This window comes from Physella acuta, unplaced genomic scaffold, assembly GCF_028476545.2.
Source record: "Physella acuta isolate Inbredline_101_S28 unplaced genomic scaffold, ASM2847654v3 ptg000642l, whole genome shotgun sequence".
In the NCBI taxonomy this organism is placed as follows: Eukaryota; Metazoa; Mollusca; class Gastropoda; family Physidae; genus Physella; species Physella acuta.
In genome coordinates this window covers 792,447-864,535 of record NW_026732161.1, presented here as the reverse complement: position 1 = coordinate 864,535, position 72,089 = coordinate 792,447, and the positions used below count along the sequence as shown (strand labels likewise).

General features: G+C 37.0%; 2 protein-coding genes and 1 non-coding gene across 6 annotated transcripts in view; 2 read left to right on the top strand and 1 right to left on the bottom strand.

Annotated features, from left to right (window-relative positions):
* The window catches only part of LOC131948372 (putative G-protein coupled receptor 139), a 159,310-nt gene extending 156,892 nt beyond the window's left edge, over window positions 1-2,418 (top strand). For both annotated transcript variants that reach the window (XM_059309978.1, XM_059309977.1), the window contains exon 4: window positions 920-2,418. In XM_059309978.1, coding sequence (XP_059165961.1) covers window positions 920-1,993 — 1,074 coding nt within the window. In that variant the 3' untranslated portion in view covers window positions 1,994-2,418. The remainder of the gene's footprint in view (window positions 1-919) is intronic.
* Window positions 2,419-11,419: 9,001 nt separating this feature from the next.
* Window positions 11,420-11,534, bottom strand: LOC131948412 (U5 spliceosomal RNA). Its single transcript, XR_009388008.1, has one exon. It is a non-coding gene; the product is annotated as a U5 spliceosomal RNA (small nuclear RNA).
* A 20,661-nt stretch (window positions 11,535-32,195) lies between these two features.
* On the top strand, window positions 32,196-65,747 carry LOC131948378 (trichohyalin). Of its 3 annotated transcripts, XM_059309984.1 has the most exons (20): window positions 34,403-34,507; window positions 39,989-40,064; window positions 43,750-43,947; window positions 50,495-50,597; window positions 51,855-51,936; window positions 52,047-52,109; window positions 55,644-55,839; window positions 56,621-56,694; window positions 56,875-56,920; window positions 57,054-57,082; window positions 57,635-57,749; window positions 59,203-59,369; window positions 60,131-60,191; window positions 60,861-60,922; window positions 61,397-61,510; window positions 61,880-62,008; window positions 63,126-63,251; window positions 63,982-64,056; window positions 64,254-64,406; window positions 65,132-65,747. In XM_059309984.1, the coding sequence occupies exons 1-20, from the start codon at window positions 34,502-34,504 to the stop codon at window positions 65,180-65,182; spliced, it is 1,926 nt and encodes a 641-aa protein (XP_059165967.1). In that variant the 5' UTR covers window positions 34,403-34,501; the 3' UTR covers window positions 65,183-65,747. The 3 variants fall into 3 exon arrangements, with proteins under 3 accessions (XP_059165969.1, XP_059165967.1, XP_059165968.1); XM_059309986.1 differs by lacking the exons at window positions 39,989-40,064; window positions 43,750-43,947 and adding an exon at window positions 32,196-32,449 and having other exon boundaries at window positions 34,329-34,507; XM_059309985.1 differs by lacking the exon at window positions 52,047-52,109.
* The last annotated feature ends 6,342 nt before the right edge of the window (window positions 65,748-72,089 follow it).

The window sequence follows — 72,089 nt, the reverse complement described above, 5'->3', positions numbered from 1 at the left end:
TAACCTATCCCCTCCCTCCCCACATCTCCTTAACCTATCCTTCCATATCTCTCTAACCTATCCTCCCCCCCCCCCCATATCTCTCTAACCTATCCTCCCCCCCCCATATCTCTCTAACCTATCCTCCCCCATATCTCTCTAACCTATCCTCCCCCCCCCCCATATCTCTCTAACCTATCCTCCCCCATGTCTCTCTAACCTATCCATCCCCCCCCATATCTCTCTAACCTATCCTCCTCCATATCTCTCTAACCTATCCTCCCCCCCCATATCTCTCTAACCTATCCTCCCCCATATCTCTCTAACCTATCCTCCCCCCCCATATCTCTCTAACCTATCCTCCTCCATATCTCTCTAACCTATCCCCCCCCATATCTCTCTAACCTATCCCCCCCCCATATCTCTCTAACCTATCCTCCTCCATATCTCTCTAACCTATCCTCCTCCATATCTCTCTAACCTATCCTCCCCCCCCCCCATATCTCTCTAACCTATCCTCCTCCATATCTCTCTAACCTATCCTCCCCCATGTCTCTCTAACCTATCCATCCCCCCCATATCTCTCTAACCTATCCTCCCCCATATCTCTCTAACCTATCCTCCCCCATATCTCTCTAACCTATCCTCCCCCCCATATCTCTCTAACCTATCCTCCCCCCATATCTCTCTAACGTATCACCCTCTCCCTCCCCCCATATCTCTCTAACATATCTTCTCCCCCCTCCTATCTCTCTAACGTATCACCCTCTCCCTCCCCCCATATCTCTCTAACCTATCCTCCTCCCTCCCCACCATATCTCTCTAACATATCTTCTCCCCCTCCTATCTCTCTAACGTATCACCCTCTCCCTCCCCCCATATCTCTCTAACCTATCCTCGCCCCCATATCTTTCTAACGTATCTCCCTCTCCCTCCCCAGGTGGCCGTGAGTGTGACTGCCTGGCTAACCGTCTCTGTGGCCGTAGATCGATACATCTCCGTCTGCTACCCCTCCAGATCGAAGACACTGTGCACGATACCACGGGCCAGGACCGTCGTCACCTCCGTCTTCGTCATCATGACACTACTATCGATACCCTCAGGGTTTCGATACCGCCTTGAGACTTTTAACGATACCGTGAATAATCGTACTTGTATGGAGGTAGTCGTCACAGAATTAGGAAGGAATCAACAATTTATGATTCCTTATACCTGGGTCCAAAACTTCCTACGAGGAATTATCCCAGTTTTTATTCTTATTTTTATTAACGCTAAAATCATCAACGTGCTCAGGAGGGAGAGGGTTAAGGGCAAGAAGCTCAACTCAAGGAACCGTATCACGCTGATGTTGATCGCGATGGTGTTGATATTCATCGTGTGCCTGACGCCGGACACCATCATGTCGACGTTCTTCGGCAAGGGATACGTGGAGGAGGATTACATGGTGAAAGGCATCCGTGAGATCACAGACAGCCTGGTGGCGCTTAACTCCGCCGTCAACTTCATCCTCTACTGCTCGCTCAGCGCCATCTTCAGAAACACCTTCATGCGGGTTTTCTTTGGACGGCATTACGCTAAGATGCGAGGCGGATCTTGTCGAAATATCAGCCGGGATGGTACTTCTATGAGGACGAAAAGTATGCGGAACTCCTACCGCGGTCATAGAAACGGTACTGATAGAAACGGAAGACGGAAGTCGAGTTTGGATGATCTTGATCTTGAAGGGGGATGCACGGATGAGGAGTACTCACCGAAGATCCAGCCGGAGACGAATGGGTATAAAAAAGAGAAGAAGAAATCGAACTCCGGGTTGAAGAGTGAGCAGACGATGGATTTGTTGAAAGAGAAGACGATTTTGGACCTGAGGTTAAACTCGGGAGTTTATATCGGCCCGATGGAGCCGGAAATAGTTTGGCCGAGTAAAAATGCGGAGAAGTGTAGCTCGCTGCCAGGAAGTAACGAAACGAAAGTTTCTTTTTGTAAGATGAATGAGTCGGAGGGGGTGCAGTTGTGAGACTGTTGGTAGGTCCAGGTGTACACGTGTGTGTGGGTAGGTCCAGGTGTACACGTGTGCGTGGGTAGGTCCAGGTGTACACGTGTGTGTGGGGAGGTCCAGGTGTACACGTGTGTGTGGGGAGGTCCAGGTGTACACGTGTGTGTGGGGAGGTCCAGGTGTACACGTGTGCGTGGTGAGATCCAGGTGTACACGTGTGCGTGGGTAGGTCCAGGTGTACACGTGTGTGTGGGGAGGTCCAGGTGTACACGTGTGTGTGGGGAGGTCCAGGTGTACACATGAGTGTTAGTGAGTGGGTACAGGTGTACATGCGTACAGTTGTGTGTGGGTAGGTCAATGTGTATAGGTCAGCTATTTGCGTGTATGTGTGTGTGAGGAGGGTTGGGCTGGTCCATGTGTACACAGGTATGAATGTGTGTGCAGGTCGAGGTGTACAAGTGTGATTACGTGAGTGGGTGTGGGGGGGGGGTTGGTCCAGGTGTACACAAGTGTGAATGTGTGTGCAGGTCGAGGTGTACAAGTGTGGGTGTGGAGATTGGTCAAAGCGTGTACAGATGAATGTACGAGATACAAAAGGTATAATGTACACAATGTCCAGGTATTTATCTGTGTCAATACGAATACAACCATGTACACATTTTGAAAATGCGAGTATGTCTAGATGTACATTTTTAACAATGTGTGTACAGTTGAAAATGTGTGTACCTACAGATAAAAATGTACATGTGTAAACTCGTTAAAGTTTCTTATCGTGTGTTATTCAGGTAATTAAGTGTGTGACTTTCACTTAATTACAGATAAGTGGCCTGAATCAGTGCAACAGTGTTTAGCAGGAAATTGTAACTCTTATGTGCACCACATGTGTATATAAGAAATATAAACATTGTTTGAATTCTGGTGGATGAAATTCGACATTACCATTTTTTTACAATGACTTTTTCAGCATTTTATGTGAGCAATGAAAATGACGTGTAAATATGTTAAAATGGTGTTCGATTTTTTTTCGCGTAAAAGAATAAAATGTGTAGGCTATTTAATAATGCTGCCGACTTAGTCTTATGGTATTTTAAAGATATGAATGCACTAGCTGTTTTGTTGAGATTAAAGGTTAGATTAAGATCTATAGTGGGTTCTAATGATCAAGATAGAAATGGAATCTACAATGTATCATCATTTCCCGTTCTTGCCCAAGGCACATGGGGCAGAGGAAGTAGAGTTCATCTGCTTCAGAGACCTCGGCATATGAAGGGATAGCGTGGTCAGTGCTACGCCCAGCCGTCTGTGTTTCCCTAACGTGAGTTAGGTTCTCATTAGAGCTGGGTGGACTCAGGGTCATTCGAGTGATTAGAACCCGGATTCGAACTCGAGATTCTCCGTTAACAGTCTAGCTCTCTAGCGCTAGGCCACGCCTATAATTCGCGTCACTTATTAAAGTGTCAGTCACACATCAATATAGGCTCTAGGACTTCGCCAACGTATGAAGAAGTCAACCGAACATACTTTACATGAGGACTTTTATAGATGCTAAGAGTAAAGTGCATGATTTTATTATGAAACAGTCATTTCAATTCGGGCTAACTAACAAGTATTGATAAAATACTGTACAACTAAGTCAGCAATGAGAACACAAGTATTAAGATATTTTTTTTTTATTTATTTACTTGTTTTCGTCAGATTTTAAATGTATTATTTTGACGCAATTCTAGTGGAATGTAGAAATGCGAGGCGCCGCTGCTTCTAAAAAAAATATGTCTGTTTAACTATTGAAATAAGGGCAATAACTGTTGATGTTAATGGAGTTACCGTACTTGTGTGTCTAGAAATGTCTCTTGTGATTGCACGATGACTTCCTGTTATAAAATGTCAGTGAGGCTGATAAGAGGAAATTGTTTATCTGCCCGTGTCAGCTTCAGAATTTGAATGATTGATTTTTAATGCAACATACCTTATTGTACTGTATTATTGTGATTGTAAATAAAACAATACATTATTAAATCTGATTTGGCTTCTTAATTTCTAAAACAATGTAGTTGTCTCTATGATTGTTATATAATTATTAAAATCAAATAATGGATTGGTTGTTCCCAATTAGTATATGGGCAGGTGTGGTAGTAGAGTTAATATCTCTCTTTACCTTGGCATATGAAGGGATAGTGTGGTCAGCACTACGCCCAGCCGCCTGTTTCCTTTACGTGAGTTAGGTACCCACCAGAGCTGGGTGGACTCAGGGATGTTCTGCTGACTTGAACCTGGATTCAAATTCGAGACTTACGGATTAGCATTCTAGCGCTCTACCACAAAGCCACGGTTGTCCTACAGTTAGACTGTTTAGTGGTATCGTTTCCTACTTGCATAAACAAACTTGGTATCAATTAAAAAGCACAAATTTAAATCGAATAGCAACAAAAACAATAGCTGACTACAAACGTTTTATACATTTAATATCAAACACAATCTTAGGTCTAAAACTCTTTTTATAAATTGCATATAGTTAACAACTGATTAATTACGATTTCTATGAAAAAAATTAATGAGTTTTTTTTTTTTTGTTTTTTTTAATGTAATACATCATTTGTTTCGACCTTTTAAAAAAATTTAATAATTCAATATATTGCACTGCTTCCCCTAGAAAAGCTCTTTCTTGTTCTCATTGTTGGTTATCCCCCTTTAAGAATAGATTACAAACTTGCGTGCAGGCCAAAAACATGGGGTATCTTCTACAGACTGAGGTTTAGAAGGAGCAGCGGACTCTAAATTAAACTATTGTTCTTATGTAGATTATACTGTTATTGGTCTTTTAACTGGGGCTTTACGTCTATGTCAACGTCAACGAGTAGTGGATTATGTAAATACGGTAGGCGTGGTGAAGCAATAGAGTGGGTAGACTACCCAGTGGCGTAGGCAAGGGGGGGGGGGGGTTTAGGGGGGTCATGGCCCCTCCCCATAGACCCCTCGGTATATATATATATAAAGTATGAGGGGGGGTGCAAATCGAAAGTTTGAGGGGGGGGGTGCGAATCGAAAGTTTGAGAGGGGGGTGCAAATCGAATGTTTGAGGGGCGGGGGGTGCAAATCGAAAGTTTGAGGGGGGTGCAAATCGAAAGTTTGTCCCCGGGTAAAAATTGGACCCCCCCCCCCCCTTGAGACGATCCTGGCTACGCCACTGAGAATACCAACCCAAGCGTCTTACTTTCACGGGATCCATTGTAGAACCAAAACGCCTATATCAAATGTATACAAAATACGCTCATTTCGTTAATTCACGTTAATTAGATAGAGGTTATTATTATTATTAATTTCTTAGAAAAACCTTTACTCTACCTCAAGCCAATTATTACGTTAACCTTAATGCTTTAAACACATGATATTATTTATGGTCGTGATGTTTTGTCATTTCAAGTAAAAAAAAAATTCTATAGCTAGCTACAGTCACAAACCAGATGCTTACGTAAAAGATGTCATACTCTCAACTCAGTCATGTCGATAACTGATTTAGTGTACACAGATGTATGCTGTGTTGAAAACAGTCCAAGGTCATACTCTTCACTCAACCGTGTCGACATATGATTTAGTGTACACAGATGTATGCTGTGCTGAAAACAGTCCAAGGTCATACTCTTCACTCAACCGTGTCGACATATGATTTAGTGTACACAGATGTATGCTGTGCTGAAAACAGTCCAAGGTCATACTCTTCACTCAACCGTGTCGACATATGATTTAGTGTACACAGATGTATGCTGTGCTGAAAACAGTCCAAGGTCATACTCTTCACTCAACCGTGTCGACATATGATTTAGTGTACACAGATGTATGCTGTGCTGAAAACAGTCCAAGGTCATACTCTTCACTCAACCGTGTCGACATATGATTTAGTGTACACAGATGTATGCTGTGCTGAAAACAGTCCAAGGTCATACTCTTCACTCAACCGTGTCGACATATGATTTAGTGTACACAGATGTATGCTGTGCTGAAAACAGTCCAAGGTCATACTCTTCACTCAACCGTGTCGACATATGATTTAGTGTACACAGATGTATGCTGTGCTGAAAACAGTCCAAGGTCATACTCTTCACTCAACCGTGTCGACATATGATTTAGTGTACACAGATGTATGCTGTGCTGAAAACAGTCCAAGGTCATACTCTTCACTCAACCGTGTCGACATATGATTTAGTGTACACAGATGTATGCTGTGTTGAAAACAGTCCAAGGTCATACTCTTCACTCAACCGTGTCGACATCTGATTTAGTGTACACGGATGTATGCTTTGTTGAAAACAGTCCAATTGTAGGTTTTCTTTGTTCTTTACTGTGAGGCAAAAATCAAACTTCTGACTGGTACTAGAACAAATAAAGACTGAATCCTGATTCACCTACTGTCACATAAATCAAATGAATACTGATTCCTGATTCACCTATTGTCTCATAAATCAAATTAAGACAGATTCCTGATTCACCTACTGTAACATAAATCAAATGAATACTGATTCCTGATTCACCTACTGTCATATAAATCAAATTCAGACTGAATCCTGATTCACCTACTGTCTGTCATATAAATCAAATGAAGACTGATTCCTGATTCACCATTGTCACATAAATAAAATGACTGAATCCTGATTCATCTTGATTCATCTACTGATACTGTCTTTAATAAAAATCAAATGAAGACTTTTTCCTGATTCACCAACTGGCTGTCATATAAATCAAATTCAGACTGATTCCTGATTCACCTACTGTAACATAAATCAAATGAAGACTGAAACCTGATTCACCTATTGGCACTGGGCGAGAAAGAGTCGTTTTTAGGTTTACAACAAATTTGATAAAAATGGAGCCATACAGCAACAAATAAGAAACCTAAAAATCTAACTTATTCCCTTCTCTTTAAAAACGAAACAATTTCACTTAAAGAAAATTGGTCGGTTGTTCGCACTCAATGTGACCAGATGGGGCGAATCAGCCCCATTAATTTTGACTTCCTTCCAAGAAAAGTTTGAAGAAATTTTATTTTTATTTGGCAGTGCTGAAAAAGGTTCACATTCATAGTTAAAATACGGTTCGTTTGGAATGATTGTGTCTATAGAACGACGGTTTAGAATACACTTTACTTAGCGACAGGTCTTCATTTAAACATGTTCTACAAAAAGAATATATATATATATCTAATATATAAAGCTCAGTTCTGTATGTAATGCATTTGTATGTCGTTGGAATTGTACGAATTTAAGTGTTAGAAAATTAGCGTGCGCATTTGCCTAAATTTATGAGCTAAAAAATTACCATTGAAAGTGTTGGGAAATCATTTTCATTTTTCAAATTACAGTAATAATTGTCGGCATGTTAATTAAACACAAGTTTAAAAAAAATATCATCTTTTACAAAAATTCTAATTATGTCTTTATTTAGTCCTATAGCACTTACTTCCCTTTGATACATTAGGAAAACAAAATTACTTCCCTTTTATAAAACCATTGCATTAGTCGAAAATAATTTACTTTTTAATTACTTTGTTTTGGTGTTGGGAAAAAAAATAATTACATAATTAGCGGGGATTGATCAAGTGCAAATGTTGTAGGTATTTTACGGATAAGCTTGGAGTATTATAATTGTTCATCAAATTGAAACAGGCGCGTTCGTTTAAGTGAGCGCAAAAGACTATGAATAAGTTGGGTTACTATCGTCGTTCATTAAGCTAAAACAGGTGATTCCGCCCCGGGCGTTTATGTTCGCGTTAGTGTTTTCTTTGTGTTTAGGTGGGTTTGCGTTAGTGGTTGCGTTTTGATTTGGTTCGTTTTTGTTCTTTCTTTTTTCGTTTTTGTTTGTGTTTTTTTGTTTGGGTTTGTATTTGTGTTTTTGGTTGGTTTTGCGTTTGGATTTGGTTTGTTTTCGTTTGCTTTTTCGTTGTTTTTTTTTTGTTGGTATTGGTGTTTGTGGTTGGGTTTGTTGTTAGGTTTTTGTTTTCGTTTGCTTTTTTGTTTGTTTTTTCTTTGTGTTTGTATTGGTGTTTGTGGTTATGGTTGGGTTTGTTGTTAGGTTTTTGTTTTCGTTTGTATTTGTAATTGTGTTAGCGTTATGTTTGCGTTTTGTTGTTTTGGTTGGTTGTGGTTTGGGTGGGCAATGCCGGGTTTATGATGATTACTAAACACACAGGTAATGGTCTTAACAGAAAGGTTTTTCAAAGAAGCCAGAGCAGGGCCTGGCCGGGACGGCTAGTATATATATATATATATATATATATATATATATATATATATATATATATATATATATATATATATATATATATATATATATATATATATATATATATATATATATATTGAATATTATTTTAATCATTATTTTGCAGTACAACCGTTATAAAAAGCGGCATTCAGAAATAAAAATGCAATACAACACACACTTTATGAGCACTTGATTTTTATTTCTTTATTTTGGCAAATTGCAATTTGGTTTTTATTTTTTGTATACGTAACTTAGTTTTTAATAGTTATTTTAAATTCACAGGCTCAAAAAATTGTATATATATATGTATATATGTATATATATATATATATATATATATATATATATATATATATATATATACATCGCCGTGAAACTTTGGTAAGTTTTTGAGAATATTCTTGATGAGGTTTCTGCGAAAAAAAAAATTTCAAATTCGCAGGGGTGGCACCCCGGCAGGGCGCGATTTGTTTTTTCAATATATACGGTATATAAAAATTAAAGTCGATTTTGGTTTGACACAATTCATCCGATCGCCATGAAACTTTGGTGAGTTCATTAGAACACTCTGGAAAAGGGTTCTGTATAAAAATCATTTTTAATTTCAAAAGGGCGACGCCACGGGAGGGTGCGATTTTTCTCAATATACAGTATATAAAAATACTAAAAGTGAATTGCGGTGACACCGTTCACGCGATTGCCATGAAACTTTGGGAAGATGTTGAGAATATTCCTAGGGACATTTCTGTGCTAAACACATTTTCAAATATGCAGGGGTGGCTCGGCAGGGCGCGATTTGTTTTTTCTCTATATGCGATATCTATCTATATATATAATTCTCTTCTTCGAGCCGTTAGAAAACAAGCTGCAAACGCTCTCCCTACCTCCCCACCCCTACATGGTTTTAGTGAGCTGTGTTCACTCTAAATGTTTACAAGCAGAGCCAACGATTTTAAACGTAGGGGGGGGGGGGGGGGGGAGGAGGGGGGGGAGGGAAGGAAGGGGGGGGGGGGTTATGGTCCTTAACGAGCTACTTATAGTGTTTTAAAGAAATATTTTCAGTGTCAGCGTTGGTACTGTCGAATTCACAAATTATGAATTATTGAAAATTAGAAACAACTAAATAGCGGCGTATGTTATGCCGCGGGCCGGCTCGTATAAAAATAAAAGTCGACTTTGGTTTGACAGCGTTCACCCAATAGCCATGAGACTTTAGGGAACTCATTAGAACACTCTAGGGAAGTGTTCTGTTAAAAAAATAATTCTTAATTTCGCAAGGGCGGCGCCACGTGAGGGTGCGTTTTTTCTCTAAATACGGTATATAAAAAAAATTAAAGTGGATTGCAGTGACACCGTACATCCGATCGCCATCAAACTTTGGTGAGTTCATTAGAACACTCTCGGGGAGGGTGCGATTTTTCTCTGTATACAGTATATAAAAAAATAAAAGTGAATTGCGGTGACACCGTTCATACGATCGCCATGAAACTTTGGGAAGATGTTGAAAATATTCCTGGAGAGGTTTCTGCGCTAAAAACATTTTCAAATTCGCAGGGGTGGCGCCCGGGCAGGGCGCGATTTGTTTTCTCTCTATATATGGTATATAAAAATAAAGCCGGTTGTCTCACAACGTTCATCAAACTTCAGGGACTTGATTAGAACACTCCAGGGAAGGGTTCTGTAAAAAAAAAAAAATTTATTTTCGCAAGGGCGGTGCCACAGGAGGGTGCGATTTTCTCTGTATATGGTATATAAAAATAAACGTCGTTTGCGGTTTCACGGCGTTATTCCGATCGCCATCAAACTTTGGGAAGTTGATTAGAACACTCCAGGGAAGGTTTCTGTAAAAAAGGAAATTTAATTTCACAAGGGCGGTATATAAAAATAAAAGACGATTGCGGTTCGACACAGTTTATCCCGTTGCCATAAAACTATAGAGAGTTGATGAATACTCCCGAGAAGGTTTCTGAGGTGGGAGGGGGTTATAGGGGTGAGTGGGTGGTGGGGGCGGGGGATTTAATTTTGCATGGGCGGCCCCCGGCAGGATGCGATTTGGCGCCCTGGTCTTTCCCGTTAGCGCTATGGTGAATACGTTCGGTCTAAACAGTGTGATAGACAATGGATAGTATGGGGCGTTACAAACGCTTACTAAATTGAATCAGGCGTGTCCTCTGGCGCCCTGGTAGGGTGCGATTAGGCTGGGAAAAAAATTGTCTGTTTCGGCCCCCAAAGGCTCAAATGGGCCGCTGAGGGCCTTGTAATACGTTTTTATTTTAATAATCAGAAAAATTAACCAAGGTTAGATTATTAACTGGGATGTTTCTTTTTGTCCGTAAAAAAACTCCAAACAGTTTCGCCACTTTGCGAATGATGCAATTAGCATCTATTTTTAGATAATCCAAACAGAAATTGAGATCGAGCATCTAAGAATAGACCATTAGTAACGCTAACATATTGCATCAGTCACACTGATATTTAAAACGCGTCAAATAATTTTTACGTGTTAAATAACAAATCCTGTTCATTTGTGTCACTTTAGTGAATGACGCAATCTGCATCATTGTTAACAGGATGCTATTTTAAGGAGCCAGGGGTCGTACGCCGCGCCTATGCGGTAGTGTAATCGGGGGAGGGGGGGGGGCTCCTGAGAGCGGGCCTCTACGTCTCTGACACATGGGCGTTCACCGTAGTATGTTCTACCATATTATTTCGGTGAGTGATTAATGTACACTCAAGGTGATCATGCGGTAGTGTAGGTAAACCAGTGTCCTGATATTTATGATCCAAGCGCAGGCATTGTTTACATTTAAATAACTCATTTTTAGAAAAGAAGGTCACGCGTCTAAAAACATATGATTGGTAACGCGTTGGTGAAATCCTTCTAATATATTTCGTCAAACTTTCTTCTATCCCCGCGGCAACGCGCGGGGGGCGGGTACGCTAGTTTAATATATTTTAAATTTAATACATGATAAAAAGGAAACAGCTCACAACCATTGCTGCACAATTAGTCTATCAATTAATTAAATTAAACCAAAGTTAAGTTTTTAAATATTCTTTTAGGCGCAGTTTAATTAGGTCTAACGATAGTTTCATAATGACGTTTGTATTGTGTTGCAGTTTTAACGTCGCATAAACTACTCAATGATATCCTTTCTTCAATTTTGATACCAATCATTTATTTGTGTTATTACCCTACTTGTAGGGTTTGAAAAATAGAGTATTAGACTCATTATTTTGCTCCTCTCCACGGAAATCTTTAGTAAAAGGCGAAAGATTTACTCGTTGTGAAGAGAAACCGGAGTTACTGTATAATGAAAAAAGTTTGAACCAGATCTAACTCAAGTACAGTTAAAAGTATGGTTTTCAGTTTTTACATTTACGTTCATTATTTATCAAATTTATCAATTTAATTATAGCTTTCTTATCGCATGATATATTAATAAATTCAAAACACATAATTTAAAATATAATTTGATGATATATAGCAACAAATTGTGGCAAATATAATATTTGTAATAATTTTAAGCTATATCTTTGAGTTATTTCCCTTTAGGTAATCCCATTAACTCCCTTATGATTAGTGTCTTGAAAATAATAAAATATATTAATTAAAATAATAATAACATCACCCGAGTGTGGTCTATTTGCCTAGTAAAGAAAATACACCTATTTCATCGCTATTATTTACCATAAATGAGCTTTTATTTATCAAAAAGAAGGTGTGACAAAATGTTGTTCATAAATCTTTACCACAACCAAATTTAGGTTACAACACTAATCTTACAAGTACTGCCATACTACCAACGTAAAAACACAGGGAAAAAATCAATAAAAAACGTTTTAATAACAAGCTTTAACGTAATTATGTACTAAAAAGTAGAAAATAAAGGATTTTAGAAAAACAGGGTCATGCGTCTAAAAGTACACATTGTGTGTTAATGAAAAATCCTCTTAAAATATTTAGTCAGCCTTTCTTTTAAGACAGCAGAAACGCACTGCACAGGTAAGCTAGTATATATATATATATATATATATATATATATATATATATATATATATATATATATATATATATATATATACATATATATATATATATATATACATATATATATATATGTATATATATATATATATACATATATATATATATATACATATATATATATACATATATATATATATATATATATATATATATATATATATATATATATATATATATATATATATATATATATATATATATAACCTGCCCATCATATGTCATTCTAAGTAATGTAAAACCTCGTTTATCGGTACTCTTGCATACTTCTACAGAAACATCATCTTTCACCTCAAACAAAAGTTTAAGAAACAAACCATGGATATGGAAAACCTTTGAAGAAACCAAGTATATGAGATGTCTCAGTCATGTGTTTTTTTTTAATTACGTCCCACAGAGCCAGACAGAATTTCCTTCCCAGACTCTTGAAGCACGGCCTGTAATTGGGCGGAGACTTGAGTCCAATTAAAAAGTGATTGGCGAGAAGGTTGAAATTCAAATTGAATGGGTTCCCCCTCGCTTGACTCCAATGTACGTGATGTTGGTTGGTATTTGTGTGTGTGGGGGGTGAGTATATATGTGTGAGGACGTATGTGTGGGTGTGCGAGGGTATGTGAACTTGATTTAGAGACCGAGATGGGGGTGGGATTTTTGAGTGGTACTGAATTAGAGAATGTGAGAGGTTCTTGAAAAGTTGTGTGGGGTACACGGGAGAGGGGGGGGGGGTGTATATTTGTGTCAGAAACTGAGAAATCGAGAGAGAGAGAGAGATTGCGAGTGTGTAAGTAAGCAAGTGTATACTATGTAATTATTCGAGTAAGAATACGTTTGTGTGTGTGTGTATGTGGTGGGCTGTGTGTTTTGGCAAGTATGTTTATGTGTGAAAATGCGAGAGTATGTGCATGTTTGTGCAAACTAAAGTTTTTGTAATTGTGTACAAGATGATACTGTATACAATGGGATGTATTATTCTGCATGTGTGTAAAAATACGTGTTTGAATGCGAGAGTGTGCGAGTGTATATGAGATAGAGAAAAAGAGTTCGGTGATTGTCAGAGTATTACTTTGAAGGGGAGCGGGGAAGGGGCAAGTTTCGTTGAAACCGGAAGGTCAAGGGTGAGCCAGTCAGCTTTAATCGTTGATAGTGAAAGACGCTTGACAACAACATGTTGAAATGAGAAGTGAGACCGTAAAGATGGTGGGAGGGGGTGGGTAGGTGGGTAGAGGGTTGGTAGGGTAGGGGAGGAGAGTGTGAAGGAAGCTGGGTGATTTTTTAAAACTTGGCTGTGTATTTCAGTCGCTTTAATAGTCAACGGTTGATCGATCTATCGATTTTACGACAATATTTAAGATTTTTTTAAAATCTTAAATCTCACTTTGCTTGAGTCTGTGGAAGGGAGATAAAATGTTTGGAAAAGAAAATAAAAGAGTAACCGAACTTCAAATGATAACTTTCAATTAAAATGCATTTTTAGAAAGATGGAACCATATTTAATTTTGGAAAGTGAGAGATTACGCCATTAAACTTGGATTTATTATTATTTATTAATTTTTTTGTTTCTTTTTTTTTTTTAGAATACAATACTTTTATTTTCAAATAGAAACATTTACATCAGCATATACCAGGGGTCGGCAACCTGCGGCTCGCGAGCCGCATGCGGCTCTTTTGATATCAAGATGCGGCTCTCCATCTCCTTGCACAAATACTAATAATCTTAATAAAAAAATAAAATATTTGAAATAAAAAAAAATGTTAGTGGCTCTTTAAAACCAGGGAAATTTTGAAAATTGTAACTTTTGGCTCTCCCGCTTCAAAAGGTTGCCGACCCCTGGCATATACAAATGTGTGTAAGCGTTGATTGGTAACATAATTCAAACATTAACAAAACTTTTTATTCCATGAAGAAAATGGTGAAAAAAGATTTTTAATATACTTACATGATGAGCAACTTATAACTAAAACGACGTTTTATATAAACGATCATAATTGCTGAAATTGCTGGTTTTTGTTTTATTAAATACTCTTATAATACTCTTATAAACAAAATCAAATACGAAATCAAACGATTCCAATTGCAAGTTTTCTATCTGCCTTTATTAAATGACACTGTTTTTTTTTCTTTCTCAATTAAAAAAAAATATAATTTCCACTTTTTTCTTCCTAAGATTCTAAATCCTTAATTACTCTCATTTGTTACTTCCCTTAGTTTTTTAATCTAAAAATAAACTCTCAGCCCATCACTTCCGCCCGTCCCTCGCCTGCGTCCACAGGGAGACGTCACGCTTTAAATACAGGTTGCCTGTCAGGATCATCAACGATTCTCCCCTTACGTCCGTTTTGCACACATCTGCTAGATCGGCTGACAGTTGCTCAGCACGGACCTAGTTCTGGCTTTTTCTTCATTCCAAGATACCCTGTTTCCTCCATTTCAACATGGAGGACGTGACGTCACCGGAAGCTGGCGCTCTCCGAGATATCTAAGATTGGGTGTGAAATGTATTTTAAGAAATAAAGGAGGTAAAAAGATAAATGTAACATGGTATCGATATAAAGGAAATATAGGCTTGACGATACATATATACACACACAACCCGTAATGATATGATGTATATTAGTGTCTGGGTGTCTTTTTTACACTCTTTCTCACTAGGAGTGTGTGTGCGTTGGAGTTTGAGTAGATGTTTGCATACGTGTGTGTGTTTGGGTGTTTATTGGTGTGTGAGTATGTGTATTTGCGTGTGCATCTTTATTTATGCATACGTATATATATATATATATATATATATATATATATATATATATATATATATATATATATATATATATATTATATTATATATATGTGTGTGTGTGTGTGTGTGTGTGTAACTATATCTATCTATGTGTGTGTGCGTATTCGTGCGCACGTGTTTGTGTAAGTGTGTGTGTGCTAGTGCGTGCGTGTGTGTGTGTGCGTGTAAAAAAACCACTCCCGTTCATAGATTGTTGTTTTTACAAAAAGAGTAGGCCTATGCGTAAAATTACAATTCATGTTCATCGTAAGTTACCGTAAAACGACAATACTCAACAATAAAACCGGTACTCTTCGGTTCTAAGTTTTAAATCAATAAATGTTGACGGTCGAAGAACGGAATAGTCCATTCGTTAAAACAGCAGATGTCGGGCCCGGTGCCTACGAGAACATATTAAGTGACTCTGTGATGGAGATAGTTCTAGAACTTCCGGTGCAAAATCTTCACCTCGCGCCTGTGATTTCCTTTTAAGATACGGACAGTTGCAGAAGTAGTGTGTGAGAGTGTGTTGTGATAACAAGAGGAGAGATATATAGAGAGAGAAATAGAGAGAGAGAGAAATAGATAGATAGTGAAATAATGATAGATGAAGAGAAAATTGAGTAGAGTTTACAATTATTCAAGCGTGTTTTGTTTTGGTTTTTGATGTTTATTTTTATATATTTTGAATATCAGAGTTTTTTCCAGTCATCTCTTCGGGGGTGGGGGGGGGGGGTTCCTAAATATTGGTAAAGTTATTAAATAGATAATATAGTGACCCACGCTTTTATTTATAGTTATTTTAATAGTAGTGTATTATTATATATTTAAAGGAAACATTTATTTTCTACTTTTCAGTGCATTATTACTTAATAGCTTGTTATTAAAACGTTTTTTTATGTTTTTTTGTCATCTCTCTCTCCCCTTTTCTCTCTCTCTTTCTCTCTCTCTCTCTCTCTCTCTCTCTCTCTCCCGCTCTCGCTTTCTCTATTCCTCTCTCCCTCATTAAGAGGGCTAGATCTGTATATACACCGTCTTTGTCAGGAGAAGTTGACTGGGTTTTCCCGAAAATCTAATTATAGAATTCATTTCCAAAGCAAGTGCTACGCTATATTTGAACTTAAAATTTTGAGGACATTTAAACGAAGCATAGACAAAATAAAGATGTAAATTCTAATTCAACATTTCGAGATAAAATAGTGGATGTAAAAAAAAAAGATAAATGTCAATGTATTTATTTTAATTAGATTTCGAGAGTTTGAACGAGAGGGGAGGTAAGACCCTTCTTATGCAGACATTAATCTCGTCGACAGGGGTCTAAGGATGTTTATTTGGAGAAATAAAAAAAAAAATTTTTAATGCCTAAATAATGGATATACCCGCAGAGGGTATTAGACATTTAATCAACAAATTGTGTAAGGTTGGCGAAACAATGGATGAAAACAACGTCATTGTTCTAAATAAAGAAGGCGTGGTATAGAAGATGGCAAGCAAATAATGGGGGATAATCAGGCAAGGTTAGCCGGATGTGTTGAATGTTCTAGACAAAGTACGGGCGAACGCTTTGAATTAGAATCGTAGACATGTTAACATGCATGTTTTGACGAAAGGGAGGGGATGGAAATGTAATTTTTTTTTTTTTTTTAAGATGGTACACAAGCAATGGCTTGTTCACAAACAATAGAAGGATAAGGACAATGAGAAAACACGAGGGCGCATCGATTAAACCGAGGTGGTCGTAGGGGAAGAAGGCTAATGTACAATCGTATGCTTTGTTGCCGTGCAAGGGGAGATAACGCCGACTTAAAAAGATATTATTCATAATGTCATCTGCATTTGTATTGCAACACGCATTCAAGAGACTATTGATTCAACTTATTAGACGACGCGCATATATTGTATTCGAATTTCATAAGCCAATCTTTTATTAGTCTTCTGCCTTATGAATATATATTTAATGTATATTCCATTCAGTATCATATGTATATACATTTTATATATATATATATATATATATATATATATATATATATATATATATATATATATATATATATATATATATATCCTAATATATTATAGCACATGTGCGCACTTCTCCCCCTCTCTCTCTCTCTCTCTCTCTCTCTCTCTCTCTCTCTCTCTCTCTCTCTGTCTGTCCGCAAAATATATTCGCCGGATATCACATCAGAAACTGCAGCGATATATGAAGAACTGTATACGGACTTTTGTTAGATGTTTTAAATGTATAACCACAATTTTATTTAAAGAAGAAAAATAAAAAATAAAGGCGTATTCGAATGTAGAAAAACAGTTTTAATTATGCAACAGGAAAAGCGTTTATAGTTGTGAAAAAGAATGCATAAAACCGTGACGTCACTAATGTTTATACAGTAACTAATGACGTCATCAGCCGAGTTTAGAAAAAAAAGAAATGAACTATTTCATTCAAATATTATTTAGATCTACGTACGCTATAAAATTTATACAATACAATTTTGCTCGGGCTAAACTTAAAAAAAATTCTATTAGGATTCTAGATCTAGATATTCTAGATCTAGATATTCTAGATCATCTAGATCTAGATATTCTAGATCATCTAGATCTAGATATTCAAGATCATCTAGATCTAGATATTCTACGGAAAAACTAGACACAGATGTAGACCCTACCTAGATCTAGAATTTATTTAAATAATACATTTCTATTCTAAAGTATTTCAGGCCTTAATTACTTTATTGAAATATTTGTTTATCTATGCAATTTGCTAATCTCTATAATATATAAAGCAAAGTTGTTGGGTGCCCGATAGGGCGCTTTAAATTTGGCAGGATCTTGCCTTGGGGCGACAGAACACGGGGGCCGGTTTGCCGAAAAGTCTACGATGAGGGGGTCAAAACTGACCTCGACTGACCGGCGCCTTATATGAGCTATAAATCGAAAAAAAATGTCCACGTAGGAACCTCTTCATAACTCCTGAGGTCGTAGACCGACCCTCGGGCGAATTAATTAAGCATTCAAATTCTCAATGTTTTCGAAAGCCTAAGCGAAGCTGGGCAGCATGCCTAGTATATATATTTATATATGTATATATATATATTTATATATGTATATATATATATATATATATATATATATATATATATATATATATATATATATATATATGTATATATATATATATATATATATATATATATATATATATATATATATATATATATATATATATATATATATATACATATATATATATATATATATGTATTTATTTATTATAAATAATAAACATATATATATAAATATACATAAATAAATATATAAATATACATATATATATATATATATATATATATATATATATATATATATATATATATATATATATATATATATATTAATAAATATATATATATATATATATATATATATATATATATATATATATATATATATATATATATATATATATATATATATATATATATATATATATATATATGACCCTTTATATATTGGAACCACCTTAATTGACCATTTGGTACTGACCAATATCTCAGCAGTGCACGACGTAACCAGTCACGTGACAAAAAGGAACCAATAATTCCCCAGCGGGAGACAGGATGTAGATCAGAAACAAATGGCCACCGTCAGCGCCATCTGTCCACATCAAATCCACCCGATCGATACAAATCATCCCCCAATCTAAATGGTCCTGTTTCTATATTTAGACTGGTCAGTTCTACTTGTGTCTCAACGATTGAGGTTTGGGAAAATGGTGATTACGGTTTCGTTTTTCTCTGTTGTAAAGTAGGTCAAGTATCGACATACGATTTTCACTTTTTTTATTTTTTACAGTACACGAAATTAACAAAACTTTGATTTTTTTATAGTTAAACTATTTCAAATTTTGATAAAGTAGATCTCACCTCCGTATTGCTCTCAAGAAGCTATTTGTTTTAGTTATGGCTGATTATTAATTGAGAAATGTATCTTGGAATTTTTAAAACTAATTTTTCCATTCGTTACCGACTATGTGTACTATTTTATATTTGATATTTGGAGGAAGTTTAAAATTCTACAATACCCAGTTGAATATCTGTAATTTTTACCACAAATAAATAAACATAGCTTGCCACAATGCCGTCTGCACTATGGCCGTTTTAGATAATGGACGTTTGCCCAAAAGTGACAAACACCTTTTTAGTCCTGCTCCCTTATCTACCTATAGGAAACATCTTTTCTTTTGATACATCAACTCTTTCGAAAAATAGTGCCTCGTTCATGGGCAGCGTCAAACTCTTATCCCCTTACTGCTTAGCCATTGCATCTATCAAATTATATATATATATATATATATATATATATATATATATACTAGCCGTCCCGGCCAGGCCCTGCTCTGGCTTCTGTGAAAAACCTTTCTGTTAAAGACCATCACCTGTGTGTTTAGTAATCATCATAAACCCGGCATTGCCCACCCAAACCACAACCAACCAAAACCAAAACAACAAAACGCAAACATAACGCTAACACAATTACAAATACAAACGAAAACAAAAACTTACAACAAACCAACCACAACCACAAACACCAATACGAACACAAAGAAAAAAGCAAACGAAAACAAACCAAATCCAAACACAAAACCAACCACAAACACAAACACAAACCCAAAGAAAAAACACAAACGAAAAAGCAAACGAAAACAAACCAAATCCAAACGCAAAACCAACCACAAACCCAAAGAAAAAAACACAAAAGAAAAAACAAAAGAAAACAAACCAAATCCAAACACAAAACCAACCTCAAACACAAACACAAACCCAATGAAAATAAAACACAAACGAAAACGAAAAAAGAAAGAACAAAAACGAACCAAATCAAAACGCAACCACTAACGCAAACCCAACCTAAACACAAAGAAAACACTAACGCGAACATAAACGCACAGTGCTCAGAGTCTAGCCCGGGGCGGAATCGCCTGTTTCAGCTTAATAAACGACTATAGTACCCCAACTTATTCATAGTCTTTTGCACTCACTTTAATGAACGTAGGCGCGAAACCGAACACGGGAGGCCCGGGACCCCAAATAGTACCCTGTCTGGGCGCCAGAGGACGCACCATGACGTCACCGCCTGATTGAACTTAGTAAACGACTATAGTACATAACTTATTCATAGTCTTTTGAAATCACGCGAACGTATATACCAGGGGTCTCCAAACTTTTCAGTCCGAGGGCCACATTAACTATCAAATTTCAGTTCGGGGGCTAGTTTCTTCCAGGCATGTCGTGACTTTCTGAGCAAGTTCCTCAGCCAACTTCAACAAACGTTTTTTTCTGTGGACAAAAAGATCTCCGCGGGCCGGATGAGAGGACCTCGCGGGCCGCATCCGGCCCGCGGGCCGTAGTTTGGAGACCCCTGGTATATACCATAGCGTACACCGGAAGGCCCGGGGCGCCAAATAGCACCCTGTCGGGGTGCCGGAGGACGCCCGGATTTGATTCACTTAAAGACTATAGTAACCTTTCTTATCCATAGTCTATCGCACTGTTAAAAACAAAATTATGCAGCATAGCGCTCACATGATAGCCCAGGGTGCCAAATCGAACCGTGCAAGGGCGCCGGCGGACGCGCCTGTTTCAATTTATTGAACAAAAATGATAATACTCCAAGCTTATCCGTAAATGGAAAGAAATAAACATATAGGATTTGTAGGACCTGGCTTATTAAATGTTATTGATTTAAAAAAAAATAATTATTGAACAGTATGTTCAGTGTATAGAATAAATAAAAGACAGTGTTAAAAATACCTAACACGTAACGACATTGCACTTAATCAATCCCCGCTAATTGTGTAATTATTTTTTTTTTCTTAACACCAAAAACAAAGTAATAAAATGTTAATTCTCTCTTCTTAAGGATTTATTTTTCATTAAAGGGAAGTAACTTTGCAGTCAATACATTTCCGACACAATTTTAGAAATTTTATAAACGTCGATACACTTTTTAAAAATTTTATGTCGTTTTCATAATTGAAAATTATTCTTCCAAGTAAATAGAATGAAAATTGTTTTTAAAGACTTTCAATGGTAATTTTTTGACTCGTAAATTTAGACTTTGAGCACGATAAAAAAATCTAACACTTAAATCCGTGGAAGTGTCAACGACAAAATTTTGTTTTGCCACACGTTACAGAACTAAGCTTTATATATTAGATATATATATATATATATATATATATATATATATATATATATATATATATGTATATATATATATATATATATATATATATATATATATATATATATGTGAGTGTATTGTAAAGGGGTACACATGAAAGGAAACTGTTACCAATTCATGATTGCTTAGCTACTGTAATCAAGAAAACAAATTTTAGCAGAGTGAAAAACTAAAAAATAACTAATAAAAGAAAATAATAAAAATCACCAATATAGGATAGCAGGTTAAAAAATTGGAAGCATGGTAGTCGAACTTAGTGCTATCTCGTATGGTACCACCAACACAGGATAGAAGATTAAAAAATTGGGAGCATGGTAGACGCACCTTTTATTATATCACCTGGTACCACCAACACAGGATAGAAGATTAAAAAATTGAGAGCATGGTAGAAGCACCTTTTATTATATCATCTGGTACCATTAGCACAGGATAGAAGATTTAAAAATGTCGAGCATAGTTGTATTACATCATCTGGTACCTCGAGCAGTGATTCCAGACCTTCATGAGACGCACCTTTTATCATATCATCTGGTACCTCGAGCAGTGATTCCAGACCTTCAGGGGCCGCACGTGCACTTAACATGAACGAAGTGCTCTCTCCTGTTGCCAGGCGACGTGTTGATGGCTGCGCGAAATTTTATTTTAACGGATGAGTACGTTCTCGCGTCTGCACGGTGGTGATATATTTCTTGTAGAATTTAGCGGAGTCTCGCTGAGGGGGGTGGGTGGGGAAAGGGGGGCTTGTTTGTTCAAGTCTTGGTGGATTTAGCTGATGGTCAGTTGAGCACTGGGTTATTTACTTTGCTGGTTATTTCGTGCACTCATTTAATCAGCAAAGTTAGGTTTTACGTATTTTATTTTCTGCACTCAGTTAAGTTAGGTTTTGCGTATTTTCTGCACTCAGTTAAGTTAGGTTTTACGTATTTTCTGCACTCAGTTATGTTTTACGTATTTTCTGCACTCAGTTAAGTTAGGGTTTAGTTATTTCTGCACTCAGTTAAGTTTTACGTATTTTTTTTCACTAAGTTAAGTTAGGTTTTAGTTATTTCTGCACTCATTTAAGTTAGGTTTTACTTATATTTGTACTGTAGTAGTTGGCTGTTGTTGTTTTGTTTGTTTTTGGTAGTCTGATTTGATTGCATTCTGAAAGTCTCTAGTTTGAATCCGGGTTCAAGTCAGTAGAACATTCCTGAGTCCACCCACCCTTAGCTCACGTAAGGGAAAGTAAAGGCGGTTGGACATGCTGCTGACCACACTATCCCTTCATAATTCAAGGTCACACAAAAAGAATAACCTTAGTTTACGTGCCCCATGGACCGCCTGGTTCAAAAAAACGAACTTGTTTCATAGAATTAGTACTTAATTCTTAGGTTCTTGGTTATTTTATCATTTGATTGTCCCATTTCTTATTTGTATTTGTACTTGATAAATTTAGTACCTGTTCAGTACTTGAGATTTTCAATATTGATTTATGATAGAATATGACATTTTTCTAACTACTAGGAAGTTATTCGAAAATTGATTCAGCACTTGATTAAGAAACTGATTATATAAGTGTCTGATTATTTCAGTAACTAACTGTTTGTGTAATTACGTTTTAATAAAAAAAATTGTTTAGTGTACATTAATTTGTGATAATTGTTCAGTAAAGCAAGTATATGATGCAAATAAATCGATAGAAATCCTGGGCTGTTTTTACTGGTCGACACGAGGTTAACCAGTACGTGTATATTAATACACTCATGTCTTAGCAAGTGCTACAATTTATACTAAATTTGATCTATCTGGAATTTGCTAGCTCTAGCTAAATGTGCCAAAAATGGAGCACTAAATTGGACTTCCTGTTTTTAATTTTTTTTTATTGTGTAGCCTTGGAAGTTTAATCTTTGAGATCTTGAAGTGCTAAGTGTGAGATGTTAGAGGTCTGATGTTGGGACATTGATCTTTGAGAACTTGACGATAAAGTTATTTGCGAGATATTTAAAGGTTTTTGCCATTAGCAGAGAATATTTTTATCAAAGGTCAAATGTCGGTATTAATGACTGTTGAACGACTATTGATGGGTTGTTGACAGTTAAGAAGTCCTTATAAGGACATGACAATAAGCGAGTAAAAAACATTGTGTTGTCTCTGTTGGGGTTATTTAAATCGACTTTAACACCTCATGTAATTAAAAGATGGCTTAACACAAATTAAAGATGACCAGTCAATCTCATGAGGATACCTTTAATTTAAAAATGGTCAAGATAATAATGGTCAAAGTCATCGTAAAACGATCGACAGTGTTTCTTCCAGACTTTTTTTCTCCGGGGGACACTAGAAATTTTCGAGTGGGGGAGGGGGGGGCGGACACTGATAAAAGTATATATTTTATATATAAATTATATTTCATTCTGCTTGGAGGGGAGGGGTGGTAGACGTTAAGCGGGGGGGGGGGGGGATGCCTGGAAAAAACTCTGATGCTCTATTCATGTGAAGATGACCAAAGTAATTGAAGTGATGAGATGGTCATATTGCAGTTAGTGATAGGATCCAAGATACAGATGGCAAATAGAACAAAATATACGATCTGTGTGACGGCGTGATCGGGTGGTCACCACTACTATGCCGAAAGTCTCGAGTTCGAATCCCGGGCTCGCACAGTTCTGATGGGTACCTGACAAAAGTTATGGAAACAATAGCGGCTGGTCATAGCGCCGAGGTCATTGAAACAGGTGAACTCTATTTCATCTGTCTCATGCGTCTTGAGCACGAACGAGAATAGATGATAATGAAATCAGGCTAAGCAACCAAAGTCAGGATTGGCTACCTTCAGAGTCTATCAAACCTAATGTTGAACAAGTAAGGAGATCCAGTATTTCTCTTAACACTCCTAACGCTCAAAGCTAAAACTTACAAAACCGAAAGAGGAAACAAAGACGACGTTGATACACACATATTAATATAGACTGTTTGACTAATTTCCTATGGTGTGTTCTATTGAATAAAATTTACGAGCCGACCCGCGGCTTATCATACGCCGCTATTTTGTTGTTTTATTTTCTACTTTTCAGTAATTCATGATTTTTTAATTCGACAGTACCAATGCTGCCACTGAAAATATTTGCTTTAAAACACTATCAGATGGTCGTTAAGGACGATACCCCCTCCTTTTTCCTAACTCCAACCCCTACCCCACACACCCAACCCCCACCCCCTTTAAAGGAAACTCCTCTTCGTTACCTCCCCTAAGTTTAAATTCGTTTCAAACTACATTATCTGCCCCTAACAGCCGTCACTAAACCCGGCTCTACGATTGTAAACATTTAGCGTGAACCACAGCTCACCAGACTTCCTTGAGAGGAAGAGAGGGGACTGCAAGGCGCGCTTACAGCTTAGTGTTTTCTAACGTCTCCAAGAAGAGAATTATATATATACATTATGTTTACTTGTAAGATTTGTAACCATTCGACTTTGTCTTGGTAGAGTGTAATAAAAAATATTTATTAGAGATAACATTTTTTTCTAATTATTCTATTGATTCAAAGCTATTTTCCTGTATTTCTTCATTATAATATCGCTGAATGTAAAACATACTTTAGTGATTGTAATTCCTTAAGCTATGATTTTTATAATTAATCATATATATATATATATATATATATATATATATATATATATATATATATATATATATATATATATATATATATATATATATATATTTATATAATTATTTTTAACTTTTCAAACTACCTAATTGGGCAAGTAATTTATTCATTCAACGTTCTGATTCTAATCATTAAACTCAGAACAATTTTTTTTTTAAAGTTTATAAAATGTACAAAATAAGCTTACTTTCCTCTTTAGACTGTGAGCCCCTAAGGCAAAGTTTCCCCAGACTTAGCAGGTCCTACTTAACTAAAAGATACCCAGGAAACTCCGATAGGGGGTTAATTGCTTTTATCCAGGTCTACTAAATGAGAAATAAAAACTGAGGTTTAATTAACAGTTCAATTAGGCTGTCTTTATCAGACATGTGGCGGGGTGGAGTGGGGGAGGAAGGAGGGGTTGGGAAGGAAGATTTAAAGTCGGTCATGTAAAAATGAGGGATGGAGAATAGGATTAATTTAGGACGGTGGAAGGAGTAGGCGTGCTCGGGTCGGTAGAGCTCATGGTTGCTAAACTGAACAGTTCCGAGTTCGAAACCCCGAGCAGATGAGGCCGTATAGCTGGGGAGCAGTAACCTATTTAGAAAAAAAAAATGGTCGAAATTGCGGACGATTTAGTAAATCTTATAGGAAGAGCAACCCATCCAGTGTTTCTTTGAAACATCCACCTCCCCCCAAGCCTTTCTACCGCCCCCCCTCCCTCCCTAGATTGAAATAGAATTTATATAGAAAATGTACACTTCTACCACATGTACATCTTCATACATGTGCCCACAGGCCATTCTATACACAATATAAACCTTAATAATACGTCCAATTAGGCTCTTGTTAATTAATTCTAAGTTATTAGTTCTTGTAATGTAACTTTCACATGTTGTATGCAGGTAATTTTATATTTTACATTTTGATTTAAAGAATGTTTTCTTTTTTTTTTTTTTTAATTTGCTTTATTTTTTATTCACGCTGTAAATTATAGTGGGTGGATCTTAAAAACTAATTTTTGTTATCATAAAAATTTAAAAGCTTTTTAATGTCGTCTACTTAGTTGTTTACATAATTAAAATTGTCATTTTCGCAAAAACACGTTTTTATTGTTTTAACGGTATACGTTTCGTATAGAGCAGGGGTCTCCAAACTTTTCAGCCCGAGGGCCGCATTAACTATCAAATTTCAGTTCGGGGGCCAGTTAGTTCCGAATATGTCTTTGATTTTTCTGGGCAAAGTTCCTCAGCCATCACCAACAAACGTTTTTTCCGTGGACAAAAATATCTCCGCGGGCCAGATGAGAGGACCTCGCGGGCCGCATCCGGCCCGCGGGCCGTAGTTTGGAGACCCCTGGTATAGAGTGATTGAAATAGCATTTCAGAAGCGTGTGAACGACGTCAGTGTGAGTAGAAAATGTGGTTTCGTACAGAATATGAATGACGCTAGTGTAGTAGAAAATGTAGTTTTATAAAGCAGATGAATGACGTTAGTGTGGTGGAAAATGTGGAAATATTTGGGTGGGAGATGGGGTAGTATCACGACTGGTGAGGAAGTTGGTAAGGACCTAATTACACCAGGCTCTCTTTGATTAGTTACGTACATTTGGTTAAGTAATATTTTTTTCTCAAGAGGGGGGGGGGGCAGATGCTGGTTAAAGTGTATATATATTTATTAGGTAAAGTTCCAAGTTTTCTTCTATTTCAACATAGGGACGGTGTGTGTGTGATACGCAAGGGGTAACTTCACCCCCCCCCCCCGCCAAGAAGAGATGCATGTAGGAAATTCTTCCAAAAAATGATATACAATGATGTTTATTCCAATACAAACTATTTGAAATTATGTTATAAAATTTAAAAAAAAACTACTAGCTTGAGATAACTTACTTCAACAAGTTTGGTCTATGTGGAATCATGGTATTGTTTAAAAATATAACTATACTATTTACATATTAAATGATGAGTGGATTATTCGATTAAATAGTGAAACAAATCAGAAAATGTAGGACTACACTTAATAATGTCAACAGCGACACAATGTTTTTTGGTAATGAAAGAAAGACAACTAGGTATTTACAGGTTTTGTTTAGATATTCCTTGTTCTCTCCCTTTGACCACATTCGAATTTTACAATAGAGGCGTTACATAAATCGGTACGAATTCACACAAATAATAAGAAGTGTCATATATCAGCACAGTATTTATAAAAATGACCGAAAATTATTTCTAAAGGTGTTTAATTCTTTTTTAAACTAAACTTTTAGGTACAGTTCTATGTTTACTTAACCATAGAAAATGAGGCAAACTTTATGCAACACAAACTTAAACACGGTCCCCATTTAAACGCAACATTTTCATCATAGAATATATGTTGGCCCATAGACCACCACGCATTCTGTCACTAAACAACACTAGAAACCAGTATCCCCCACCCGCCCCCATAGACCCCTCTCGCCTCATAGACGGTAAAGTTACTATTGATGTAAAGACTAGGAAAGATAATATCAGTGACGGAAATGTAGCAAACTTAACATTAGCATTTAAGATCAATTTATGGTCCGTGAACTCCATTATGTTTAGAGATTGCTTGTAGCATGAAGAGTATAAGGAGTAAGTGCAGTAAACTTACCGAAAGAGGTTAGCATTAAAATTAATCGAGTAAGCATAGGAAGTGAAGCTCTACCGCCAATCACCTCCACCGTACACCCCCGCCTGCATCACCCATTAGCTCAAGTCGGCTAATTTCCAACATATAGGCCTATAAACTTATTAAAAACATGCTTTTATTTCGTGCTATCCCTTTCGGGTCAGTACAAGGGAGGTAACTTCATAATCCAAACAAACATTATTCTACAGTAGCCTCCCTTTTGTTTGTTAAGCTTAATTTAAGTAGTGCACTTCTCAATGGAGATAACAAAGGTTTAAATTCATGTATCCTGTTTCAACTATCGCAACACGTGTGATATGTTGAAAATATGTGAAGTCGTATAGATTCATATGGATCTAGGATCTAGGGAATGTAAACGTCATTTGACGAATGTGTATCAATTATATTAAGATGTTTAATTTAATAAGGCTTTTAGAAAGAGACATAAAATCCCTCCTTTGGTGGTTACCTCCCTTTATAAAATCTACAGACAGCCAACTAACAAATATAATTCTTTATACCGAAACAGATGAGGGACGGAGTGGTCTAGCGGTAAGTTTTGAGTTCGAATCCGGGTTCAAGTCAGTAGACTGTCCCTGAGTCCACCCAACTCTGATGGGTACCTAACTCACGGTAGGGAAAGTAAAGGCGACTGGGCATAATGCTGACCACACTATCTTCATATGCCGAGGTCACAGAAACAAGTGAACTCTAATTCACTTGCCTCATAGACCGTCAGGTTTGAAAGGGAAACTATACTGTAACAGAAATGTTCGATTAACAAAACAATTTTTAAAAGTGTTTTTACTATCATAAAATTTATAAATGTCTGCATAATTTTCTGTGTATACGGTGATTACAGTTTTTTTTTATTCTATAAGCATCAGTACCTTTAATTAAGTTTATCTAATTCTCTCGAAAGGAGACTCGGTCCTAGTCTGAAAGCGATGAATGTGGTAGTCAACAAACTATATTATATATATATAAATATCGTGCGGCGTCAATTCGGCCCAGGACGAAACGGCCCCGTCAAAACGACCCCGACATAACGACCCCGTCAAAACGACCCCGTCAAATCGGCCCCGTCAAAAGGGCCAGCGACATATGGACCCCGTCATATAGGCTCCCGACAAATAGGCTCCCGTCATTTAGGCTACCGACAAATAGGCTCCCGTTATATAGGCTCCCGACAAAAGGGCTCCACTCAATAAGGCTCCTGACAAATAGGCTCCCGTCATTTTGGCTCCCGACATATAGTCTCCCGCCATTTAGTTTCTCCACAAAACGGCCCCCGTCATTACGACTCCCGACAAATAGGCTAGCGTCATTTTGGCTCCCGACAAAAAGGCTCCTGTCAATTTGGCTCTAGACAAAAGGACCACTGACACAGTGGCGTAGCTACCGTAAAGCTAGCGTAAGCAAGGCATGGGGGCCCAAGGCACATAGGGGCCCTTTTCCCTCATAAAAAATTAAAACTTTTACAATGGAATTTTAATATTTGCTACATATAAATAATTTTAAAAAAGAAAAGGTTAAAAGTTCCAAAAAGCCCCCCCCCCCCACCGTTTCGGCAGTGGGATTCAGTGTTTGTGGGTCAAACAGAGCCCAATCGTTATAATAACACTACAGGCTATATCACTTTGTCGTGCAAGACATTGAGAGAATCAGCCTATAAATAAACTTTTTAGCAGTAGTAGGCAAGCATAATAATATAGTATAAATACAAAATCAGGACATATAAAATACAAAATGTTGCCTTCATAATATTTATATATTAAAAAATATCCATCGTAAGTAGAAGTTGATCTCTTCGTTTAACTCCTCTGTAGCCTAACGCAGAGGCGTAGCGAAGGCGAGGCGGGGGGTGCGGACCGCAACGGGTGACACCATTTAGGGGATGGGGGGTGACACCAAAGGCAAAAAATTGTAAAATTTATAGAATGAAATGCCATTTTCCAGATCCATTAGTTAAAGTTAAATAGTCTTCTAAGTACAAATCGAAAATTATATCAAGAGGGGGGGGGGGGGGGGGGGTGTGACACCACGACGTAAACGTAAACTATAAAGAAAACAATGCTACATCCAACTGTATTATAAACAGACTGTAGATAAACATCGTTACTATTAAGTCAGCAGTGATTAAAGCTTAAACACGTACGTGTACCAGTATGTGGCATATATATAAATTTTAGGCCTATGTAGGCCGACACACATATATATATATATATATATATATATATACACACACACATATATATATATATATATATATATATATATATATATTTATACACACACACACACACATATATATATATATATATATATATATATATATATATATATATATATATATATATATATATATATATATATATATATATGCTTTGTTTCCTGGGAGGGGGTGACAATACGAAGTGCCGCACCGGGTGAGACCCGACCTAGCGACGCCACTGGCCTAACGGCTGACGAAGGGGCCCACTGATAATTTTTGCATAGGGGCCCAAAAATCCTAGCTACGCCACTGCACTGACAATACCGTTTCTGTAGAGACTAAGTCTCCCGGAAAAGCGGTCTCATTGAATATGACATCTGCCAATGGGACCCCTTCATCAATATTCTTTAGAGTTAGCTTATCCAACACTCTTATGTAAATACAACGTATGCATCTCTTGTTCGGCAGGCCTTATTTTTATATTAGTTTATCTACCGGGACAGTTGGAGAGACTAGCCCTGGACAGAGACGTCTGGAAAGCTCTTGTCAGCGGCCTATGTCCCAGTAGGGACGACAGGCAAACATGACATGACATGATCTATTATAAAATATAGTATGTTTTAATTTAAGGGTCGTCTATCTATGACATCCATAATTGAGTCGGTTATAGGCTGTTCCAACTCATTGTGTGGGGAGAATGGTCCATGCTGTACCTTCCTAACTGCAATATGCTTGTACAGGGACGTAGCGAGGGGGGGGGGGGGCGGGGGGGGGGGGGTGCGGACCGCACCGGGTGACACCATTTAGGGGGGTGACACCAAGGCAAAAAATAGCAAAATATATAGAGAAAAAGTTGAGGGGGTGCGGGTGCAAATCGAAACTTTGGGGGGGGGGGGGGTGCAAATCGAAAACTTGAAGGGGGGTGACACCATTAAGTGCCGCACCGGGTGACACCCGACCTCGCTACGCCACTGTGCTTGTAGGTTATCAAAACAACATGCTGTTATCATGTTAACATCATGTATATCATACATTTACACTTCTGTACTCGCTTTTAAGCAACAGATCTTTTCTGTTGTAAGTTAAACATTATCAAAACTTTAGAATTGGTGGATTTAGCTGTTAAGGGCTCGATTTGTTTGTGAATTAATGTTGGTTCATGAAAAAATTATTTCATTCGGGCATTAAAAAGAGGTTATGGTGGTATTGGAGGTAGGCATCAATGGTTACTTTTATGCCAATAGTGGTCATGTCATTCATTTTTCTGGAGCCAATATGTCGGGAGTCATTTTGTCAAAAGCCAATATGTCGGGAGCCCAATTGCCGGGAGCCAATATGTCGGGAGCCCTTATGTCGGGAGCCAATATGTCGCGAGCCCATTTGCCGGGAGCCCATTTGTCTTGAACCCTTATGTCGGGAGCCAATATGTCGGGAGCCGCTTTGTCGGGAGCCAATATGTCCTGAGCCTATTTGTCAGGGGTTAATATGTCGGGAGTCCATTTGTCGGGAGCCTAAATATCGGGAGCCCATTTGTCGGGAGCCTATATGTCGCAAGTCAATATGACGGGAGCCCATTTGACGGGAGCCAATAAGTCGGGGCCCTTTTGACGGGGCTATTTTGACGGGGTCGGTTTGTCGGGAGTCGATTTGACGGGGTCGTATTAACGGGGCCGTTTTGACGGGGCCGATTTGTCCCGGGCCGTTTTGACAGGGCACCATAAATATATATATATATATATATATATATATATATATATATATATATATATATATATATATATATATATATATATATATATATATATATATATATATCAGTGGCGTAGCGAGTTCGGGTGTAACCCGGTGCGGCACTAAATGGTGTTACCCCCCCCCCCCCCCCCAGAGGCGTAGCGACTCTTCCCGGGGACAAACTTTCAATTTTCGATTTGCACCCCCCCCCCTCCAATTTCTCTCTCTCCCTCTCTCTCTCTCTCTCTCTCTCTCTCTCTCTCTCTCTCTATATATATATATATATATATATATATATATATATATATATATATATATATATATATATATATATATATATATATATTAATAATTTAAATATGTAGGTCTACATAATATGTATGTGTATATGTGTATTTGAGCTAAGTATAAAGAAGCCTATGTGTAAAGTAGAAAAAAATTACTATTGTGCTGCACCTTTTAACACGTATGTAATTAACATTTAGGTGTGTTCCTTATAGCAGGTGGGCAAACACTTCTCCAGATACAACAATTTACCTTCTGCTATCAAGCTGAGGACGCCTCATGTTGACTTTTATCTGATGTTGACATGGTCGCCATGACGACAATCATGGCCGCTCGACTGCCCGAGGTTTGTCTCGAACACAACACAGCAGGGAAAAGGGGGCGCTACTCTCCGTTACCTAAATGAAATGAATGGGGAAATAATTTTCTAAAGGCGAAATAAAAATCTATAAAAATATTTTATAGTAACACTATCTTCGCTGTACGGTCGGGTGACATGTAAGAACGCCTACGACGCATGCGTGGGTCTGTTTAATTTATTCAAGCTAGTTGTGACACCGCTTTGTGCTTGAGCTCATAGGTTTTAATTTGTTTCGTCAATTCTAATCTAAGTTTTTTACGGGATATGCTTAGCGATAATACAAGGTAAAAATATAAAAGACTCTTTCATTGGATGTGTTGTATAGTTAAGAATATCTCATTACAAAGCAGATTATGTTAAATATAATTAGATTTATGTAAGAATTTCTTATTTATTAATGATCTTGTGTATTCTATTTAAAAAGCAAAAAAAAAATATTAATTGAAATTTTTCTTTGTTAATAACTCTTACAATTTAGTGAAAAATGGAATAGAGATTATAACTAAACCAGATATAATGTTGTTTTTACTTTCTCGTATATACGAAGTATAAAGAAAGTCTTGTAATCGTGCAAAAGAAATCGAGATTTTTTACAAATCTCGACGTTTTACACCTCACTGATACGGAAAAACATAATTTTGCAATTTTGTCCGTCTTTCTGTGTGTCTGTCTGAGTGTGTGTGTGTATGTCTGTGTGTAAACAAGATAACTTGAGTACCGTTACAGCTAGGTTGATGAAATTTCATATATAAGTATTTTATCAAAATCGTAGATACGTATCAACTTTTGAGCTATTTCCGATAACCGGAAGTGGTACTTTTTCTAATTTGAATTTTTCAAAAGCCTATAACTTGAGTACTATTTCAGATAGATAAATGAAATTTCACATGTAAGTAAAAGATCTAATTTTCTACCTTCTGTCAAATTTTGAGTACTTTCCGTTGACCGGAAGTACTAATTTACGCTATTTCCGATTTCTCAAAAAACGCATGTAAATTTATAAAGTACTAATAATATTGCGCACTATTATGCACATTTTGTTTTGGCGTTTGCTTGGTGCGCAATTCTTTTTTCTATGAGATTGTATTCTATTTTTAAAAGTTTAAGTAATTTAAAATCATGTCTATATTCCAAGTTATATAAGAATATTCGAGAAAGTTTAGGGGAGATCACTCCCGGTTTATTTTAAGTTAGCTTTACTACACTAGCATAGTACAAGAAATATCAAGCATACAGTGAACATACACATTACCCCATAAATATGGCTATAGAATCAATTTCATGGCAGCCTAGAGCTATACGTACACATTAATATCGTTGGTTTTAAACGTGTGATAGTCAAAAGAAATATCGATTTTTTTTAGAAAAGGTTTGTTTTGATGCCTTTAAGCTATGTATACCTTGGGCTAGTAATAAATTTGATTTGTTTTAGAGAGTTGATAAATTATGTGACGCCATTTAAGCTGAATTTTATCTGTTTTGTCACTTGCATCACAAAAAGACTAACACCATACTTTTCCGCATCTAATTGTGCCTTTTCATTTTAAAAAAAAAACTCGATCTGCACGCATCCATTTTGAAATTATGCTTAGGAAAATGTATGTATTGTTTCTTATTTCTAAAGGGCAGGCGGGGTAGAGTTTACCTGTTTTAGTGGCCTTGGTATATGAATAGATAGTATGGTCTGCATTATGCCCAACAGCATTTGCTTTTCCTAACAAGAGTCAGGTACTCAAAAGAGCTGGGTAGACTCAGGGACGTCCTGTAGATTCAAGTCGAGACCGAAATCCAAACTCGAGACTTTCGGATTGGTAGTCGAGTGCTCAACCTCTTAACCATGCCGTCCCATCATCCATCATTAAATGAAAAATATATTTTTATTTAAAAAATTTGGTATCCATTTAAGTCTCACGTATTTAGAAAATAAAACATCATCCCCTCTTCTGTAGAGTACACAGCGGTTTCTCATGAACTAATACGATAAAACATTTTAACACAGGATATTTTGAAATAAGACAGAGGAACTAATACGATAAAACATTTTAACACAGGATATTTGACTTGAAATAAGACAGAGGAACTAATACGATAAAACATTTTAACACAGTATATTTGATTTGAAATAAGACAGAGGAACTAATACGATAAAACATTTTAACACAGGATATTTGATTTGAAATAAGACAGAGGACGGATTTGAACCTTAACCCCTGGAGTAACCCCCGCCATGTCAGTAGCTGAGGCGCTGGGCCACACCGAAAGAACCCCCAACTCAGACGTCAGACGACACAAACATTTTCTTGGCGCCAACCAAAACAACCCCTGCCTCGTGCCAAATGAACGTAAGTGACCTAATTAACGACTTTGTTATAAGATCAGTTCATCGTGACCTTTGAATCAATGACTGATCTAAAAATAGTTGAAGTAAAAAAAAAAGTAAGCCGCAATGGCAAGCAAGTGCAAGTGATAGATCATTATAACAACAGCGCCTGTGCTTATTTTACCACCGGGTTGCCAGATATGGCACCATAATGTTCGCCAAAAAATATTAATGATTATATATACATACATATAAAATTTTTATGCGATTGTGTATGTGTGTGTGTGCGTGCGCATATATTGTATGGTGTCACACGGTACGGTACTGTTCTTATAACCACACAACCTTAAAAAAACTTTTAACCCCTCTACCATTTCCATTTTATTACTGGATAGAAGATTGTTTTGACAAAAATTGTTTACAATTTCCGATTTGGTGTCACCCCTTAAATGATATCGCCAGTTCGGACTGCACCCCCCGCACCGCCCCCCCCCCCCCCCCCCCCCCCCGACCCAGGTTAAAGATCACCATATTAGACATATGTAAGGTTAAAGATTACGATATTAAACATATGTAAGGTTACAGATCACCATATTAGACATATGTAAGGTTAAAGATTACGATATTAGACATATGTAAGGTTACAGATCACCATATTAGACATATGTAAGGTTAAAGATTACGATATTAAACATATGTAAGGTTACAGATCACCATATTAGACATATGTAAGGTTAAAGATTACGATATTAGACATATGTAAGGTTACAGATCACCATATTAGACATATGTAAGGTTAAAGATTACGATATTAGACATATGTAAGGTTACAGATCACCATATTAGACATATGTAAGGTTAAAGATTACGATATTAGACATATGTAAGGTTACAGATCACCATATTAGACATATGTAAGGTTAAAGATTACGATATTAGACATATGTAAGGTTACAGATCACCATATTAGACATATGTAAGGTTAAAGATTACGATATTAGACATATGTAAGGTTTAAGATCACGATATCACACATATGTAAGGTTAAAGATCACGGAGATATTATTCTTCGAAATCAATGATATAAAAAATCAATTCTGCGAGTACCAAAGAGTCTGATCAGAGTCTTCAGGAGAAAGACAATTGAACTGGGAATTTTAAATATCACGTGGGCTATCAGCTGTTTGATTACAGGGGTCTCCAAACTTTTCAGTCCGAGGGCCGCGTTAACTTTCAAATTTTAGTTCGGGGGCCAGTTTCTTACATGCATGTCTTTGATTTTTATGGGCAAAGTTCCTAAGCCATCACCAACTAACGATTTTTCTTGGACAAAAGGATCTCCGCGGGCCGGATGAGAGGACTTCGCGGGCCGCATCCGGCCCGCGGGCCGTAGTTTGGAGACCCCTGGATTAAAACAACAAACCTCAAATAGACGCTGATGTTAAGTTCTGTGTGTTTTACGGCTTGCGAGAAAGGGAGTTAATTATACCATTTTTTTTTTTTTTTTTTGTATTGTGCCAATAATGATTGTAAAAGTCAAATCCTTATGTGCAAGGATGTAGTTTTTAATGTTTGAAAATATTTTCTTGTTTCACAACGTAGCTATATTTTTAAAGAAGACGAGCATTTAAATTAACACGTTTCTTAAGCATCTTCAAAACACAACAATATTCCATTCAACAGCAAATTTGAAAAACCAAGTTATATTCTTTTACTCTAATTTAGGAGTGCCTTTAATCAATTTTGTTTAGAGACTAATTTCCATCTTAACGAATGCACCAGTCGGATAGCAAGAGTACTCATTAGCATGGTGCAGGGGTCGGCAACCTGCGGCTCGCGAGCCGCATGCGGCTCTTTTGATATCAAGATGCGGCTCTCTAGCTCCTTGCTCAAATACTAATAATCTTAATCAAAAAATTAAATATTTGAAATAAAAAAATGTTAGTGGCTCTTTAAAACTAGTGAAATTTTGAAAATTGTAACTCTAGGCTCTTCCGCTTCAAAAGGTTGCCGACCCCTGGCATGGTGTAATGAGTATGTGGGTGTTGGGGGGGATGTTAAAGAGATAACTTAAGCAAATAATGACCAAACAGTCAAATATAATCTCGAAACCACCTATAACACTTTTTGTTTACTACGTAACTAAGATTACAAATGTGTTAATATGCAAGTCCATATCGTTTTCCGCCATGCAATGTTATGTCTATCAATGAATATAAACAACGGTGATTATAGATAGATAGCTAATACGTTTGTTTACAAAATATGCATGTATTTTTGTTACGAAGCCTTCAACATCTAAAAGAAAATGTAATCCTCTTATCTGGGATTATAATCCGACACGTAGTTTTTAATTTACTACCCGACGTAGGATTTCTATTTATTTCATTACCTTACACTGTATAATTAAAATGTTCTATTGCTGAATCCACAGTACCAATTATTAAAACATAATTATATATATATATATATATATATATATATATATATATATATATATATATATATATATATATATATATATATATATATATATATATATATATATATTCAAGTGCATTAAAAATATATGTCAGCATTAATCTAGGTCAACTTAACATCATGAATATCTATTTTAACTTTCCTATTCTGTTGTGTCTGTGGTGTTAGCGCAATATTGAACCTGAACCTCAAAACGACAGAGTGGGTCTAGCAGTGATTGATAGCTTATCGAACCAATCAATAAATCGATACCCTTACAAATCCCCTACGCCTGTGAACAGGGGGTGAATCAGGGCCGTTTTGTGCGTAGGGTTGGAACTTTACCTGCGTGACTTAGAGGGGAAAAACTGTGCATAGCTTTTAACAACGAAAAGCGTGTTCAAATTGTCTGACAGAGTAGTCGATCCTTAACTTTAGTTATACCTCGTTAACTTGGGGATATTAAAGTAAGACAGTAGTGTGTTGTGAATTGTTGCCCTATGACTCAAAGTTGGAAAATAAAACACCACTTCTACTTTCACCACCCCCACCTAATTTACACCCAACTAAACTCGTCCACTTGCCCCATCCCCCATACTTGCCCCTCCCCCATCAAACTAGACTCGTCTACTTGTCCCCCACCCCCCCCCCCCCCACCCAATTAAACTCGTCTACTTTTCCCACTCCTACTCCACTCAACTAACCTTGTCTAATTGCCCCCCCCCCCCAACCATACTCACAGCCAACTAAACTCGTCTTCCCCCTCCCCCCCCCCCCCCCACACACAAACTCGTCTACTTCTCCACACCCACTTAACTAAACATGCACTCGATATAAGACTCATATATACGAAGCAAAAGATTAGCGTTTAATTTAACGACATGATAAGATGTAAACAGGCGTAGGGTAAGAGTTATAGTATTATATTGTGTCATAACTCATCAATAGAGTTGTGATTTTTTATACTGCCACCATAATAAACTGTTCATAAAATGCTTGACCTTATCTCTTAAATAAATTATTATGCATTCACAAAGTTAATACAATGCAATTTTTTTTAAATATAATAATTAAATTATGGGTCTTAATTAATTATTTTTTCATATAAATTTCTAACAAGAAGCCTATAGAATGTATTCTATATTTCATTTTCTTCTCATGCACATACGCGCACACAGATAAACAAAAACAACCTCAGAACAACAACAAAAACATATTATAAAACTCAAACAGAATCTATGTAACTGTATATCCTGACTAATTGAAAATCTTGATTACTTAATTTGGTATGCATGGCTGGTTGATAAAATATGCATGTGTGGTCATAGTTTGTTAGTGTCCTGGCGGTAATGAATTATGACGCACACCTGCCGTACACATGAGCCACCTAATTAAGACACAGACTCTCTTGTGTATATCTGAGCCACCTAATTAAGACAGAGACTTTCTTGTGTACACCTGGACCACCTATTTGGACATAGTACTGAAGCACTTAATTGAGACATTGTACTGAAAGACCTAATTAAGACATAGTACTGAACCACCTCATTAAGACATAGTAATGAAACACCTAATTAAGACAAAGTACTGAAGCACCTAATTAAGACAGACTATCATGTGTACACGTGAAGCACCTAATTAAGACATAGCACTGAACCATCTAATTAAGACATAATAATGAACCACCTAATTAAGAAAAAGTACTGAAGAACCTAACTAAGACATAGTACTGAACCACCTAATTTAGACAAAGTACTGAAGCACCTAATTAAGACCTAGTACTAAAGCACCTAATTAAGACAAAGTACTGAAGTACCTAATTAAGACAAAGTACTGAAGCACCTAATTAAGACCTAGTACTGAAGCACCTAACTAAGACATAGACTCTCCTGTGTACACATGAAGCACCTAATTAAGACAAAGTACTGAACCACCTAATTAAGACACAGTACCGAAGCACCTAATTAAGACATAGCACTGAACCATCTAATTAAGACATAATAATGAACCACCTAATTAAGAAAAAGTACTGAAGCACCTAATTAAGACATAGTACTGAACCACCTAATTTAGACAAAGTACTGAAGCACCTAATTAAGACCTAGTACTAAAGCACCTAATTAAGAGAAAGTACTAAAGCACCTAATTAAGACAAAGTACTGAAGCACCTAATTAAGACAAAGTACTAAAGCACCTAATTAAGACAAAGTACTGAAGCACCTAATTAAGACAAAGTACTGAAGCACCTAATTAAGACAAAGTACTGAAGCACCTAATTAAGACAAAGTACTGAAGCACCTAATTAAGACAAAGTACTAAAGCACCTAATTAAGACAAAGTACTGAAGCACCTAATTAAGACAAAGTACTGAAGCACCTAATTAAGACAAAGTACTGAAGCACCTAATTAAGACAAAGTACTGAACCACCTAATTAAGACACAGTACCGAAGCACCTAATTAAGACATAGCACTGAACCATCTAATTAAGACATAATAATGAACCACCTAATTAAGAAAAAGTACTGAAGCACCTAATTAAGACATAGTACTGAACCACCTAATTTAGACAAAGTACTGAAGCACCTAATTAAGACCTTGTACTAAAGCACCTAATTAAGACAAAGTACTAAAGCACCTAATTAAGACAAAGTACTGAAGCACCTAATTAAGACAAAGTACTAAAGCACCTAATTAAGACAAAGTACTGAAGCACCTAATTAAGACAAAGTACTGAAGCACCTAATTAAGACAAAGTACTGAAGCACCTAATTAAGACAAAGTACTGAAGCACCTAATTAAGACAAAGTACTAAAGCACCTAATTAAGACAAAGTACTGAAGCACCTAATTAAGACAAAGTACTGAAGCACCTAATTAAGACAAAGTACTGAAGCACCTAATTAAGACAAAGTACTGAACCACCTAATTAAGACAAAGTACTGAACCACCTAACTAAGACATAGACTCTCCTGTGTACACATGAAGCACCTAATTAAGACAAAGTACTGAAGCACCTAACTAAGACACCGACTCTCGTGTTCAGAGTTTTGAAGACTACATCGTGAGCCAGTTATGGGAGCTACACAAGTCCCCACGGTCACAGGTCGGGGTCCTGCTGGGTAAGGCTGTCTTCACTAGCTAGAGATAGGGTTACTATACACGTCATGCTAGCTGTCAGCTAGATACTTCAAGATAGCTGACAGCTAGATACTTCAAGCTAGCTGACAAATAGTCACTTTAAACTAGCTGACAGCCAGTCAATTCAAGCTAGCTGGCAGCTAGATACTTCAAGCTAGCTGACTTGCAGCTAGCTATCAGCTAGTTACTTGCAACTAGCTGGAAGTTTGTTACTTAAAGCTAGCTGGCAGCTAGTCATTTTAAGGTAGCTGACAGCTAGTCACTTTAAGATTGCTGACAGCTAGTTACTTCAAGCTAGCTGATAACTAGTTACATCAAAATAGCTAACAGCTAGTTACCTGAAGCTAGCTGACAAATAGTTACTTAAACTAGCTGACAGCTAGTTACTTTGACTAGCTGACAGTTACATGAAGCTAGTTGACCCCTAGATACTTCAAGCTAACTGAAAGTCACTGCAAGCTAGCTGTCGGATATTCACTCAAGTTTCTTGACAATAAGTCACTTCAAGCTAATTGACAGCTATACATTTGTTTAGTATAGATAACTTCATTGACAGAAATAGATATTTTTATAAAAAAATTAGCTGACATTTATAAATTTGCTTATTAGCGTCAAATTAGCTGACAACTTTTTTTTTAAATAATCACTTCAAGCTAGCTGCAAGCAATATATTTTCTTTACTAGCCAAATCAAGCTAGCTGACAGCTATATATTTATATCTAGTTTTGTTTCGTCTTTGCCGTGTATATAAAGTTTAGAGATGTACATAACAGCGTGGTTTGTGAATTCTTTGCATGCTGAACTCACTGAACGATTTCTTTGTGTTGGCACCAGTTGTTTTAATAGAACTCACAACGTCGTTGTGTTCTTTGTATTGCATGCTTTTTCATCTAACACTATCGTATTGTAATAAACAAAATGTTTGGTCATATCAAATGTGTAATTTCTATGTAAGGCGTTAAATAGGAAAAGTTGTTTTAGGATCTATTTATACTCTTTGTATCCTTGTTTCTAAATGTTTCGAAAAAAAGTTAAATCGTAATTTCTTGTTTCCGTTTTTTTTTTTTTTGTGTTTTTCATTTTTTCAATTTTATAAACGTTTTGCCAATTAAATAAAATAATAATTTATTCATTAAGATTAATAATACTGAGACCTTTTTAAAATAATTTATATTTCAGTAGAACGTTTTCTTAATTAATAAACATATTTTGCCCAGTAAGTCCAAGACAGCGAGCTGACAAGTTATGTAATTATTTTCTAATTCACCTTTCATTAAATACATTTTTAAGTGTACGGGATTTCTTTTACATTTCATTAAATACAGACTGCCTCTAGTTTGTTTAACTGGATAGGTTTTGTTGAAACTTGACAAACGTCATGCCTGATCAATATACGTGATAATTATAAGGATAAAGAACCACGCCTCAAAGAGCTTAAAGCATATACGAGACGTGCGAATAGCTCCCTTCTTGTGAATACCAGGGGCGTACAAAAATATAGAACACACCCAATTTAAAGTTGAACCAAAGGTCAAGTTCATGACCTTCTGGTATCAATAGCGGCTTGTGTTTTGATGTAGTGAGGGATAGTTGTTGATTCGTTACGGTTGGCTGAACACGGACAAGGGTACACGGGTATAGTCTGAATGGGGGCATTGAAACGTGACGATCCTTGGAACAGGTTTTAAAGTATTTTGTTGGACGGGTGGGGTGGGGGTGGTGGGTGAGTATATAATGCAGGCATGTCTGTGAATAGGGCCTATATGTTAACAGTATGCCTACATATTGATTGTATTGTCAGGCGGGGTTATAGTAGAAAAGGAAAAGTGGGGGGTGGGCCCAGCCTGGATGAAACTGTTGAGGTTTCGTGTAGTTTATTAAATTCACATTACTACTACTGTTGTACACGTCACACTATTACACATTTTTTTTAGTCAATGAATAAAGTAGCTAGCTGTTCATCAATCTAGAGTAGCCTACTCACGAAATCTTCAAATTTGCAGTAGATCTACTTTTTAAAGATTTTTTCTTTGGGGAATCTAAACATTAAACATATCGCATTTACATTTGATTTAGGAGATTATTTATTTTCGAGGTTATACAAATGTACACACACACACACAAACACACACACACAAACACACACACACACACATCTATATATATATATATATATATATATATATATATATATATATATATATATATATATATATATATATATATATATAAACAAAAGGTTTATTTTTACCAAGTTACAAAGATACAAATAAACAAGTCCATTAAGGTGTTTTGGTATCGATTTCACCCTTTGACATCGAGTCCAGTCCGGATGTGGAGTATCGAATCTTTTAGGTCTTGAGCCTTTAATGACCGTAGGACTTGTAGAAACAAAACACCATGGCGGTATCGATTCCACGGGTAACACGATACTCGTCTGAACAATATTTCATTTATTATTCACGTTATTACACGGAGGTGGGGGGAGAGACAATTGGAGGGTGGGGGTGGTCGTTTAGTTGTCTGGTTGTTCGAACATTGAGACCATTGCAGGGTCACAATCAGGACCCGATCGGTCCGAAATTTTCTAGGTTGTCGAATGTTTCAAATCGGTTGTGATTTGCGTTGGTAATTAGTGCCGGCGTGTAAGATTAACTGTGATTGGTTTGTATTTTTAACAACGGATTAGGCTTGACGCTATGAAAGAAAACACGCGATAAAGCTAGTTTTGTTCTTACATGTGGGCAGGATTCAGACATTTGAAAAATGTTCTTTGGTTACTTTTGGATATAAACTAACTGTTTTCCAATTGGAGACTAATATTTCTTACGAGATATAAGGAAACTATTTTATAACATGATTTTTTTGTTTAAATTTAAAATAAATTTTTAAAAATAAACTTTAACAAAAAAATACATTCAGCTTTAGCAACAAACTTAATCTAATTGCATATTATTAGTGTTAATAAAATAAAGAATTAAACTTTGATATTTAATTAATCAAAAACAATAATTAAGATTTAAGGTTAACCTTGTGGTGCGCGTCTGTTTTGTACTCATAATGTTGTATCGCATAACTACACGGCTTGTTTTTTCTATTTATAAAGCTTTATTCATGTGCTAAATCGTAGACGTTTTATATATTCAAATATAGAAATACTTTTTTCTTATAAGTAGTGATTTATTTACATTGTAAGATAACCTAAACATTTTGCAAAAAAAAAAAAAAAAAAAAAAAAAATCATAACTTTATTTTGCTTTTAAATGCATGCAAATTATCAACTGAAATTAATATATTTGTATTATATTTTTAATAGATTCATATTTCAATTTATATGTCGTTTTTTATGTGGTGCAAAATCATTCCATCAAAAGAACAAAGTAATTTTAAAATCTTTCAAAAAAATAAATATTGTTCAATTTAAGCAATGATAATTATCAATAAAACTTCGGTTTAAAATAAAATTTCATTTAATAAAATCGTAATTAAAAAATTGAAAAACTTGCTAATAAACATAATCGACAATATAAAACATTAAATCGCATTAAATTGATACTAAATTTAAAATTATAAATTTAATGCTTTGACAAAACTTCTGGAAGACTTTCTTAGTTGTAAAATACAGTAATTCCGCTGTGTTCGGAATCTGTTATTATTCATTGCCAGCATCTCCGAGATACGATTTTTCCGTCACGGAAATGTTCGGCGGGCAACCGGTGCCCCGTGACTTCCGACTGAAGGGCTACACGTCACAGAACATGCTGTCCCCTCGACAGCCTGTTCGGCCGACAGCCGTGGACGAGTGGAAGATGAACGAAGAGAAGTTGGTCCGGTGCTTCGGTGACCGGTCCTTGTACAAGCCTGGTAAGTGTCTCGGTCACGTGGTTTGTTGACACGCCTACTTCCTGTCACGTGGTTTAAACACGTCTACTTTCTGTCACGTTATTTATACTAGCCTACTTCCTGTCACGTGGTTTACACGTGCCTACTTCTTGTCACGTGGTTTATACGTGCCTACTTCCTGTCACGTGGTTTATACGTGCCTACTTCCTGTCACGTGGTTTATACGGGCCTACTTCCTGTCACGTTTTTTATAAACGCCTACTTTATAGTATACACATCTTCTCTCTGTCATTTGGTTTTTAAACGCCTACTTCCTGTCTCGTGGGTTTTTTTAAAACCTAGTTCCTGTCACGTGGTGTTATGCACGTCACGTGGGTTACAAATATCATCACATGTTTCTGCTTCAACTAGACCTCTATCCTCACAAAGCTCAAGGGCGACTGGTTATGTCGACGTAGTGTTCGGTCTACAAATAAAATGTGTATTTTGGTTAAAAGTATTAATTAGCTTCAAGATTTGGGGGAAAATGGGGATCAGGGAATCGTGAAAAATTAGCAGCTGTAAAGTTCGCACAAAAATGACTAATTTGAGCAATTATCAAATATTGGAACTGATGTATTAGTGTAAGGCTTACCCACCTGTATTAAATAATTTGTAAGTTCATAAGTGTGAATATGTTGGTTTAAGAAAGTGACAAACGGAAATTGTATTTGGAGGATGGTGAGGGAGGTGACTTAATTAAATCAAACTTTATTTTGAATAGCTGTGTGTTAAATAAATAGAACTGTGAAGTTGTGAAAAGGTTTTAATTTTTTTTTTAAACTGAAACTATTAACCTCAGATTTGCTGCATTGTACGGGCTGAATTGTGGGTCTTATGTACATATGGGGTTTATATCCAGGGGGGTTTATGTCTAAGGGTTTCTGTCCAGATGGGGGGTTATGTTCAGGGGGTTTATGTCCAGGGGGTTTATGTCCAGGGGGGTTTATGTCAAGGGGGGTTATGTCTAGGGGGGTTATGTCTAGGGGGTTTATGTTCACGGGGTTTATGTCCAGGGGGTTTATGTCCAGGGGGGGTTTATGTCCAGGGGGTTTATGTCTAAGGGTTTCTGTCCACGGGGTTTATGTCCACGGGGGTTTGTGTCTAAGGGGTTTATGTTAATGGGGCTTATGTCCAGGGGGGGGGTTATGTCCAGGGGGGTTTATTTCCAGGAGTATGTGTACAGGTTTTTTTTTTGTTTGCCAATGGGTTTATGTCCAGGGGGGTTTTTGTGTCTGGGGGGGGGGGTGGTTATTGACCAGGAGCAGGGTGTGAAAACTGTAAATCACTACTTGGGGTGAGCGAACGATTGGAATTCAATGATGAGCGACATTGGACCGAATTCTATAATACCCGGTAAAAACTCATCTTGATTGGTAATTTAATTCTCACAAAAGCACTAATAAGATTATTTATTCAATACCGTCAGTAAATATATCTGTGTAGACCCCTTCTGAATAGAATGGACGCATCCGAACCTCTCAAATTGTACATAATACCCACCCCATTACGCATTTGAAAATAATATTTTATATTGCCACTTGCTAGACTCTACGCCTAAACTGCAAAAGTTCGGACTTACAATGCATTGATGCAATTTTTAAAAACAACTACTTTTCTTTCTTTTTCATTCTTAATTGTTATATTGGAGGGCATTTCCTCAAACAAAATTGAGTAATATGTCTCAATGTGGTATACACTACATAACCCATTGACTCCGATAGCCTGCTTTTCTTACTGGATTAGCTTTCAAAGCCTTTGTCGATACAAGAATATCTGCAAGGCAGCAGTTTATTGATTTTAGAGTTTTCTCTCCTTGATGGGTTGCCGTTCCTAGCTAAAGAGCATTTTCTGTCATTCGCAGAACTCAAATAGTTTGCACTCTCCCATCCAACCACGCCTTCGCTAGTATTGACAACTTGTTAAAAATGTTGAAAGAAATGTTATTATTTACAACGCCTTAAAATGGTAAATATTCTTATTTACAACGCCTTAAAAATGGTAAATGTTATTATTTACAACGCATATTAACAATGTCAAAACGAAGCGCACATTATCCTACACGATTTACGAGCCCACAAAACATTCATTCTAAACTTAAGGATGACAAAATCGATCACCAATCGATTGATTGTTAGTTAATTAAATCTCCCAACAAAATTACAAATGTCTAGTTTTCCCATCTTGTGTTGGACAAAGTGTTGAATTCCAGACTTGAGGGCAACAATGGGCCATGTTATCTTACATCGGGGTGGGGTATTGTTTAGACATCGATCACAAACAGTGCACAAAACAGTATCGATGCGTGCGAGTGAATAAATTAGAAGAAAGATGAGATGAAAGCGAGTGCAGTGAAGCGTGAAGCTACACAGAATTACTTCTGTATGGGCGTGTGAGCACTGTGTTGTTGCTATGTAGAGTACAGGGCATCACACAGACAAACAAACAAACAAAGTGAATAACACAGTTACTATGTGGGCATGTTTTGATTTTTATTTATTTGCATACGTCTTAAAAACTTTTTAAAATTATTGGAAAGCTGCTATTTCAGAGTGTCATGTTATGATGAATGAATTACATGTTTATTTTTATATATTTATTTATATACGAATACTTACTAAGGATAATGGTATGTAATTAGGTCAAGGACAATACCCCTCCCCCTTGTCAATTTGCACTGATTTTCCCCAGCTCTGTTATTACAATCAGATCAATTACCCTTGTTTATTACCCCCCCTCCCCCGCCCGCCCCTCCCCCACTTCTCCCTTATGAAACGATAAACGAAAAAATCGCTACTTGAACTTGAGAATCGATTGTTACCAATACATAGCCATTGGCTTATTTGTAAATAAAGACTTATCCGCCATGGATGGCAAACAATATTAAATTACAAACATTTTCCTTGTTTCAGATTTTTGATATTTGAGAACATTTTATAAAAAAAAATAATTAAAAATACGCCAGTACCTTGTTCCTTTTTTACATTTCATAATGTTAAATGGTTGTTGTTGTATGAAATAGGCGAGCCATTACTTCTTCTTCTTCTTCGTTCTTAATTATTAGTGTTGAAGGGGATCGAGATTTATCTGCCAGTGCGTTTGAACTCGAGACTTTGTTCGAATTTAGAGCTATTACTAATTGACAGCAGAAATCAAGCAGTCCCATGTGACTTGGGCACAGAAGGGAAATCCTAATATATAAAAGCCCATGTGCGCACGTCTCTCTTTCTCTCTCTCTCTGTCTGCAAAATATTTTCGCAGGACATCACATCAGAATCTTCAGCGATATATGGAGAACTTGATACGGACTTTTGTTGAAAATAATATGTTAGATGTTTTAAATGTATAAACACAATTTTATTTAAAGAAGAAAAATAAAAAAAGGCGTATTCTAATGTAGAAAAACAATTTCTAATTATGCATCCGGAAAAGCGTTTATAGTTGGGACAAAAGCGCATTTAACAATAACGTCACTTAATGTTTACACTAAAGAAAGAGCACGAAACTAAAGACGTCATTTTCCGAGTTTAGAATAAAATAAAGAAATAAATTATTTCATTCAAATATGATTTAGTGCTACGTACGCTATGAAATGTATACAATACGATTTTCTCTGCCTAAACTTTTATAAGTTTATACTTTATCTATTTGGATTCTATATATAGATCTAGATCTCGATTCTAGATCTAGACTAGATCTACGGAAAAACTAGATTAAGACGCTAAAATCTGGATTTAGACTATCTACTAAAAACAACATAACTACCATTTTAAAGAAATCTTCCAAGTCTCTTAATTTTAAGTCTCTTAATCAGCGAGCGCATTTAATATGGTATGGTTACCAATGAAGAAATGAACTATTTAATTTAAATCTATAGATCTAGATCTATTCATAAAAACCTAATAAAACTAAATCACTTTAAAAACAAGAAGAATACCGTGAAATAGCCGAGTTTTTAACGGAATCATTTAAGTCACTTAATCAATGTGTGCCTGTGTTATGTTAAATGTGTATCGGATTTTTAGCTAATTAGTTATTTCTTTGCTTTGTCACCAATATCGTTCAGCGTGTAGTAATGCACATTGCGTTCTGACCAATAACTATTTTATAAATTATTTTTCTCAAACAAGTTGAACATTTTAAGATATATAGGCCTATAATTCACGTGAAACGGGTACCGATGGCTAGTTAGATAAATAAATCTTGCGGATAAAGTCATAAATATTATGCCCTGCATAAGATAATGTTGACATCTTTAATGCACGGCTTAGATGGTTCTATTTTTCTGTTTTCCTTTTTATCGTCATATTCTCTACCGCCCCATTACCCTACAAATATTTAAAATGGATAGTTGACATATGAGCAGTTTTTTTTTTAAATATTGGGTTTTAGAATAACCCCACCTCATCTGTCAATTACTCTTTTCACGCTCCCCAAGAAATCATCCCTCCTTCCACAATTTAGAATATATGTTGTACTTACACCATACCCTACCCCCATCCATCGAAAAAATTTCCGAAACCGTAACCCAAGGCATAACTCAACCCTAACCCTTTTTATAATCGGTATATATAGCTGCTATCAGAGGCGTAGCGACCCTTCCCGGAGACCAGGGACAAACTTTCAATTTGGCGCCCCTATATTTTTTTTATATTTATAATGCAAAACTGTCGCTAAAATGAGCTTTTAATATTTTTTTTCAACCCATTTTGGCTCCCCCTATGGTCGGCGCCCGGGGACATATGTACCTCCTGCTCCCCCCCCCCCTCGCTATACTTGGGAACGGCGTGGCTTAGCGCTAACCTGCTGACCAGAAAGTTCAAGTCAGTACAACGTCCCCGAGTCCGCTCAGCTCTGATGGGTACCTAACTCACATTAGGGAAATTAAAGACAGCTGGGCATAGTACTGACCACATTATCCCTTCACAGACCGAGGTCATAAAAACAGGTAAACTTGCATCATTTGCCACAAGACCGTCAGGTCCGAAAAGGGGACTTTAGACTTTACTTATTAATAAGCTCTGTGCCTGGGCCTTCAAACTTTTAGGGCCTACGAAGTCAGAAAGCTAACCAGTGAAACAAAAAATAAATAAAAAGACGTTTTCGACTTAAGAAATCGTGACATTTTTTCAACCTTTATGTTATGTATTTTTATAAAAACATTACATGATCTGGAGTGCGAGTCACTGCGGCAGTTGTCATTTGGGCCTACAAATGCATAAAGTGCTTTGGACATAAGAAAGAATTAAATTGGCCCTGTATTGGGTCGAGCGAAGAAACACATTCAACTCAAACACCAGTCCATTAAGCTTAAACACTTGTCCGTTTAAAAAAATGTTAAGCTTAAACACCAGTCTGCTAACAAAAATGTTAAGCTTAAACACCAGTCTTCTTACAAAAATGTTAAGCTTAAACACCAGTCTGCTTACAAAAATGTTTAACCACTGGTTAAACACAGTGACCTAAGACGTGCTCGTGCGTCCTGTGGTCAATCGATCAACTCAGAAATCAATACGCTGTTTACAATCAGCGATGCGAATCGGGTTCGTTTTTTCATTTTGAGTTGTTGATTTCGATGTAAACACAACGTGTTTATACATTTAAAGCCTACTTGTCGTTTATGGTAGGTTAACTTAACTCAGCACTAAGAAAAACACGTCAATAGTGGTTTAGAACAGTCATAGAGTATATGCTGTTCAAGACTGCTATGATGCTTTAGCTACATTTACCCCCGTTGTAAAAGTTCCCTTTTTATCGGCAAATAGCTGAACTGCTTACCCGTCAGTCTCGAGTTCGAACACGGGTACAAACAGTAGACCGTCCCTGAGTCCACCCAGCTCTGATGGGTACCCAATTCACGTTAGGGTAGGTAAAGGCGGCTAGGCATAGTGCTGACCACATTATCCCTTCATTTGTCCAGGTCCCGGAAACAGATTAACTCTACTTCATCTGCCCCATGTATCTTGGGCACGAACTGGAAAAAGATGATGATGATGGTTTAAACTCGCTATATTCGGGTTAGCAACCGCACAAAAAAAGAATTAAAAAATCAAAATTCGCATAAAACGCATTCATGAATATAACAAACGAGCCGAACCGCGGCATAACATACGCCGCTATTTAGTTGTTGTTTTTTCTACTTTTCAGTTATTCATAATTTGTAAATTCAACACTACCAATGCTGCCACTGGAAATATTTCTTTAAAACACTATAAGTAGCTCGTTAAGGACGATAATCCCCCCCCTCCTTCCCCCCACCCCCTCCGTTAAAGTAAACTTCACTTAGTTACCCCCCCCCCCTACGTTTAAAATAGTTTCAAACTAAATTATCTGCCCCTAATAGTCGTCACTAAACCCGGCTCTGTTTGTAAGCATTTAGAGTGAACCACAGCTCACCAGACCATGTAGGGGTTGGGGTGGTAGGGAGCGCGTTTACGGCTTGTTTTCTAGCGACTCCCAGAAGAGAATTATATATATAGATAGTTTGACCCGTGTTACGATCAGTAACATTTGATGTTTGTATTTACAGCTGACACTAATCTTTACCTGCCGTCAAAAACTCCGTCCACTGGTCAGAGACATGTGGGTCAGTTACAGCTTAAAACATTGCAAGACGTCGTCTCTAGTAGGATGTAAGATTGCTTTAGTCTAATCCTAACCCATGTTTAAATGTTGTGTAAATATAAGATTTGTTTAGCCTAAACTTAATGCAAGTTATTGTGTAAATATAAGATTTGCTTATCCTAAACTTAATTCAAGTTATTGTGTAAATATAAGATTTGTTTATCCTAAACTTAATTCAAGTTATTTTGTAAATATAAGATTTACTTAACCTAAACTTAACTCAAGTTTTTGTGTAAATATAAGATTTTTTAAACTTAAACTTAACTCAAGGTATTGTATAGATATATAGATATAAGATTTGTTTAACTTAAACTTAATTCAAATTATTGTGTAAATATAAGATTTGTTTAATCTAAACTTAACTCAAGTTATTGTGTAAATATAAGATTTGTTTAACTTAAACTTAACTCAAGGTATTGTATAAACATAAGATTTGTTTAACCTAAACTTAATTCAAGTTATTGTGTAAATATAAGATTTGTTTATCCTAAACTTAATTCAAGTTATTGTGAAAATATAAGATTTACTTAACCTAAACTTAACTCAAGTTTTTGTGTAAATATAAGATTTTTTTAACTTAAACTTAACTCAAGGTATTGTATAGATATAAGATTTGTTTAACTTAAACTTAATTCAAATTATTGTGTAAATATAAGATTTGTTTAATCTAAACTTAACTCAAGTTATTGTGTAAATATAAGATTTGTTTAACTTAAACTTAACTCAAGGTATTGTATAAACATAAGATTTGTTTAACCTAAACTTAATTCAAGTTATTGTGTAAATATAAGATTTGTTTATCCTAAACTTAATTCAAGTTATTGTGAAAATATAAGATTTGCTCAACGAGGCCTTAACCCATCTTTAAATGTTGGCCTGCTAACCCGAAAGTCCTGAGTTCTGATCACGTGCTTGAGTCAATGAGACCTCCCTGGATTCACCTACTTCCCACTGACACTGCTCACGTTAGGGAAAGTAATTAATACTGACCACACTAGCCCTTCATACGATGAGGTCGCTGAAACAGGTGAAATCTACTTCACCAGCCCCTTAGTTTAGAAAAGTGTACTTTTTTTTAGTTGACAGCTATGTAATACTTCCTGATTTTTACGTCCACAAACAACATTGTCCTTTCCCTTTCTTGTTCTCACTTTTCCATTATTATGTGTATTGTTGTTTTCTACTGACTTCAATATGTTGTGTTGTTATTTATTGTGGCTAGAAAATCTAACATCGTTTAATGTTTGTTTCATGCGTCTTTACAGAGACAACGAAGACACAAGACAGGTGAGAAAAGACAGAATGGATTTTGATGAAGATGGGGGTAGAATACCTTATAACAAACAGGTACGTGTATACAAAGTATATAGATAAATATGTTGATTGTATGCACAGATAATAAATAGGAAATTGTTCAGGTCATTAATAATGTTATATTTTTATCATAATTCAACAAGACAAATGAGTACGAACAGACGACAGTGTTTCCATGGGATCAAAAACATTATGGAGAAACTCAGGTAGCCGTCCATCTACTCGTCTCTGTGTTAAGATTATGTGTGTTCTGGACGATGTGTACTAAAGTCATATGTTGAACATCAATGGTATATACATACATACATACATATATATATATATATATATATATATATATATATATATATATGTAACACATATGGTTACCAGCCAAAGGGGGATAAAACTATGAAGTTTTTATTCATTGGGTTGCGGCCCCTGTGGGACTGCAACTGAACTGTTGACGTTTTTTTATGCTTTTGTGAGCGAAATTACCTGTGTTCCATGTCATGTGACATGTGCCTAGTCGTGTCGCACACGCAAGGCTGCTGTCTGTGGACCAAGATGTAGACCTAATGAAGGTAGTGTAGATATTTAAATTATGTTTGTTAAAGTACTTACTTATGTATTCCTGCTAGTGCTGCATGTGCACACTAGTTAGGGTGATGTATTAAATTAAGTATTTATTTTGTAGTACTACTTATTGGTACTTGTTGGCAGTACTGTGTACTGGCCGAAAACATAATTTATTGTACCCGTGTATATTGTAGCTTACACGTGGTGTTGTCCTGAATGTAACTTTTTTATTTTACATTTGTTTTAGGGCTACAGTTTCAGTTTCTATTTTGATCTTTTGATCTTTTGATCTTTTGGTCTTTTGGATTGTTTGGATCTTTTGGTCTATCTTGGCTAGTTCGTTTTGTGTTGCATCGCCGTCATGGCTCGATGCTATAAATAAACGAGTACTTGACAACAACTGTCGGCGTCGGTGTGTACTTAATCTCAGGGTCAGCCCGTCTTAAACCACAACACCTCAGTGGGTAAAAGCATCCCCACTGAGTGAGGGTTACATTTGGCGCCCAACGTGGGGCTTGACCTTGGGAGATAGGATGGAAGACAGCGACCCGACGTTGGAGAAGTTGTCGCAGGAGCTGGCCAAGTTGACGGCTAAGATGGCGGCGATGCAGGCAGATGCGCAGCGGCCCGTGACGGTGGAGGTGTGCATGTCAACACACAATAGGCTGAACCTGTTCACCGGCCTTCCCCCCACTGGAGGAGGGGAGGTGAGTTTCCCGGACTGGGAAACCCAAGTACAGTGTTTGCTGCGGAACACCAGCGTTCCGAACCCGTTGCCACCCGTTTTAGGCAGCCTGAGAGGGATTGCCTATGAGCGGGTGAAGCAAGCTGCGAGTCCAGAGGAAGTGCTATGCCTCCTACAAAGCACTTTTGGCGACACCAGATGTGCCGAAGACAGGTATCTGCAGTTCAGCCGACTCACTCCACATCCAAGGGAGTCAGCGTCGGAATTTCTCTGCCGACTGTGGTCAGAGATGACGAAGCTAAACCAGCAGCGTATCTTTACTGAGGCCGATGCCCAGAAGAAGGTGTATCACACTTTCTGCAAGGGGGTTTCACCTCTTCTGGCGCTCGAACTTCGCGGCACATTTGGTTTCGCAGGGGAAGCCAGTCCGAAGGTGGAGGACGTCCTGAAAGCTGTTAAAAGGCTGGACGGGACAACTGAGTCCCCAGTCGTAGCCACGGCAGCAGCTAACAGGACTATCCAGGTCGACGCAGTAACGGCAGCTGTTCACCAAGAGACGACGCCGCCGCTGATGCTCACGGAGGAGCAACTCGACCGTCTGGCGGAGAAGGTCGACGCAGTAACGGTAGCTGGTCGCCCGGAGACTACGCCGCTGATGCTCACGGAGGAACAACTCGACCGTCTGGCGGAGAAGGTGGCAGATATCCTAGCCCGGAAACAACAGCCCTCCAGAGGAGCTTGTTACGGGTGCGGGTCCACGAAGCACTTCGTCCGCGACTGTCCGAGAAAAGCAGCAAGGCAACGGGGTCAGCAGCAGGGAAACGCCAGTCCATCAGCGTCGGGGAGCGGATGCTGATGCGTGTTCTGCCAAGCTCCCAGCCCAAGTTTACGCCACCGAGATCATCACAGTGTCGAGCAACCACAGCTCAGGTTACCTCGCCTAGCGGCTGGAGGTACGGCTGTCGGGTGTTCCGCCGTGGAGGAGGGTTGCAGCCGGAGGGTGCGCGTGAGGAGGGTAGACAGCCACACTATGCATGTCAGTCTCAGCGCGAGCAAGATCGTCGCTTGGGAGACAGACATGACACAAGCAGAGGTCGGAGACGCCGCCGGAGGAGAGGCCGACGACGTGGTGGACGCCGCCGTGGTTGGCAGCGACCCGACTATACAATGTCGAGTGCTGAACCTACTGTGGCGGAGGGGGAGCGACGGAGAGAGATCGTCCCAACCAGTGAGGCAGATGAAGGTGAGGAACTGACAATCAAGGTAGTGGTCCCAACCAGACTTCGGCCGGAGGCAACGCCTTTCGTGCCCGAGGTGGTCGCCCGGGACGGACAAGACAAGGTGATGGTCAGGCCAGCCCCACATCTGGATGAGGTGAATGCGAGGGACGAGGCATCGGACGAGGATGACTCTTGGATCAACCCAGAACCACCAGCGGAGCTGCGGAGGTCAACCCGTCAACGACGACCCGTCGAGCGACTCAACCTGGCGCATCAAGTGGTGACCAGTACCTGCACTGGAGCCTCTACCGGTTTGCCGGGAATAATGTATTTAAGTTGAAAGGACTTAATGTCTGTGTACTAGTGTACTGAACTTTTTTTAAGTACTATTATGTATGAGTTGTAAATGTAAATGTAAATGTGAATTCCATTGTACATTTATTTGTGAGGGGGGCTGTGTAACACATATGGTTACCAGCCAAAGGGGGATAAAACTATGAAGTTTTTATTCATTGGGTTGCGGCCCCTGTGGGACTGCAACTGAACTGTTGACGTTTTTTTATGCTTTTGTGAGCGAAATTACCTGTGTTCCATGTCATGTGACATGTGCCTAGTCGTGTCGCACACGCAAGGCTGCTGTCTGTGGACCAAGATGTAGACCTAATGAAGGTAGTGTAGATATTTAAATTATGTTTGTTAAAGTACTTACTTATGTATTCCTGCTAGTGCTGCATGTGCACACTAGTTAGGGTGATGTATTAAATTAAGTATTTATTTTGTAGTACTACTTATTGGTACTTGTTGGCAGTACTGTGTACTGGCCGAAAACATAATTTATTGTACCCGTGTATATTGTAGCTTACACGTGGTGTTGTCCTGAATGTAACTTTTTTATTTTACATTTGTTTTAGGGCTACAGTTTCAGTTTCTATTTTGATCTTTTGATCTTTTGATCTTTTGGTCTTTTGGATTGTTTGGATCTTTTGGTCTATCTTGGCTAGTTCGTTTTGTGTTGCATCGCCGTCATGGCTCGATGCTATAAATAAACGAGTACTTGACAACAACTGTCGGCGTCGGTGTGTACTTAATCTCAGGGTCAGCCCGTCTTAAACCACAACACCTCAGTGGGTAAAAGCATCCCCACTGAGTGAGGGTTACATATATATATATATATATATATATATATATATATATCAGTGTTGCAGCTGTGTCGAAGATTAGGATGTTGTTACATTATATTTAGAAAAACCTTACATTATTTGTTCTGTATTGGATAGAAAAAAGACGAAGGACAGTTCGGTGGCCCGGGAGGGTCGTTGACCAAACGTCAGCAGGCCACGCCCCAGTTGTCGGACCCCAGGGTCGGCCAGCAGCAAGGGTACCCGTCCCAAGCCTTCTACCAGCCTCAGTCCCCGGGGGTCGGGAGGGAGTCGATGACACCGTTTGAGATGGCGGAGTACAGCAAGAAGCTCGGTAAGGTTGGTTGGGGGTATAGGGGTGTGTAGAGTTGTGGACGGGTGACGTGCAGGTAAGTTTGGGATCAATAAACTATTGAAGGTAAAACTAGATGTAGGTAACTTCAAGGTAAGTGTGGACAATTAACTGTGCAGGTGAATCTCGAGTTAGCCAGCTTGTATGTAAGTGTAAAACCATTAATTGCTGAATGTAAACCTGGAAATAGCCAACTTGTAGGTAAGTGTAAAACCATTAACGGCTGAACGTAAACCTGGAAATAGCCAACTCTTATGTAAGTGTAAAACCATTAATTGTTAAACGTAAAACTGGAAATAGCCAACTTGTAGGTAAGTGTAAAAACCGTTAATGGCTGAACGTCTAATTGGAAATAGCCAACTTGTATGTAAGTGTAAAACCATTAATTGCTGAACGTAAAACTGGAAATAGCCAATTTGTATGTAAGTGTAAAAACCGTTAATGCGGAACAAAAAACTGGAAATAAGTAACTGTAGAAAAGATAATCTCGATGTCTATGTAACAGTGACAGAGACAAAAAACTATCTTGTTTAGTTCTAAACTATTTCCATTTTTTTTCAAACTTCTAAAATAAATAAGCGAAAATCATTAAATTTGCCTAAATCATTGTATTAGAAACTTGAGATTTGCCATTGTATTTATTCGTCTTAGTGATACATTGCTGTCACAACATTTTACTTTTAGTATTTCTATACGTCTATAAATGTATTGAATACATTGTCTCTATGACTTATTATATAATGTTGTTGTTTTTATTTGGCAGCCAAAGTGAGCGAAGAGAAGCGGTTACTAAAGGAACAGAGAAGAGAAACTAACTTTAGACAAGAACCAGATATTGTGAGAAGAGTTATCGAACGTATAGTTTAATCAAAACACTGTTCTACGATAAATGTTTCTGATTACAATTTAAATACTGTAACAAAAAAAAAAAGAATCACGTACAACGTTACTACGATCTATTAATAAACATATCATCTAAAATTAGATTTTTAAAATATTTTTTTTTTCTTTTTGCAGCTAAGGAACGATAATCACCGACCCGAATACACGTACACTCCTCCAGGTTGGTTCCCTTCGTGTCTAGAATAAAAATCTTGACTTAATTTTACCGCTGTCCTTTTTGTGTTAAAATTTTTATTCATTGGTCCAATATTTTTTACTATGTATAACAACGTGACTATTTTTTATTCCTCAAGATTTCGGACGTTTCGATAGAAAAGAAGAAGTAAGTTTTTTTTATTATATTTTGGATTAATTCATTTTTTGGTGTGTGTTAAATGTGTGTCACTGGGTCAATAGGTCACTAGTTCAGGCGGTACAAGTGTTGTAATGTCTCAAGGGAGTGAATGAGACTCTTTATTTTTAAAAAATAAATATTCGTAAAAATATTTTAAACGATGTGAACTAAAAGTTAATCTAAATAATTGATTAGCTTACTCCTCTAATTAACGTTCATAAATATGTTTTAGATGTATGACCTAAAAGTTTTAATAGCATATTTTTAATGATGTTATATGTTATATATAAAAGGAATTAATTAAGAAATAAAAATGTAAAATATTGCTATTCTTTGGCATATTTACATAATTTTCATTTTTAATGAATTAGTAATATATTTTAGTAGGCCTACATGTTGAAATCTAAAAATAAAATAAAATGAACATTTCATTATGAATTTCTAATACATAATTAATTAGAATCTTTTTTTTTTATTTCTCTGTTGTAATTTAATGACGTTGTGTTAATGTGGTTTTTTTCTTCTTATTTGTGTGTGTAGCAACGGAGCCTCGATCTCGAGAACACAAGGGGAGGAGCAGGGGCGCCTTATAAAGACGAGAGGGGAAAGAGCGTCACTAGAAGGCCGATAACTCTCAGTCGAGACGATTACGGTGGTAATAATAGATTACTTCCCTTGGTTAAGTAAATATTTGTTTTCTTGAGCAGAGTATCTTCCAGGCATCTCTTTCCCCCCCCCCCCCCCCCCCCCCCGAAGAAAGTCTTTCCCCCCCCCCCCCCTCGAACGAAATAAAATGTATATAGAAAATATATACTTTTAACAGTGTCCGCCCCCCCCCCTTCCGCCCGAAGAAAGTCTACCGCCCCCAACCCCCCCTAAAATTTCAAGTGCCCCCTGGAAGAAGCACTGTTCTTGAGTGTAGAAGCTAACGTCCTTTATTGTCAGTAGACAATACGCTAGCAGCATAATTAGTTGTGTTTTTGCTGTTGGGCCGGCGTAGTCTAACAGTAGAGTGCGAGACTGCTAAATCGAAAGTCTCCAGTTCGAATCCGAGTTCTTGCGTGATGGAAAATAAAAGCGGATGTGACTAGTGCTGAATCCCTTTATATTCCGAGGTTGCAGAAATAGACAAACTGTACTAGACTTGCCCCACGGACCGTCAGGTTCCAAAAGGGAACTTTTTTTTTTTTGTGGTGATTGTATTTAGCTGTTAACAAATAACAAAACCTCTTCAATGTTCGATGACTTGACAACAAATTATCATAACATTTTTACTTTCTCGTATATACGAAGTATAGAGAAAGTCTTGTAATCGTGCAAAAAAAAAATCGAGATTTTTACAAATCTCGACGTTTCACACCTCACTGATACGGAAAAACATAATTTTGCAATCTTGTCCGTATATCTGTGTGTCTGTCTGTGTGTCTGTCTGTGTGTCTGTCTGTCTGTCCGTGTGTAAACACGATAACTTGAGTGCAATCTTGTCCGTATGTCTGTGTGTCTGTGTGTGTGTGTGTGTGTCTGTGTGTGTGTGTGTGTAAACACGATTACTTGAGTACCGTTACAGCTAGGTTGATGAAATTTCAAATATAAGTAGTTTATCAAAATCGTAGATCCGTATCAACTTTTGAGCGATTTCCGATAACCGGAAGTGGTACTTTTTCTACTTTAAATTTTTCAAAAGCCTATAACTTGAGTACTATTTCAGATAGATAAATGAAATTTCACATGTAAGTAAAAGATCTAATTCTCTACCTTCTGTTAAATTTTGAGTAATTTCCGTTGATGGGAAGTACTAATTTACGCTATTTCCGATTTCTCAAAAACGCATCTAAATTTATAAAGTACTAATAATAGTGCGCACCATTATGAACATCTTTATTCGGCGTTCGCTTGGTGTGCAATACTTTTTTCTATGAGATTTTTTTTTTTTTTAAAAAGTGTATGTATTTAAAATGGATTAAAAATCAGATCTATATCCCGAGTTCCCATCCCCTCTTGTTTTATATAAGAATATTCGAGAAAGTTTAGGGGAGATCACTCCCGGTTTATTTTTCTAAACATCAAAATATTTTTTTGAATTTATACATATGTCTTTGTTTCAACAGAATCCAGAATCAAAGAGACGGTGCCCGGTCGAGCTAACAAAGAGAACATCTTTGAAGATGAAAACAAACCTTACTTCCCGTGGGGCGGGCAGGGGGGTGGGGCACCCCTGAGGGACAAAAACGGCAATGTCATGACTCAAGTATATGGGAAACTGGAAGGAAAAGATGTAAGTCACAAGCCTATATATATTTTTTTTATTTTCAATTTATTTACAAAATTTATATTTAAATATAAAATAGTTATTAAGCCCTAAATCTTTATATTATTAGTGTTGAATTGCCCCCCTTAGTGGTGTGTCTAGGGCTAAGAGTCACATGGCGGGGCCCACCCCTCTCCATGCCTGACCACAGTAGGTTGCCTCCATCTGGGTTGCTCGCCTTGGTCACGAATACAAGGTCGTTGAAGTTCATCTAGGAACTCTTGCACCCTGGCCGATGACCTTTACTGGAAGGTCATACGTTGCCGTGTTAGCATCAGTTGTTTGATTTTGGAGCTGTCTCTACGAGATAAGTTGCTGTTCCAAGCTATCAAATTTCATCTGCCCAACCCGATCACCCCGATAGCATTTTTTCAAAATCTTTACCCTAGCGTGACCCTAATAAAAGTTGTAGAATATAAATATGGCCGTAATATTTTAAATATTCACAATAAAATGTCTACGAAAGTAATGTATACATATTAGTATAGGCTGTAGCATTTTAAAATGACGGGTTTACTACACTGTGTAATGCAATTATACAAGTTATTTCACATTTTTAATTAACAAAAAAAAAAGTTCTATGAAGCGTTTTGATTGTGTATGGGTTACTTCTTCGGCGACTAAAGTATTGACAGATTTATAATCAACTAATATCATTAATACTACCACCGTTTATTTGACTAGTATTGCCATGATGTAAAACGTGTCTACCCTTTCTGTTTCTCTAGTACCATGAAACAGAAGCCATCAGAAACAGACGGAGACAAGAAGCATTTTTCAATGAGCTCAGTAAGTCTGTCTGGATAGGTAGTGATATTTCTGGTTTAATGCATGTACTCAAGTGGTGTATGATATTCAAATTTCTAGTGTAATGCATGTAAGCACGTGGTGTCTGATATTCAAATTCTAGTGTAATGCATGTAAGCACGTGGTGTGTGATATTCAAATTTCTAGTGTAATGCATGTAAGCACGTGGTGTCTAATATTCAAATTTCTAGTGTAATGCATGTAAGCACGTGGTTTGTGATATTCAAATTTCTAGTGTAATGCATGTACTCACTTGGTGTCTGATATTCAAATTTCTAGTGTAATGCATGTACTCACGTGGTGTCTGATATTCAAATTTCTAGTGTAATGCATGTACTCACGTGGTGTCTGATATTCAAATTCTAGTGTAATGCATGTAAGCACGTGGTGTCTGATATTCAAATTTCTAGTGTATTAAATGCGTATTAAATGCTTTAGTCAGAATAGTCATGCCAATGTTTCAAAATAATTTTAAAATCTGAAACATGATTTCTCGCACTGTAGTACTAATGTTACACAAAATTTCGACAAAGCTCGCTTTTTTTTTTTCTAGAATTGATGCATTTATGTTTCATAAAATCTCAATAAAAACCACTTTTTCTATGAATGTCTTCAAGATGTTGACGCAGATGTTTTTGTTCTGTTGTACAGAAGAGGTGGAGATGCAGCAGAAGGAGAAGAAGGACGAATTCAACAGATTCCTGAAGGCACCAGTAAGTGACACGTCAACGTTCTTGGAATGTATATCTGGGGACTCCATTTATTTAGATGATTTGTAACCATATTTCTTTATGTTCACTTTGGTAAACTATTGTTAGTGTATTTGTGTATATGTGTATGTTCTTCTCTGGCTATGGGCGGGGAAAAAAGGAAAACCAAAAAACCGGATTAAATATAAAGATAATGAAATTTTCCCAGTTACACATTGTCCAGCAAAGCACACAATAAAATTACACAAATAAATCTAAAGAAAAACCTCACTAGAAATGTACATTCAAATTGATCCACTTTGTTGTATATTTATTTCTGGCATTGGCCAGCAAAGAAACATATTCATCATTTGGCTGCCTGAAATCGATTTAGTTTTATAAAACTGGATAAGTTTTTGCGACTGTAAAATTCGAAGGCATGTATTAAGTTACTAATTAACACAGACACCGTGAACACTTTATTTTTCGCTCATGTAGCAAACTGAGCTCGCTGAGGTAATGATGGCTGGTCGCGTGGGAAAACCGAAAAGGTACGAGTCTACTGGTGAGATAGCTCAGCATCACCTCGGCATGTCTGATATTTCTAAAGTGGTGAGTAGATAATATACTCCGTCTAGGGTAATTTGGTATTTTTAAAAACGTGAGTTGTTTCATACTAACCCCATATAGGGGTTTGATATAACAAACCCTACCAATTTGAGATAAATAATCCTTCACTTTCTGACAGACAAAAGCAAAAGCAGAGGGCAAGATTCAACTAACTACCATTAATGTTTTAGCAACTAATGTTTTAGCATTCGTGAATAATAAATTGAAATTTAAAATACAAAGTCATTGGCTGTTTTAAAAAAAAACAACTAAAGAACTATATTTAAATTAGTTTTAAGTGTAGGAATCTGACTATGTATGTCATATAGATAGAACATGTTAAATGTATCCTGATTGGTTAAATCTGAACAGAAAGCCAACTATCAGCCTGTGCCAGCCAATGAGAAGAAGCGTTACCATGACGAGCTAGTTCAGATGGCGGAGGAGAGGCAGTACCTGAAACAACTGGAGAAGTTTAAAGAGAGGCAGGAATCTAATGCTGTGAGTAGAATAGTTGTCTAGTCATACGATATAATGCTGTGAGTAGAATAGTTGTCTAGCCATACGATATAATGCTGTAAGTAGAATAGTTGTCTAGCCCTACGATATAATGCTGTGAGTAGAACAATCGACTAGCCACACGCTATAATGCTGTGAGTAGAATAGTCGTCTAGTCATACGATATAATGATGTGAGTAGAATAGTTGTCTAGCCATACGATATAATGCTGTGAGTAGAATAGTTGTCTAGCCACACGATATAATGCTGTGAGTAGAATAGTCGTCTAGCCATACGATATAATGCTGTGAGTAGAATAGTTGTCTAGCCACACGATATAATGCTGTGAGTAGAACAATCGACTAGTCATACGATATAATGCTGTGAGTAGAACATTTGACTAGCCACACGATATAATGCTGTGAGTAGAACAATCGACTAGCCACACGCTATAATGCTGTGAGTAGAACAATCGACTAGTCGCACGCTATATTGCTGTGAGTAGAATAGTCGTCTAGCCATACGATATAATGCTGTGAGTAGAACAATCGACTAGCCACACGCTATAATGCTGTGAGTAGAATAGTCGTCTAGTCATACGATATAATACTGTGAGTAGAATAGTTGTCTAGCCATACGATATAATGCTGTGAGTAGAATAGTTGTCTAGCCATACGATATAATGCTGTGAGTAGAGTAGTCGTCTAGCCATACGATATAATGCTGTGAGTAGAATAGTTGTCTAGCCACACGCTATAATAATGTGAGTAGAATAGTCGTCTAGCCACAAAATATAATGCTGTGAGTAGAACAATGGTCTATCCACACGACATAAACCTTTAAATAGAAAAACGATCTAATCACACAACATCAACCTGTAAATAGACCAGTTGTCTAGCCACACGACATAAAGCTACACAATATAAGACTGTGTAATAAACAATAGCCTAGTGACACAAACCACACAAGGTTGTCTACTAACTTTTAACGTAACAAGTTTTTTGGTCTTCATAATAGTTGTAAAATGTTTTTATATTTACATTTGACCAACTTCATATTGTTAAATATTACCTCCCAAAGCTTCATAACATGTTGAGACCAGTTTTGTTCATTTTGTCAGCACTTTAAAAACATGGACTCGTCCTGGGGAAATATCGGGGGTGGGGCTCCCAAACACCAGGTCATCAGAAAGAAGGTCAACTTGACCAACGCATTGTACTACAACGACAAAGCAGACAAAGCTCCGGTAAGTAAAACACACAAAAAAAATCAGTTGTGCGTTTGTTACAAAACTAACAGGATTGATTTATGAATTAGTAGCATAATATTATTTACTAGTTTGTGTGAAAATATATATTCGATAATGACCATCCATGTAACGTATAGTTCCCACATATACGTTATCTTCACATACGGGGTTACAGTGAGGTTAGCAGCTTTTACTTTCCATAATGTGAGTTAGGTATCCACCAGAGCTGATAACGTCCTACATATTGTCTTCGGGACACGAACAGCAGACTTTGGGGTTAGTAGATGTAAGCTCTACCGTGCGGCCAGGCTCTACCGTAGGTTCAACGATAAACGACAGCAAGCACATAGAATGATAAAGAGTTAGGGTTATTGAACTTTGTGGGTGATATAATCCAAGTAGAAGCAGGGGTTGGAGTTTCTGATGTAGGGGTATTAACATAAACAATTGGGTACTAAGTTTTTATCTTTTAAAACGATGGTTAATTACATTTAAATTTAGGGATAAGAGTGATCGGGCATGTAAGCCCATTGTTGCTAACACGAAAGTCGCTAGCTTAAACCCTCGAGCAGGCTCGTTAGCTGGGGATAGCAACCCATCTAGGAGAAAACTTTGACTCTCTAATCCTACTGCCCAGGCAATGTGCTTGAATTATATATATATATATATATATATATATATATATATATATATATATATATATATATATATATACTCTTTTCTACAGGAAACCCCGTTAGCCCCGTTAATCTATCAGAGTCATCAACCACCAACTGGTTTAGGATCATTTGAGTTTCTTGAGGTCAGTGTATAGGCTATTATATCGTTTTCTTATTCATTTACATATAGTGCTTATTCATATATATTATGTATACACACACACACACACACATATATATATATATATATATATATATATATATATATATATATATATGTATATATATGTGTGTGTGTGTGTGTGTGTGTAATGAGGGTTATTATCTTCCACACAATAAGTCTCAACGGTCAGACGCAGGGTACCAGAAATTGACCCTGGATGACACCAGCAGAAGAATTATGTCCCCTGAAATGACGCCTGCCTTTCTCAAGAATACGAACAATGGTTCTCACAAGAACCTGTACCAACCCAGCCATGATCATCTGTATGAGGTACGTCAGTGTTGTGTTATGTGTTAACAATGGAAGTGTGAGACATCACAACTTACATCAGCTGTATGAGGTAAGTCAGTGTTGTGTTATGTGTTAACAATGGAAGTGTGAGACATCACAACTTACATCAGCTGTATGAGGTAAGTCAGTGTTGTGTTATGTGTTAACAATGGAAGTGTGAGATATCACAACTTACATAAGCTGTGTGAAGTACGTCAGTGTTGTGTTATGTGTTAACAATGGAAGTGTGAGATATCACAACTTACATCAGCTGTGTGAGGTACGTCAGTGTTGTGTTATGTGTTAACAATGGAAGTGTGAGATATCACAACTTACATCAGCTGTGTGAGGTACGTCAGTGTTGTGTTATGTGTTAACAATGGAAATGTGTGGCATCACAGCCATGATTAGCTGTATGAGGTAAGGGACGTTTTGGTCGAATGGTAGAGCATTTGGCTATTAACACGAAGATCTCGAGTTCAGATCTCGTTTCGTCCTTGTAACTTTAGAACGTCTATGAGTCCTAAATCTCAGATGGGTACCTAACTCACGTTACGGAAAGTATAGGCGGTTGGGCAAATTGCTGACCACACAATCCTTTCATACGTCGTGGTCACAAAAATGGGTGAAATATACTTCACTTGCCTCATGGGTCAGGTTTTCGAAGACGGAACATTACTATTTTATTAAATTTCAACCACTATTTTAAATCTGACTCTCCACAGAAATCTGGCCACCATCCAGTGGCACCATATGCCACCGGAGGCTTCAGGTGAGGGACAGCCACACAGAAACCTGGCCGCCACACCCGCCCCGTCGCGACTCCACACCTCTGGAAGGAGATTTCTCTTGCGGCGCTGCTACCCCGGTTGTCTAGTTATCAACAATAGAATCATGTTTCTGATATTTTAAATTATGTGCCCTCAAAATTATTGGTTTAAATATATTTTAACATGTGTTTCAAATAAAACAATTTCCTGAATTTTTATGTAATCATGTATATTATTTAGTTGGGATATTTTTAAAAAAACACATATTCAAAGCAGTGTCCAGTTATGACATAACACAAACTTAAGGAGTGTTCTGGAAGAAACACTGTGTAATACTAATCTGCCATTGCGTGTTTGGTACATTTTCCGCGCCCCAAATGTGACACCTGGCAGTGTCCGTTAGCTCATTCAGTATTGGAGGAAGAGGGTGGGAGGGGTGTGTGGGTTTGGGTGTTTATTTCTTCCTAACATTCTGATTCTTGCCATTGAAGTACCAAAGTAATCCAAAGGCAACTCGATGGTAGATCTAATTTTAGATTCAGGCCACTCAAATTGAAACTGAGGAATTGAACATTAATTCAAAAATAGATTTATTTTAATCTTAAAATTTTTAACTATAAAATAGTGTTTTAAATTTATTGTTTTAAAAATATAAAAACAATTTTTTACCAATTCAAAAAAAAATTGTTTTATAAAGAAAATTTCAAATTTGAGTCTCGTTTGTTTTGTTTTAGACAAATACTATTTTTTGTTAATTTTGTAAAAACATATTTTTAAACTACTCCCTTTAAATTATCTAAGTGTTAAGATGGGAGGTAATTAAGTGCAGTAGGCTAATTAAAAAGGCCAAATGGTGTTACCTCTGCCTCTGGAAAACACGTAAAATTGCGCCCAAAAAGGCTATGTGAATCATGATATAAAAGTCAATAACTGCCTAGCTCAATAAATCATGAATGTGGAACAATTTGTTTTGGAAAAATCGACATATCACAATAAAATTCAAACAATTAATTGAAGAATAACATCGGTGAACGAAGCTTTAAATCAAACATGAAATGCAAATAAAATTAAATTATGTATTGTACGCTCGTCATCAACAAACTCCTAAATATTGCTAGTCTTTATTTTCGCACATTAAAAACCATTTAAGTCGCTGATGTATAACCTTTAATTTGGCTGAAATTAAAACAGCGGTTGAGAACGAATTTCGGCCTTTTTACAAGCTTTTATTTAACTTGCTTCCTCTGTCAGTACTCTGTCTGTCTGCCATCATAGATCGAAGCGGACGAGCGAAATTTTGGGCAATTCGAACCGATCAATTTAAATTTGACTTAATTAGATGACTATTTAATTTTTATGAATTAATTTAAATTTTATGAAATTAGTAGGCTGTTCTATACAATTATCCCACACTATTATACGCGCACTATATATCTTTGATTTGTTGATTTGTTTGGCAATTGTAAATCCAAAAATTAAAGTAGTAAAAAAAAATGTTCATTAAAAAAAATAAGGGGTCGGCGTGGTCGAATTGATAAAGCTAATGGTTGCTAAGCCACTGTTCTAGAGAGACATCTCCTAAATCAAAGAACTGCTGCCTATGGAAGCAAATCCAAAAAGAAAAGCAGGCTGAAATCGGAATCAATGCCTCAATGGCGCATAACCAGTTGACACGTATTCTTCATAGTATTGGAGGGGATCCCTTCCAACACTAAAATTAAGAACGAAGAATACACTAAAAAGGGGAAAATAAATGATTTTTTTCAAATGTAAAACAATACTTTACTATTTAAATAACTAGAAAGAAAAGCGTAGTAGCTTCGTAAATATTAGTAAAAGTATTTAATAGACGAACTAGTGACCCGTGCATGCTGATGTCTGTAAATTGTGGTCACAGACGGATGCATTCACGGGGCAGATAATCGTCATTCAGATATCGCGATGGTGTTTTAAAGAAAATGTTTTTAGTCGTGTCAACTTCATCAATTTGTAATCACTAAAATGTGATTAGTTTCATTTTCTTATTTCCAGTGCAATTAAAATCTTGTTTCTATAAAGGAGTTAATATTTGTTTTATTTCCTTGTTAACTCCCAATTTAGTATTGAACATAGTAATCTTTAAAACTTAATTTCAATGATTTATATAATTTCTAGTTAGATTTAAAATTAGATATTCTTGCGATGTCATCAAAGACGATGATATTTGGAAATCGGTGCGTCAGGAGTGGGTCAAACTTGAGTAACAGGATTTGTCACATATCCTCAACAAATAGACAATGTGAACTAAGTAAAAGCTTGTAAAAATTTAAGACCAGGAATGGGGCGGCTAGGTTCACACTTGACACAAACGTGTTTACTCGTACAAATAGGAGAAGAACTACGTGACAATAACAACGAAGACTGAACAGTAACGAAAGACGAGGTTGACTTTTTTTTCTTCCGCTTTGTTCTTAATAAAATTGTAATGTTGAAAGGGATTTATTTCAACACAATTAATTATTACGTGTCAAGCTGTTGTGCGACATATAGGCCGTTGACTCCGATTTCGGCCTTCTTTTATATTTCGGATTCGATTCCATGCTAAATATGTCATAGTCTGTTGATCGGCAAAATGTTGTCGAGTAGCGTAGAAATATAAATAAAAAGTTAGAACCAAGGGAGGCAACGCTTGAATGCTTAGCTAGATTTTCTGAATTAACTCTCTTTTGATTTTAAAATAACAACCACAATGATTTGGGAGGCAATTAAATTAATTAAACAAAAAAAAATTGTACGATATTTGCTTAATATTCTTCCTTAGTTTAATCGACCACAATATATATATATTTTTTTTAATTTTCCAATTTTAGGTCGACCAATGATGTGTAAAGTGAATATTCCCATACATATTTTTTGTTTTATTTTAAACATTTTTTATCACGAACTTTCAGTTAAAGTTAAAGTAATTAAAAGAAATATTAGAGAGAAGTTTAAAGGCCCTTTAATTGGTTACTCAAACATATAGTTCCAAAGACAACATTATAAAGCTGTTTGTCTCAACAACAACAAAAAATAATAAAGCTGTATGTCTGAGTTAGAAATTTCACATCTTTCTTTTAAAAATCAAGAGAACTATACTTTATAATTAAAATTGATTTACAAAATCAATTTTAACTTAGAAATAAATTTTAAAATTGCATGTAATATTATCATTATATTGTGTATATTATTCAATTCAGCCTAAAACATATATAACATTAAATATTATAAATCAGACAAATAATCACTCTCCTGAAATTATGGAACTTTCAATTTTCACAGCAGAAACTTGAAATCTAACAACACTGGGGAAGCTACAAATCAACCGAAAAAGAAAAAAAAAACGCGTTATTAAGGGATACATGAAGTTTTTTTTTTTAAATTTATTCATCAACATCAAGAAAATTAGCATTGATAGATGCTTGGTAATTAACAACTTTTCTCGAAAAAAAAATCGCTACATTTGTTTTGAATTTTTTAAATTCATATTTTTTATAGTTCCAGCCAAACTTATTTGCTAAGTATGTTAAGCGTGTGTTTAATGTCCCATGTGTTATCATACCGGCTATAAAATCAGTGGTTTTATTACCGTACTTGTAACTCGTGTCACCCCCTGCTATAAACCAGTCATCAGGACTTTGTTTATTATGCTGCTATCGTTCGGTGTTAGCTCACTGTTGTGTTGAACTCATACACAGCACACAGACAGCTGCTGTGTTCAACAGTGTCACGACACATTTAAAGATGTGTTTATTTAAGGCGGTGTTCTACTCTAGTCTGTGTTGAACACAATAAAACATGTAGTTTAAACACTCACGCCTGTGTTAAACACAATCACAACTACGTTTAACATAATAAAGCCAGTGTTAAACACAATCACATCTACGTTTAACATAATAAAGCCAGTGTTAAACACAATCACATCTACGTTTAACATAATAAAGCCAGTGTTAAACACAATCACATCTACGTTTAACATAATAAAGCCTCTCTCCACCCAAATTCGTCAGCATGCAAACGGCGAGCTATGTCCGTTTTATTTAAAAAATGTTTCCTATCGACCCCCCCCCTCCCCCCTCCCTATCTCTCTCTTCTTAATTGTACCGTTTTTGTCTTTGTGTATCGAAATTAATAGTTGTTTTTTTTAAACACCTGGACTCACCTAAGTGTAAGAAGACAGGTATGTGACATACATGAAAAACTCCGATAATATGTCTTGTGGGAAGATGTGTGACATAATAATGACTCAAGTAATGTTACAATAACGTTACAGTGTGACACTCTACTAAGTTCTGAGACGGTTTATCAAAAAAATAAATATTTACACTTTACAGGTGACTATTTTTGATTAATGATTGTTATAAAGGGGCCCCTAATACCTGTTAATTTCTCCGTTGCTATAATTTATAACTATACAGTTATTCAGACGTCGGTCACAAGTCTACTTGTCCGGAGTAATTGAATGGCTTTCTTGACAAAACATGAATCAGTCAAGCAAGTGGCGTCACAATACTGGGACGAGAGGTGCGGACCACACCAGGTAACACCATCAAGTGTGTGACTCCAACACATAATGAAAAATGATTTTAAAAATTAAAAGTTATATACATCGAAGATAGGCTCACACCATATTGCCTATAGCTCGAGTATAAATATTACGGATAATCATTTGCGGAAGGGGAGACGCCCACATCGGATTCCACCCGACATACTAGTAGGGACCTAGTGAAACCAATGAGTCAAGCATGTATGAGTCCTTGTATCATAATGTTCAGTTTATTGAGGAATTAAAACTGTTTAACTCTTACATTCCATGAGTTTTCAGTCATACGTTACTATAACTATGTTTCTCTAACTTAGCAGTCACTAACGATAATTGATTTTTTAAATTTAAAATACTCCACAGTTAAACGAGATTAACAATAGTTTACGCAATCAAAGTTTACTTGTACACTTCGATCAAGACCGACAACTCTAAAATAGAAACATGTTACTATTTTAAATTAAAATACTCTCTACTGCTACACCTCCAGCTTCCAATCACGGCTCCTATAGTCCATGCAACTCTGTCGCTCTATGTTCAGCTACCTATCACGGCTCCTATAGTCCATGCAACTCTGTCGCTCTATGTTCAGCTACCTATCACGGCTCCTATAGTCCATGCAACTCTGTCGCTCTATGTTCAGCTACCTATCACGGCTCCTATAGTCCATGCAACTCTGTCGCTCTATGTTCAGCTACCTATCACGGCTCCTATAGTCCATGCAGCTCTGTCGCTCTATGTTCAGCTACCTATCACGGCTCCTACAGTCCATCAACTCTGTCGCTCTAGGTCCAGCTACCTATCACGGCTCCTACAGTCCATGCAACTCTGTCGCTCTAGGTTCAGCTTCCTATTCCGGCTCCCATTCCTCAGGATTGCGTGTCCTTCACCTCTAAAACCGTGCCACATTTTTATATTCCATTTTGACGTTATTTAAACTAGATCACATTATATATTCAGGAAATAAAAATACGATAGTGTAAAAAAAACCACCTTTGGGTTTTATCAGGTTCAAGTTTAGCATGTCAGGGACCAAGAAAGCTGTACAAGGCATAATTTGCATGATAGCAGACCCTTATCCTAGCGGCAAGCCGTTCTCGACACCCTAAACCTCAAGCAGATGGTTCATAAAATTATGAATTTCATAAAAAAATGTAATAATAAAACAAGATTTGTTTTTAAAATAAGGCACACTTCACCGCACTTGTCTAGCGATCAAAGAATGTAAGAATGTCGAGGTCAGCATATTAAAGTGAACGGAACAGGTATTAACATTTGGTCTTGAAGGTAGAGTATGATAAAAAATACGGGCTAATGTATTCAAAGTAGACTTCAAGGTTATACTTTTAATACTAGGCTAACACTGAAACCATTGTATAATGAGAGCGATTTTAATATGCATTAAACTAGCGCGTTAGGCTGCCATCCCGAAGGTATCGAGTTCGGATCTCGGTTCGGAACAGTGGTTATAGGACGCCCCTGCTCTAATGGACAGCTGTTCTACGTTGAGAAAAGTAAAGGCATTGTGCTGACTGCACCATCCTTTCATGTGCTAACATCAAAAGACAATATCACATTTCATTTGCCTAACAGATGTCGGGGTTTCAAGAGGAACTTTATAAGCGATTTTAGTGTGCATTTAAGTAGGGCTCCATTGTTTCTCCATCTCGGCAAAATGTCCAGCTGCCTTTAGTTTTTTATGTTCCCTAACCGCTGTCAGGTACATATTAGGGCGAACTCAAGGACGTCATGTAGTAAAGCCTTTGCACCCATATCCTTCTTCTTCTTCTTCGTTCTTAATTTTAGTGTCGGAAGGGAACCCCTCCTACAAAATTAAGGATACTGTCAACTGGTTATGCGTCATTGGGGTCATTGATTCCGATTTCAGCCTGCTTTTCTTCCATAGCCTTTGTCCAACCAAGAACAACTACAAGGCAGCAGTGGTTTGATTTTGGAGTTTTCTCTCCTAGAAGAATGGCTGTCCCCAGCTAACGGGCTCGAGACTATTCGGTTTAGCAACCTTGAGCTTTGCCGACTCGATCACGTCGACCCCTCACCCAGATCCGAGCTTGAAACCTTGAGCTGTTTGTCAACTTCTCTACCGATTGACCACGCCATCCCATTACATTAAACCAGGGGTCTCCAAACTTTTCAGTCCGGTTGCTATCAAATTTCAGTTTGGGAGCCAGTTAGTTCCTGACATGTCTTTGATTTTTCTGGTCAAAGTTCCTAAGCCATTACCAACAAACGTTTTTTCCGTGGACAAAAAGATCTCCGCGGGCCGGATGAGAGGACATCGCGGGCCGTAGTTTGGAGACCCCTGCATTAAACCATAAGTTAATGTTTGTATGC

Excerpts from the sequence above, each read along its gene's own strand:
- LOC131948378 (XM_059309984.1), top strand. Across the intron at positions 43,948-50,494 it reads CCGGTCCTTGTACAAGCCTG|CTGACACTAATCTTTACCTG; the intron begins GTAAGTGTCTCG and ends TTGTATTTACAG. Across the intron at positions 57,750-59,202 it reads CAGTCGAGACGATTACGGTG|AATCCAGAATCAAAGAGACG; the intron begins GTAATAATAGAT and ends TTGTTTCAACAG.